Source organism: Camellia sinensis, chromosome 5 (assembly GCF_055761805.1).
Source record: "Camellia sinensis isolate YWXY chromosome 5, ASM5576180v1, whole genome shotgun sequence".
NCBI lineage: Eukaryota > Viridiplantae > Streptophyta > Magnoliopsida > Ericales > Theaceae > Camellia > Camellia sinensis.
Window position 1 is genome coordinate 108,764,848 of NC_138965.1, and position 72,089 is coordinate 108,836,936.

Sequence of the window (72,089 nt, forward strand, 5' to 3'; positions counted from 1 at the left end):
AAGTACAAGACCGAGGATGTTGCAGTATGATTTTATTTTATAAATATGGGTTTAATTCCCTACCACGAATTCACATGTTTTAAATTTTCTAGATTTGTAATGTAATTTGCTAATTTTTGGGTAATCTGCTTGCTAATTGCTTTCTAATTTCTAAAATTATTTACATGAGTTATGTACGTGTTAATTGCTCTAGAGTTATGTGCATGTTAATTGTCTATAAGTATGTACATGTATGTAACTCTTACCTACTAAAATTTTACTTTATTTTTGAAGTTATAAGTTTAATTGTGTAATAACTTGTCTAACTTTTAAGTTTTACTTAATTTTGCTATTAAATAAATTGCTAGAAGGTTTAAATAAATTATTGCTTTTATAGTTTCTGTCAATTATTTGTTTTGTATTTGTTGTGTTTTTGCTAACTTTTTTTTATAGGAATACCTATGCGAAAGGGATTGAAAAACAAATACAAAACCAAATGATTAGTATTTGGGACGTAAAAACAAAGTTTTGAACTTCTAACCTTTGTGTTGAATAGAAATACCTAAGTGTGAAAAGGATTTTGGACCAAATAAAATCCTTATGGATTAGTTACTTTCTTTATAATTGAAACAATTTTTTGCTTGAGTTTTAATTGTGATTATTTACCAATGTGTTGTAGCAATGTTTTATTTGCTTGTATTTTGGTTAGCAATGTTTAAATTGCATGTAAGTTTGGAACTTGGTTTGTTTTAATCTAGTTCATACATTGGAAAACTTAATTCTAAAAATTATTTCTCATGGATTAGGAATCAACATACTCTTAAAAATTTTGTCTAAGGTTAACTAGGTTTTAAGTGCGATCGGTGTGATCCTTCCAGTCTTCTTGAAATCTTTCCTGACCATGTTCATTTCTAGGTTAAGTGGTGAGACCAGTTTTAAATTAAATTTCCAACTTTGAGAGTTTCTAGTGTTAAGTTTAATTTCTGAAAACGCAGAATAGTGAAATTCTATTATATTTTTCAGAAATAGAAACTGTTACCAATGTTGCAGCTGTTGTTGCTAATGTTGGTAGGGATCAAAATCTCGGGACTACTGGCTTGCCAACCCCTACTAGGACCTCTGTAGTCAACCTTGCTGCTGTGACCTCTGTGGTCAACCCTGTTGCTATTTCTGTTGTTCCGAAAGGACCGTTCAACCATTATGAGCGCCGGGAGAACTTCATGGGAGTGAATTTCAAGAGGTGGCAGTAGAAGATGCTATTCTACCTGACTACTCTAAGCCCTATGAGGTTTTTGAGTAAGGATCCACTAGCCGCAGAAGAGAATGAGCGAGACAAGCAGAAGCTCATGGCTCTAGATGCTTGGAAGTAGTCAGACTTCTTCTGCCAGGATCATGTTTTGAATGGCTTGGCAGACCCACTATTCAATGTGTTTTATGCCAAGAAGTCGTTAGAGGAGTTGTGGGATGCTTTGGACAAGAAGTACAAGACCGAGGATGCTGGGGCAAAGAAATTTTTCGTTGGTTGGTTTCTGGACTTCAAAATGGTGGACTAAAAACTGTCATTAGTCAAGTCCAAGATTTCCAAGTAATTCTGCATAAGATTCATGTAAAGGGAATGTTTCTAAGTGAATCATTCCAGGCAACAGCTTTGATTGAAAAGCTGCCTAATGGCTGAAAAGACTTCAAAAACTACTTGAAGCACAAGCAAAAGGAGATGACAGTTGAAGAGCTCATTGTTAGGCTCCAAATTGAGGAAGACAACAGAAAAAAAAAGGGGGGAGTACCTCTATTGTGAAAGCAAACGTAGTTGAGCATGGCCAGTCCTCAAGGATGAAGAAGAAGCCACCAACAAGCAAAAGGTCCAAGTTGGGGGCTAGAGGTGGAATCTCAAAGAGGCCGGTCTATAAGCCACAACAACCTATTTTTAGGTTCAATGGAAAGTGCTTCAACTGTGAAAGCGATGGGTATTGAGCAGTTGATTGCCGCAAGAAAAAGAAACCTTACAAGAAGAACCCTCCACAAAACAAGAGTCGTGCCCACATGGCTGAAATGGAGGATCTGTTACAAGATGTGGACGACATGCATGTGTCAGTTGTCGTCTCAAAGGTGAACATGGTGGTGTCCAACCTGAAGGAATGGTGGGTGGACACTGGGGCCACTCGCCACATCTGTGCTGAGAAGAAGATGTTCACAACTTTCAAACTGGTTTCAAACAGTGAGAAGTTGTTCATGGGAAATTCTACGACCTCAACTGTTGAGGGTAAAGGCAACGTGGTCTTGAAGATAACTTCAGGAAAAGAGCTGACTTTAAACGATGTCCTTTATGTGTCGGACATTCGTAAGAACCTTGTTTCAAGGTCGCTCTTAAGCAAGCATGGCTTCCCCATAGTGTTTGAGTCTGATAAGGTCGTGTTGACCAAGAGCGGTCTATGTGAAGAAGGGGTATATGTCGGGCGGTATATTTAAGCTCAATGTCCCTAAAATTAATGAGAAAACTTCTTCTCTACTTATATGCTTGAGTCCCCTTATTTATGGCATGGTAGACTGGGTCATGTGAATTTTGACTCTTTGTGTAGATTAATCAAGTTAGATCACATATCATCTTTCAAGATTAATTCAAATCACAAGTGTGAAACTTGTGTAAATGCAAAATTGACGAGGACTTCTTTTAATTCTATTGAAAGAAGTACCGAGCATTTAGATTTAGTGCATAGTGATGTGTATGACTTGAAAGTCGTACAAATTACATGGTGGCAATAAGTACTTCATCACTTTTGTTGATGATTGTACTAAATACTGTTATGTGTATTTGCTTAAAAACAAAAATGAGGCAATTGATAAATTTATTCTTTTCAAAAATGAAGTTGAGAATTAACTAACCCATAAAATCAAGGTTTTAAGAAGTGACCGTGGTGGTGAGTATGAATCCATGTTTGCTAAGATTTGTGCTCAAATTGGGATTATCCACCAAACTACAGCGCCTTATTCCCCTTAGTCAAATGGTGTTGCTGAGCGGAACAATAGGACGTCAAAATAAATGATGAATATGATGTTAATAAGTTATGGGTTGCCACAGAACTTGTGGGAGGGAAACAATTCTCTCCGTGAATTACATTCTTAGTAGAATACATCGGAAGAAAGTGGACAATACTCCATATGAGTTGTGGAAAGGCCACAAGCCTTCATATAAATACCTATGAAGGTGGGGGTGTCTTGCGAAAGTAGTGGTGCCTATACCCAAGCAGGTTCGGATAGACTTGAAGTCAGTGAATTGCATATTCATTGATTATGCACATAATAGCAGTGCATATCGATTTTTAGTGTGTAAGTCTGCTATTTCAGATATACACAAGAATACTATCATGGAATCAAGAAATGTATCTTTCTTTGAAGATGTATTTCCTTGTCGTCTCTAAAAAGGGGTTTCGAGATCCATAAAAGAGGTTGAAGATTACAATGATCACATAGATGATCGCACAGATGATCACACAGATGATCAAGCTAAGGAAGTAGATGAGCCAAGAATGAGTAAAAGGGCTAGGACCTCAAAGTCCTTTGGTCCAAACTTTTTGACTTATAAGTTAGACGGAGAACCTTGAACTTTCCATGAAGCTATGACTTCACCTGAAAGTTCTTTGTGGAAAGAAGCAATTAAGAGTGAGATTAACTCCATTTTACAGAACCATACTTAGGAGTTGGTTAATCTACCCCCAGACAGTAAGGCCTTGGAAAGTAAGTGAATCTTTAAAAGAAAGATGAAAGCGGATGGATCAATTGATAAGTATAAAACTAGGCTAGTTATCAAGAGATATAAGTAGCGAGAAGGCCTGGATTATTTTGATACGTATTCACCTGTGACAAGGATTGCATCCATTCGCATAGTGATTGTGATAGTAGCTTTACATGGTTTGGAGATATATCACATGGATGTAAAGACAGCTTTCTTAAATGGAGACTTAGATGAAAAAATCTACATGGAACAACCTGAGGGGTTTTCAACTCTAGGACAAAATAAGAAAGTTTGTAAGCTTGTCAAATCATTGTATGGTTTGAAGCAAGCTCCTAAGCAATGACATGAGAAGTTTGACAACGTTATGTTGTCACATGGGTTTAAAATCAATGAGTGTGATAAGTGCGTATATGTTAAGGACATTGACAGAGGTTATGTCATTTTGTGTCTATACATTGATGACATACTCACTGTTGGTAGTAATGATGAGATGATTATAACTACCAAAAGATTGTTAAACTCTAAGTTTGACAAGAAAGATATAGGCCTTGAAAATGTAATTCTAGGTGTTAAGATTACCAGAACGTCTGATGGTATTGCACTTTCTCAATCTCACTATGTTGAGAAGATGCTTGAGAAGTTTGGTAAATCAAATACAAGTGTGTCTAGGACACCGGTAGACTTGAGTCTACATTTGACTAAGAATAATGGTGAGAGTGTCTCTCAGCCAGAATATTTTCAGGTCATTGGGAGTTTGATGTATTTGATGAGTTGTATAAGGCCGGATATAGCCTACTCTGTTAGCAGACTTAGTAAATACACGAGCAATCCTGATGCCACTCACTGGAAGGGTATCATTTGGGTGTTAAGGTATCTCCGTTTCACCCGGGATTATGGACTGCATTACAGCAGATATCCAGTAGTAATAGAAGGCTATAGCGATGCGACTATCTGATGTTAGGGATTCGAAATCCACTAGTGGTTATGTGTTCACTCTTTGAGGGGCAGCCGTGTCTTGGAAATCGTCCAAGTAGACGTTTATCTCATGATCAACGATGGAATCGGGAGTTTATAGCGTTAGATAAAGCAACAGAAGAAGCAGAATGGTTTTTTCATTTCGTTGAGGATATTCTACGTTGATCGAAATTTGTGCCAGCCATTTGTATTCATTGTGACAGCCAATCGGCTATTAGACGGGCATAGAGTAATATGTATAATGGAAAGTCTAGACATATCTGTCGTAAACATAATTCCATATGACAACTTCTCTCTAACGGAGTTATCACTTTAGACTATGTGAAGTCTAAGGACAACATTGCGGATCTGCTGGCCAAAGGGTTAAATCAATTATTAGTAGAGAAGTTATCAGAAGAAACGGGTTTAAGGCCTTTAGTTTAAGGTGTTACCGGAATGGAAACCCAATCTAGTTGACTAGAGAACCCAAGATTTAGGTTCAATAAGACAACCTAATTGCGTGTAATGGTGATATGTCACTGAGGAGGTAAAACCTCCATTCATTCCTCTTATTAGTGATACCTGCAAGTATAGAGGTTAAGCTAAGCTTTTAATGACTCTAGTGTGTTGAGTTCAAGTAGAGTCATTTATGTGAGTGTGAAGTGGGGTCGCTTCTATAAGAATTGACAAGGCCAAATTCTTTAAACCACTTACTGAACCAGGTTAGTGTTCCAAGGCTAAACCGGACACAACAGTGAGAACAAAACGATGGTTGGAGTAATACCTATGTGAGGTCAGTTGTCTTAGTTTACATAAACGATAGAACAGTTCAAGACTTCATGTTCACTGGGCGGCTAGTAAATCCAATAGACTTCACTATGAGGGGTTTAAAGCCAAAAGCTACATTTTCCAATGCAGGAGTTATTCCGTTGCACTCTCTCTCCGAGTCTTTGTTGTTAAGCATTGTCCGTTTGTTGTTATTCAGTCAATTTTTATTTATGTAGGGGATTGTTGGAAAATAATAATTTTTTAGTGACTTTAATGCAATATTAAAGTGGGTGTCAATCTTCAATTGAAATGGAGTAGAGTGGGCTTAGATTCTTAGTAATGAACTCTTTACACCACAAAAAAAAAAAAAAAAAAAAAAAAACTATTAAGATTTGAATGAGAAATTGACTCATTAAGTTGATCTCGTGAAAGAGGTGTTGGGAAAGGTGTGTATCTTTCTATCCCATATTGATTATAGATGAGAGCATTGATGGGTATTTAAATCCTATCTTTTACCTAAGGTATCCAAATTTTCTGAAGAAAATGAGTTATGGATACTTCAAGGATGGACTTGGGCCAAGACTATAGACCAAGTTGCTTATGCAAAAATTGCCATACGTGAGCGCGCCGCGCCCGTCCACCCCGGCTGGGTCCAGGTTCGTGGTCCGTAGGTCGTGGATCTTAGATCTTAGGCTTAAGTTTGGGCTTGGGTTTGCTGGATTGGATTAAGTGTGGAGGTTGGGCCGGATTCTTGGCCCACCCATCTTAATTTTTTTGGGCCAAACCAGATATGTGGCTGCAGAAATATAAACAATACACATGTGTATAAAAGCTGGTAATTCCTCTACATTCATAATGGATTAAATCCATCAGTTTTGTTGAGTTTAATTTTGCATTTGTGATGGGCCTTGATGACAAGAGCCTCTTTCTCTCTCCTTCTGTATGTATAAAAGGAGGCCCCTCTTCTTCAGGAACTTAGATTGCTCTCTCTGTGTTCTAGAATTTTCCTGTAGTTTTGATATTCTTCTAGTGAGAGAGTGTTGCTTTAGTTCTGTTCGCCGAAGTTATGCAGTAAGTGTTTTGTTGTAGCTGGTTTAACTGTCATATCCTGGGAGACAGACGTTGAAAAACCTGTAGCACCCAATCGGTGAGGTGACGAATCTGTTTTAAAGAAATTGTCTAGTGCAGATTTCGATTTGCTTTCTTTTGCCGTTTTATTTTATTATGTTCAACTTGTAATTTTCAGCATTTTATTTATTTATTTATTTTTATTAAATTTCAATTGTCAATTATAAATCTATTTATTTTATTTAATTATACCATTTTTACAACACCTATAGCTATTACTCGTCCCCAATGGCAAACTTAAAAGTCTCATTAACGGGCAGAATTATATATACAACAAAAAAAATTGACTAAAAAATTTGTTTTATTACATTAATGTTACCAATGTTTCATATTTATACGTATAAAAGCTGAATATTATCATTAAATTCAAAAATAAAGTTTCATTCAATATTAAATATTAGACATTTACAAAAAAAAAAAGTATTTACAAAATAAAAAGATAATAAATAATAACATATAAATACTTTTTTCAATCAGATCATAGCCATATTGGCTTTAGCCAATTTGTGAAGTACTTTCTGATGAGGTGTTTATCGACAAATTTAGTTCAATTTTGAGGTAATCATGAATCGAATTAATTCGTCATTAATGATTTTTACCCTTCAGTAAATAATTACCCCACTTCTTACTTAGTGATAATTTCTCTAAGAATAATGCCATATGTATATGATAAAAAATAATTACAAATTTATAAGGTCCAACTCTTTCAGTGTAAAAAAAATGCAACAAAAATTATATCCTAAGAAGATTGTCATCCTTTAATAAATAATTGTCCCACTTCTCGTAATTTTTCCCGTTAAACTTGTAGAACTAAAGTGTAGGGTTATTATCTAATGGCTCATTGAAGCTTCCCAATGCAATCAAAGATAACCATTACCACGATCCAATGGGTGGTGTTTGGCAAGTGATTTTGGGATTAAAATAATCACAAAAGACAAAATAGGTTATTTTAGCCACAACAAACAGAACATCACATCTAACCCATAATCATTACATTCTTCTCTCACAAAAAAAAGTCAAAAAAGTCAAAAAGTTAAAAAATCCTTCCTAAACCAAGCTTTTTAGCCCAGGTTAAAATAGCCAAAAAAGCCAACCCACTTCTCAAACAGAGGCTAAAAAACAAAAATAAAATAAAATTACAAGACTTATTTTATTATTTTCAAACTTGAAAAGAGATAAATGTAATTTATCAATAAATAAATAAATAAATTACATTGTTGGTTCTTTTAATTTGAGCAAAGTTTCACTTTGATCTTTATAATTTTAATTTGAATAAATCGAACTCTACACTTTCAGTTTCGTTACAATTTGGTCCCTTTATTACTTTTTTCCCCTACAAAATATCAATAATGTTAGTTATTAAATTACAACGCATGTCAACATTTTTGTATAAACTTAAATTTAAAACTCACTCGCCTTAACACTTAAATGTCCTATCTACGACCACTTGGACACTTAAATGTCCTATCTACGACCACTTGGACAGTTGCCCGGGTCTCCCCCCCCCCCCCCCCCATTTACTTATTGTTAGTGTTTTGAACATAAAAAGATCATATGCAAAATTAGAAAAACCGAAATGAAATTTAAAAAAAAAAAAATAAGAACCACTAGTTTAATGAATATAATATATTAGTAGTTCTTATAATTTCTTTTGAATTTCAATTTGATTTTTTTAATTTTGCAAGTGTTATTTTTTTTCTATCCAAATGTTAATTACGCATGATAGATGGACAAAGCCCCCGTTTGGGAAGTGGGTTGGCTTTTTGGCTTTTTGACTTTTTTTGTTATTTTGGCTATTTTAACCTGGGGCTAAAAAGCCTGGTTTGGGAAGGGCTTTTTGGCTTTTTTGGCTTTTTGGCTTTTTGGTGAGGTGTCATCTTGTTAAAAGACCAAATTGCCCTTTTCCATTTTTTTTATTTTTTAATTTGGGTTGGGATTTGGCATTATTTCCGTTTTTTTTCTTTTTTTTTCTTTTTTTTTTTTTTCAATTTTGGCTTTTTGGTGAAAAACAAAATTTTTTGGTATGTTTTTTTTTCGGTATTTTTTTTTTACAATTTTGGCTTTTTGCTTAAAATATATATATATATATATATATTTTGGATTTGGCATATTTTTGTTATTTTTTATTTTAATTTTTTCTGTTAGGCTTCGATTTCGCCTATTTTCCTAATTTTTGTTTTTTTTTTTTTTTTGGGTTTGGATTTCGGTTTTTTTTTTTTTTTTTTTTTTTTTTTGTATATTGGGTGTCGATCTGCCGACTTTTGCTTAATTTTTTTTTTTTCATTTTTTTTTTTTGGGTTTGGAATTGCCATATTTTGGTTCTTCTTTTTTATTTTAATTTTTTTATGTAGGGTTTCGATTTTGCGTTTTTTTTTTTTTTTTTTTTTTTTTGGGGTTTCGCTTTGGCATTTTTTGCTTTATTTTTTTTGTTGACAATTTTTTCATGTTGGGTTTCGATCTCCCGAATTTTGCAAATCCAAATTTTTTATTTTTTATTTATTTTTTGAATATATTTTTCAGATTTTGCGCTATTTTTTTTTTTCTTTGAATTTTTTTATTTTGCGCTTGGATTTTTCGTATTTTGTTTAATTTTTTTTCCTGTTCCTTTTTTTAATTTTGGGTTTGGATTTGGCGTATTGTGCTTAAATTTTTCGATTTTTATTTGCGAATTTATGTTTTTGTCTTTTTATTGTTTATTTTTTTTACTATAACTATGTTTTTTTTTTTTTTGTCTTGGATTTTCATTTTTAAGTATGTCTTTTTTTTTTAATTGGTATACAATAACTTTTTTTTTAATATATTTATGTGTTTCATTTATTTGTAATTTACGTCGCACATGACAATTTGTCTATTCTTTTTCTTTTCCATTTGTTTTTATCTGTTTCACCTTTTTTTTGTTTTTCCAAAAGCAAAATTCGTATGGATTGTTGTTTTTCAAAGTTAGGCACGTCAGCAACTGGAAGGGGTTACATTCCCGTGGAAATTCATACATATTGTACATGATAATATATTTGAATACAGTCTGTTTCACGTGTGTCATTATGTGACAACCATACGAAAATTATTTTGACTACTATATATTTCCTAACATTCCGTTCTTACGCATGTAATATAATTTGTCGCATATGTGAAGGCGGACCAATGCCATATGGGGGTCTTCATCTCCAACCATTAAACCATCCTCATCATGTTCAACTTCTGGTATGGCATTTACTATTGTCATAGCCTCTTCCTCGTCACAGATTAGCTGAACAGTTGTTGGGTTACCTGTGTTTCGCCGTATATAATTATGTAATGCCATTGACGCACCTACTAACTGAACTTGTACATTTGCAAAGTCATACCGAGGCATGTCTCGAATAAACCCCCATCGCTGTTTCCAGGCACCGAAAGTGCGTTCCACCACACCGCGTAAGGACGAGTGCACTTTGTTAAATAATTCCCTTGGCATGTTTGCCATCCTGTTCCGTGCAATACGTCGAAATTCTTGTTGGTGGTAACGGTCACCTTTGAATGGTGCTAAGTAACCAATCCGGTTTGGATAGACAGAATCGACAAGATAATATTTGCCTGCAGATATGACAACAATGTATGACATAAAAAACGAACATTCTGCGTCATTTTCATATAACGCTTTCTGAGGAAAAAATTAATACATTATTAAATCTATTAAGAGGACCATGTGTTACCTTCGTTAGGATGTGGGAAGGGGACATTCTCATTTGTTAGTATCTCGTTGAATATGCGACTATCATGCATACTTCCTTCCCATCCGCACGAAATGAATATGAAACACATGTCAAAATCGACAGCGGCTATTATATTTTGTGTGTGACAGTATTTCCTATCGAAATATGTTGCCGCATCTGGCCCCGTAACCCACGCACTGACATGTGTTCCGTCTATTGCGCCAATGCAGTCCTGTAAACATGGATCATATGTTTTGTTTCGTAACTTTGTAACAAGTGTTTCAAATTTGTCACGTGCAGTTAATAACAAAAACCATATATATTGTCTTGATTTATATGCCAATCATGTTTTGCTGAAGTACCTTGAACGGTAGGTATTTCCGTCTAGACCGCACGTATGGATGTATACGATGCTGACTGTATGTGGGCCGACAATGGACAACAGTGAACTCTTTCATGGAATTTAATTCGTTATGCACGTGCCTCGACACAGTCTCCCCGGAATGTTGGAACCGTTCCTGGATTTCCCGATTTTGCTTCCCTTTCAAGACATGGATAAACATCGCAACGCTTTCTTCAACAGCTAAGCCATGTGGATGTTGCGGGACTTGTAACCCAAAATCATTTACTAATGTCTCACACAATGCGGCAAAAACTTCCTTCGGCATGCAAACATTTTCCTCAAAGCGACCCATATGCCCCGCATATAGTTCGCATATCCATGTATTCCCGGTTAGTATAGAAGTGCGACATGGCGTTTTATTCATGTGTTTTTGGTACCATTCTGTCGCCAACTGGCATGCTTGTAGAAATGTGCAGTTCTGTTCTTGTTGCACCTGGACCGCCATTTGATTAAGCATTTCCATTATTTCATCATGGTTGCTTCCATCCCAGGGATTCATCGCGTCTTCGTTGATGCGAAACCTACAAAAGTAGCAGCCTTTCAATCAGTTGGCACGTGATTCATTGACTTAAATTATATTGAATTTTGCAATTATACAATGCCGACATTGTTTTTAATGAAAGCAATGCTGTGACCAATGTCCTTTGGAACGCATGATCATATGAATTGCACAAAAAAAAGAAGCTGTTCAACTTATGCTTTACAGGGGGGCCATGGTGGTAACAACCACAAAACTAACAAAAGAACTTGCGACATATAGGCATTCAGAAGCGTGCATCTAAAACGTAATTCCCTGTCTTAAACGTAGCGACACAAAATATTAAAACGTAAACATCCCATTCATTTCCCAAAAACGAAGCACAACCATGCTTCCGGTCCGTCAACCCATGCACTTACCTAAAACTTGTTACTGCCCGTAGCTAGCAAGAAGAAAAAAAAAAAAAAAGACAGAATGCAAAACATGCACACACCACCATCCTATTTTAGTACATAGCCAACAGTACCATAAGTCTAAGTTTTAAAAAGGAAGAAAAGGACATGCATCTTCAACACTCGTAAGACCGATACATCACATCTGGCGACCCCCAAATAGGTTTGCAAATGGCCCCGACGCAGTACACTGGAGCTGCTTCTGTGTAAGCCATCCAATGATGTGGTCGTCATCAGGCTGGCACATCACGACCTCCCAGTAATCGGCGTTATCCATAAGTGTGGAGGTGAAGTGGAATAACGGCGTACCAATCAGGGATGGAATACTGCTCAGTTTATGCATGCACTCGAAAATAGTGTACAGCGATTCGTTGCCTGTGAGGTGCCTGACCGTGACCTGTTGATTCTTCGAACGCACCACATCTATCATTCTGTTCATGCTTTCCGCAATAACAGACGCACCACTTGTTGCCTTCTTCGACTTTGAGACACTTGTTGATGGCGTCTTTCTCATTTTTGCCTTTTCAATCGGCACATGCTCCAGTGAAGAATCAGAATCCACATCCTGTACTCCTGTGGGTATCGGATCAGCAAATGGCTGGGCTCCCAAACTACGCACTGAATCAGATGAGTCCGTAGCAGTTTCAGGAAGGTTCTCTCTCGGGGTCCAATGGTGCTTCCCAGTAGCTGCTGCCCCCATGAAAACCGTCTCCATCAAGTCACGGTGTTCCAACGTTTTCTTCCTGAACTTCGCACACGCCTTGTTGATCTGCAGACATGTACATGTGTAAAAGAGGTAGACGTTATAGTTCATATAAATAAATTTTATTGAAGTTGAATGAAGAAGTAAAAAATGTACTGGTAAATGACAAATATGAAACTTGTTTGTACATGTACTTACTGATTCCATCTTGTCCCACCACTCGTCAGGTGCTTGAAACAAACCGATGTCATAGTCAAAGCCTATCCCAGACACTCCCTTGCTTGAATCCATCAACTTCGTCCACGCTTGCCACTCTTTTTTCAAGCTCATGTACTTATTCTTCAACTGTTTCAGTCCATGTTTTTTTCCTGTTTTTCTTTGAAATTTCCTTGACAACGATTTGTACCCTGCCTGGCTGAGGACTAAGAATGGCCGATTTCCTTTACTAATCTCATTTGCAATCAACTGGAGGAAAACTTGGACTGAGTTACTGTCTCATGAGGCCTTGTGGCTTAACTGAGTTTGTGTCTCTTCAAGACTGGTTGACTTGTCACTGACAACGCCTTCGCTTTTCGAGTGGTTACGAGGCGAAGTACGTGTGGAAGCCATTACTAATGTACGGTTACAAAAGATTACCATCACAAATTTGGTTGTTATATACACACGCACAACAGATGACACATTAAAAACAACAAACAGAGATATATGATGCTGAAGATAAATTTGCATATACCCATTGAAAACATTTTTTACGTACGTACACAGGTTCCATGGAAGTTAGTAGTGGACAAAAATATGATAGTTAGTATTACGGCTCCCATATGCGACAACATAATAATACCATCGTACTCCAAACATACTAACTACATACTAAAAACATATTGAAAACATACTAACGTCTTTGTACATACTAAGAACATGGTAACAGTGCTTACATACGGCACAACAAAATGACAACGACAATGCAGAACACATACACAATGGTCTTAAGCACACGCAAGGATTGTTGAATGTCTATGACATCAGCCCGCAATTGCATGGCAATTTCATCTCTGGGTGACGCATAGCCTTGGTTCTCATGGCTTCGTTCTTCACACCAACCAATCCAACTGACACAAGGCTGATGAGTGAAAATTATGGAACTATTAGTTTCATGGGTTGTTAATGTTCATTAAGTTATGACCGGTAAAGATTGGGTCACTCACCACAGGGCGGGGATATACAAAGTAGGAACGCCCTGGATTTTTGGTGGACCTGGAAATCCTAACAATACACGGGCCATATCCACAGGCACACATTCGTCCTGGCCATGTACTAGAAGTTGCAGTAGAGGTGAACGACGCCATGCTACGCTTTAATATAAAGTAAATTTACATGAATCAACATGAACACGATTGAGTACTCAAATTAATAAATCTATGTTGTAATATATTTTGATAATATTTTTTATGATAGGCAGCAAAATGGATTGGTGAGAATATATTTGTACCACATTTTTTATGATAGGCAGCAAAATGGATTGGTGAGAATATATTTACATTTTTGAATATATTTATGATAAAGTTTTTTCATACTTACATGTAGTCATATCTGTTTAATAAAACTTTTACACTCTTTATTGTTTACCTCTAAATTTGTAATATATAATATTAATACATTATTAATATCTGTCTAACATTTTTTTAATATATATTGAAAATAAACTATTTTTTAAATATATTTGTAATATAAATTTGATATATTTTGTAATTTGTTGGTAATATATGTACATAATATATGTAGCTTCCTTCCCAAATGTAGTTCGAAAATAGTTATGGTGCTAATTAATTTATTTTTTAGAAATGAGAATTGACCATTTCGTGTTGAGTTAAAAATAAACGCAAATTAATACATCTAATCTGTAATATATTTTCAATATATATATTTTTTTATTTAGAAAACATTTTGGAATATATTTATGATATAGTTTTTCATAATTAAATGTAGTCATATCTGTTTAATAAAACTTTTACACTCTTTATTGTTTACCTCTAAATTTGTAATATATAATATTAATACATTATTAATATCTGTCAAACATTTTTGTAGTATATTTTTAGTAAACTGTTATTTTTATATATTTCTAATATAAATTTCATATATTTTGTAATTTGTTGTTAATATATGTACATATATCTACCTTCCTTCCCAAATGTAGTTCGAAAATATTTATGGTGCTAATTAATTTATTTTTTAGAAATGAGAAATGAGCATTTCGTCCTGAGTAAAAAATATACACAAATTAAGACATCTAATTTGTAATATATTTTCAATATATTTTTTTTTTCATATTTTGAAAATATTTCTGAATATATTTATGATATAGTTTTTTATAATTAAATTTTGTCATATCTGTGTAATAAAAGTTTTACACGCATATATTTTTAACTCTAAATTTGTAATATATAATATTAATACATTATTAATATCTTTCGAATAAGTTTGTAATGTATTTTTAATAAACTGTTTGTTTAATATATTTCTAATATAAATATAATATATTTTGTAATTTGTTGTTAATATATGTAGATAATATATCTACCTTCCTTCCCAAATTTAGTTGGAAAATATTTTTTATGTAATTAATTTATTTTTTTGAATTGAGAATTGAGCATTTCGTCTTGAGTAAAAAATATATGCAAATTAATACATCTAATTTGTAATATATTTTCAATATATTTTTTGGCTTTTTTGAAAACATTTATTCATATATTGATGATAAAGTTTTTCATAATTAAATTTTGACATATATGTGTAATAAAATTTTTACAGTCTTTACCTTGTAAATCAAAATTTCTAATATACATTTCACATATATTTTTTTAATATCTTCGTAATATATTTTTAATATATTGCTTAATTGATTACAATTTTTAATTTTTTCTTTTTGGACTATAAGTTATATATATTTTGACAATTTGTTGTTAATATCTCTAACTTGTAACCCAAATTGAGTTGGAATTATATTTTTTATGTAATTAAAAAAAATTTCACAAATGGGAATTGAGCATTTCTATTAGGCAACAATCAGGGGAATTGAGCATTTCACAAATGGGAATTGAGCATTTCTGTTAAGCACAAATGGGAATTGAGCATTTCACAAATGGGAACAGCATTTCTTATTTATAAAAAAAAAAAAAAATTAAGGATTTGCATTTGAAACTATAACCGAACAGATACAATAATTGTAGAACAGATTTGCATTTCCTTGATTGTTTAAACAACCGTGCCTTCATACATCTGGCCCAAATTTGTGATTCTGAACAGATATATAAGATCAATAGAGCTGATTTTCATAAATCAGACCAACTATTTGAATCAGATCAGATATTATATATATATATATATGTATATATACAAATCTGCCCCAAATTTGTTGGATGCGAACAGATTTCGAACATAACAACAGATCTAAAAGACGAGATTTACGGATGAGACAGATCGGTGGCCGGTCTGTGTGTAATGTAAGTGTAATCAACCCAATAACGACCGTGAGCCAACAGATCGGCCATGAACCGATGCTGTTATGAACATAAACTACGCAGATGGGAAGAAGAGAAAACAAATCAGATAAGCTATAGATCATCACCTGCAGATCGGTTTGAGTGTGAGAGAGTTGGTTGTTGTTCGCCGCCGCGGTTTCGATCTTTGGTTCCGGTTTCCTCTGCCAAGGTCGGTCCGACGGCCTCCAATAGCTCCGTTCTTCTTTTCATCTGCTTTGCAATGGGTGTGTATGAGCTCTAATGTGAGCCGCTTTTTGCAGATGGAGAGATTTTAACCTCTCGGGGCAATTCGGTAAATTCACACCACACAGCCTCGCCCAACACCCGTGAAAATCGATTTTGTCGTGACTTGGCTGAATTAGCCTTTTTTGTCGCGACTTGGCTACTTTAGCCTGGGATTGCCTTCCTAAACGACGCCAAAATTGAAAATGTGAGGTTCAAACTATTTAAATTAAAATTACAAAGACTAAAGTGATATTTCATTTAAATTAGAAGAATTGACAGGTATAATTTATGGAGTATTTTGAAAAGATGGTTAAAAGCTGACTTTTTGGCTTTAACCAATCTTTTTGATTTTTTTTAGAAAATCATTTGGGAAGTTGGTAAAAAGTTGTTTTTTGACTTCTTTGTTTTTTTTTTTTTTGTTAATATTTGTTTATGCTATCACATCACATTCAAATGACCAAAATACCTCTACCCAAAGTATTTTGCCCTAGCTCACAAATGTAAACATGGAGGGTATAACTTTAATTTCACAAGTAACTTTTAGCTACCTTCCCAAATGATTTTAGGATAAATTACAAATACACTCATTGAGGTTTGATTAAAATATGAATCGCCCCTGTGATTTTAAAAATTACATTATTCCTCCTGAGGTTTCTAATTTCATAACAAATCGCCCATTTTATTAATAAATTATCGACTCAATTAACAATTTTTAATGATATTAAAAATATGTTTCAATTAATAATTTAGGTAATTTTATTATTGTATAGGAGAGTAATTATGAATTTTATTTTTTTAGTTAATTGTGTTAAATAAAAAATTATAATAAGGGAATATTTATAATTTTTCAAACCACATGAGGCAATCTGTATTTTAAGCAAATTTTAAGAAATGTATTTGTAATTTATCCATGATTTTATGCCAAAAAAGTCAATTTTTGACTTTTTTGATAAGTTACAAAATTCAGCTTTTATTTTTCTTTCTAAATGGCACATATGTATCCAAAAAAATGAACAAATTGAAATCAGTAACAGAGAAAGGCATTTTTTAACAATTTATTTAAGGGTAAATTACAAACACATCTCTTGAGATTTACTTAAATTACAATTACCTCTTGTGGTTCTAGAAGTTACATATGCCCATAAGATTTCTAATTTCATAACAAATAAGTCCTTTTATTAATAAATCATCAAGTTAATCAATAATTTCTAATAATGTTAAAATTTTATTTCAATTAATAATTCAGATAATTTCATTATTGTATAAGTGAACAGTTAGAAATTTTATTTTTTTAATTAATTCTATTAAATAAAAAATTTCTGACAGAGAGGTATTAGTAATTTTTCAAACTATAGGAGGCAATTCGTATTTTAAATAAATCCCAAGAAATGTATTTGTGATTTGCCCTTTATTTAATTATTTTTCTAAAAGGAAAAGCTTGCTTTAAAAGCCACATCCAAACTGTCCATTGCATAATATAAAAATTTACAAGGGTATATTACACTTTCTATACCTAAATTATAGCTGAATTATTTATTTAGTTTATGAATTATTGATGGAGCCTTTGTTTGGGAAGAATTTTTTTACTTTGACTTTTAATTTTTTGACTATTTAGTTTGGTTAAAAAAATTTCATTGGGGATGAACTTATGGCTTTTTGTAGTTTTGTGAGAAAAAAAGTAAATATGATTTGGATGTGACATTTTATCTTATTGACTTTTTAGTCTATTTGATATTTTAGTGGACTAATTTAGTTCTAACCATTTTGCAAGGGGGCCTAAGTCTATTACGTCCCTAAAGTGTATTATATTTTAGTACTTAAATTATCGATTGAATCTATTAAATCCTTAAAATAATTAATTCAAACCTATATAGTTGCTGAAAGAATTACAAAAATAAAACAAATGTCTGTAAATATTATAAATTAATAATAGAACCTATCTAGTTAAAGTTTATTTTTGAAAAAAACTTAAATTTTTATTTTGTTCATAAAAAGTGGACATCAGTTCTTCTAGTAAATTTCTTTTGAAGGAGTAAAGGTAATTATCTATAATATTTTCTTATTTATCTTTTACAATGGCTACTTGCTTGTTTTTATCTAATTTTATATTATAATTTTTAATTGATTGTCTTTAAGTTTTTCATTAAGTTCTTTTTAGGAAAATTTACCTATAAATCCATCTTGAGAAATAGTGATCCATTTAGTTCCAAGAATTTTTTTATAAACCAATTAGTCCATTGATTTTGGAAAAGTAAATTTAATACATTATTTAAAATTTAGATTTATGATTATACCCTTATTTCTATTATTATTATTATTATTATTATTATTATTATTATTTTGTGTGTGTGCACGTGCATGCGCGGGGTAAGATACACAATCTATAGGAATCAAATTTGAGATTAATTTTTATATGGAAATCCTTTTTATTTGAAATGACTTGAAATGTGAGATTCTTCAAACATTCCAAAAAGAATATAAAAATGACTTGTAATATGAGATTCTTTAAACATTTTAAAAGGATGTGAGATTCTTTAAACATTTCGAAGGATGTGGGATTCTTCAAACATTTTAAAATGAATACAAAATTTTCGTAGTAAACTTTGAGCAAATGTATAATTTCAAATTGTAATACTCTAATATAACATTCAAATATAACACTCCAATATGACACACTAAAAAAATTCCTTAGTATACTTTTCCTAAACGTAACATTCCAAAAAAATTCTTTAGTGTAACACTCCAATTTAACACACAAAAAATTCCTTGGTGTACTTTTCCAACCGTAATACTCTAATGTAACATTCTAGACAAATTTCTTAGTATAACATTCTAATGTAACATACAAAAAAACTCCTTAGTGTATGTGAGATTTTTCAAACCATTTCAAAAGGATGTGAGATTCTTCAAATCATTCTAAAAGGATGTGAGATTCTTCAAACTATTCCAAAAAGAGTACAAAAATTCCTTAGTAAGTTTTGAGTAAATGTATAATTTCAAACTAGTACTACGTTTAGGAAAAGTACACCAAGGAGTTCTTTAGTGTTTTTGTGTGTGTGACAATGGAGTGTTACGGTTGGGATTACATTAATTGGAGTGTTAGGTTTAGAAAAAAAATAGTAAAGAGTTTTTTTATATGTTATATTAGAGTGTTACGTTTAGAAAAAATACATTAGGAGTTTTTTTTTGAAGTGTTACGTTGTTACGTTTGGAAAAAATACACTGAGGAGGTTTTTAGTGTGTTACATTGGAGTGTTACATTATTGAATTGTAACATTGGAGTGTTACTTTCTTGTTCGTAATGTGGGATTTATTCTAGAATGAGAGAAAATTTAAAACCTCTATAGTGCGGATTGCCAAAATGTGTAATTTCACATTTGAAGAAACCCACTGTTATCTCTAAAAGATAACACTTAAACGTATAAGTGACGACCTCGCTGTGTAGTTTCACTTTAATGTGACTTTTGCGTTCATAAAAAAAGAAAGAAAGAGGGAGGACTAAACAATCAACAAGATCAAATTTTGAAACTTATTTCACCATTTTTTTTATAACTTAATTAATGTAATATTTCACTCCATTATTATTTGCAGTAAATTGTTATTATTCAAATTATCTGATTCTAGTTCTTAGTATATTTAATTCTCATATAATTTTATTAGTAATAGTGAGAAATCAAACCCATTCAGTCCATGAAAATATTATAAAAATAATATATATGCCCATAAGTATTATAAATTAGTAAAGACCCTATTTAATTAAGATTTTATTACAGAAAAATATTAAAATTTTATTTTATTTTTAAAAGGTATTTTATTTCGTTGCGTTTAAATTAATATTAGAGTTTGGTTTCTCAATCTTGCCAATAAAATTATTGGTATTAGATATATTGAAGAAGTACAATTATATAGTTTAAATAATAACTCTTCGCTACAAATAATAATAGAACAACTTAATATTAATTAAGTTATAAAAAGAATTTAGATAAAGGTAAGTGTGCCGTCATTGTAGAAAATAAGTAAGAAAATATTTTAGATAATTATTCTTACCTTTATAAAGGAAATTCATTGTAAGAATTAATGTCCACTTTTCAAATACAGAATGAAAATTTAAATTTTTTTGAAATAAAATTTTAACTAGATAAGATCTTTTATTAATTTATAATATTTATAAACTTATATTTTATTTTTATAATCATTTTAAGTACTAAATAGATTTAAATTAAATATTTTAAGAAACTTAATAAATTGAATCGATAGTTTAAAAATTAAAGGGATTTTAATTTATATATTGTAGAAATTTAGTAAACTTAATTAATAATTTAATGATAATTTAAGGGTGTGTTTGTTTGGACGGACTGAATAAGGGGGGATTGTGTAATCTATCAGACTGTTAGTCCTGAGATACATTGTCTCTAAACTATTTGGTTGGATTGGATTTGTATCCAATATTTGTTTAGTCATGTGATTAGATGTCTGGAATTGACTATTTTTAGTAAATCTAGTGTTTGGTTGGACGGATTGGATAAGGATAAATGTTCAAAAGACTATTTTACCCTTGTAATTTATAATTTTTATTTAATATATAATTTTAAATTTGTAATCTATAATTTATAATTTATAATTTAGCAACACTAAATTGTTTTAATTTATAAGGCCATAATTTTTGGGTATGGCTTCTGTCGGACTGAACCGTGCTGTTGGGCCCGTGGGGGCCCACCACGGGTTCCGTTTTGATAATCTGAACCGTTCAATGTGTAGAACTCGTCGAGTATGTACTTTTAAAAAATTACGTTGATCGGATATCGATAGCTATATGATCAAATCAGTTTCGTATAAAAAAATTGAACGGTGAACAAATTAACGGTTGACAAAAAACTATTTTGATCACATAGCTATCGATATCTGATCAACGTGATTTTTTATGGACATATGGTGCTCGACGATTTCTACACATTGAACGGTTTAGATTATCAAAACGGGACCCGTGGTGGGGCCCGTCCGATCCCAGACTGGACAAAAGCCATACCCATTTTTAATTTATTATTTTCAATTAAATTAAATTTATAATTTATATTTTTTATTTAATATATAATTTTAAATTAACAACACTAAAAAAATTTAATTTATAAGGCCATAATTTTTAATTCATTTTTTTTTATTAAATCTATAATTTATAATTTATAATTTATATTTTTTATTTAATATATAATTTTAAATTAACAACACTAAAAAAAATTATTTAATATATAAATTTAATTTTTTAACAACACTAGAAAAATTATAAGGCCATAATTTTTAATTTATTATTTTTAATTAAATTAAATTTATAATTTATATTTTTTATTTAATATATAATTTTAAATTAACAATACTAAAAAAATAATTTATAAATATTCAAAAGACTATTTTACCCTTTTCCAATTATTTATTAAGTAATAGCATAAAGGTAAAATAGACATTTCACACATTAGTCCCATGAGATACCAATCTCATGGAAATAATCCCATGGAAATAATTCCACCTTCCTTGTAGGATACAATAATCCCTCGTATGAGGGACTAATAGTCCGGATGGACTATTAATCTAGAGTAAAAAAATTGAACCAAACAATGGGCTAATAGTCCGGATGGACTAATAGTCCAATCCTATGGAATAATCTCTCACAACAAACACACTCTTAGGCCATGTTTGATTCATAAGATTAATATTAGGTCATGTTTGTTTGGGTGGACATGAGCTTGGGATTGGATTAATAGTCCAATAAAATTATTAATTCGATGTTTGGTTAAACAATTAAAGTAAGCCTAGTTTGGGAAGACTAAATAAGTGCACTTTTTGACTTTTTATGAAATATGGGTTGGGTTTGGGTTGGGTTTGAAGTAATGTATTAGAGAGGTGATGTGACTTAAATAAGATGATGTGACTTAAATAGGATAGTGACTTTTTGTCTTTTTTCAATCTTCCCAAACTAGGCCTAATTATTTTAAACTTGACTATTAGTTAAGATATGATACATAATCCAACGGATTGGTAGTCCTAAGACTATTAGTCATGGGAATGCTAATCCAGTCCGTCCAAACAAACATGACCTTAAAGTATTAATAATCCTATCAAATTAGTGTGATATTCACTATCCAATTAGATTAATAGGATAAATTATTCATTAGATTAATAATCTCACATCTACCACATTACTAATAATTCTATAAATTTATTAAATTAATTATCTAATAGATTAATATCATAAATCAAAATATTAAAACAAATTTAAAATAATTAAGTTTACAAATTAATAATTCTAATTTTATAGTCTAATCCATCCGATCAAACATCCAAAGAATGTAAAGTGTAATAAACCTTTCCAACTATCATTTCGTCAATTTAGGCCGAGTTCATTACGTGGACAGTGGACTTCCTAACTTCTTCACATGCATTAACGCGGAATGGACCTATACATATAGAATTTCCCACATATACATATACATATACATATGCATATATAAAATAATAAAATCAAATCAAAACAAAGCTTCGGTGACTCTAGTTTTCTTCTTGGTGCGAAATCCATGCTTTGTCTCTGCTTCTTCTCTCTCTCATCACCTCGCAGATCGTCGTGGGTAAGCCTCTCTCTCTCTCTCTCTCTCTCTCTCTCTCCAATGGATCAGATTTCAGTACTCAGAGGAATACCTTTAATTTAAGCCATAAATCGTTCTCTTTGTTATTGTATTGAGATCGCAAAAACCCTAACTAATCGGTTGTTTTTGGTTCTTTTCTTGATTGATTTAGCACCTTCAACACCAGTGCTAATGTTGTTTTGTGCAATGTGTTTTGTTTCAGATGGTGGATTGTCATTCATTTGAGCAAATTTCTGGGCTTAAGCAAATTTCTCTCCATTCCTTATGTATTTGTGTTGAATTTGATTGAATTTTGTCATAATTAGGAACTAGAGGATTGAAATTGGTAGGGATTGTAAGGTTTTTATTTTTTTATTTTTTATTATATAGATGGCGTCACCTCCATTACAGGTGGAGGATCAGACGGATGAGAATTTTTTTGATATATTAGTTGATGAAGGTGATACTGGTATATCTAGATCTGGCCCTAGTCTTTTTGAAAATGAAGGGTCAGACGAAACGAATGCATTTTCAAAGTTAAGTATAGGTGAAGCTGATGCCGCCAAAGTAGATTCTAGTGGCAATGTTGATTTTGGGGTCAATAGCGAAAGGGAATCCGGTGGTGGGACTGTTTCAGCATCCTTGGATGGGCATGGGGACAATTTGATTGCTGAGGAAAGTGTTTCATTGACCCCTGTTAATGTAGTTCAATCGAATGATGTTGCATTGCACGAAAAATGTGAGTTGGATTCAAAAAGTAGCAACAATAGTGGATCAAGTGGAATGGGTGTTAAGGAAGTTGATTGGAGTTCATTTAACTCCGCTTCACATCTTCATAATGGCAGTGGAACTGGGTCGTTTTCAGATTTTTTCAATGAACTGGGTTCAGGCAATTTGTGTGGAAAGGAGGCAGGCAATTCTGGGGTAGCATCAAACAATGTGGTTGGTGTTCCTGAAAATATGGGTGGTGATTTTAGTTCATTGAGTTCTATACAACATAAAGAAGGTCAAAATTATGGGTCACAAATTGAACAGGCCATCGATGGTCAAGACTTAAATAGCAGTCAATACTGGGAAAACCTCTATCCCGGCTGGAGGTTTGACCCAAACACTGGGCAGTGGCATCAGTTGGAGGGTTATAATGCAACTATGGATACCCAGCAGAATTTGAATGCCAGTATTGTGTCAGCTGGTGATGGTGTAGTTACAGAGCAAAGGTCAGATGATTACTATTTTCAGCAAACAGCTCAGTCTGTTTTGGGAAATGTAGACTGTACAACATCCAGTTTTACTGATTGGAACCAAGGTTCACAACCGAATGTGGAGTACCCAGCCCATATGGTGTTTGATCCCCAATACCCTGGTTGGTACTATGACACAATTGCCCAAGAATGGCGGCTCTTGGAATCTTATACATCAGCTATGAATCAGCCAACCAATGTCCATCATAACCAGCAGAGTCAAAATGGGATTGTTTCGGCAGCTGACTTCTTGCCTGAAGAAAATCATAGAATTCATGGTAACTTTGATCAAGTTGGGAAGTTTGAGTCACAAGACCGTAGTAGCCAAGGCAAAGTTATGGGATGGGCTGGATCCGTGAGTGATTCCAATCAGCAGCGTAGGAATACGTGGAAAACAGCGTCACTTCCTAACAGCGGGGTTATTAGTATTAGTGATAATTATGAATCACATAATCCTTATGATTCGAGTTATCATGCGACGAACTCTGCTGACCAACAAAATCAACAAATGTGGTTCAAACCCTCTGAAACAGCTACTTTACCTGAACAGACAAGTCAGAGTTTTGGTAGTGTTGTTAATAGTAATAGCATTCTTGGGTCTCAAACCTTTATTCCTGCTGTAAACTTCTCGCAGCATAGTAACCAGCGTAAACAGGAGCCAAGCCAACAGATGCATTTCTCACCCGCTTATTTTGATAGTCAGAAATTGCCGAATTTCTTACAGCAGCCACTTGGTACTCAGTTCCCTCATGCCTCCAGTGAGGGGAGGTCATCTGCTGGGCGGCCTGCACATGCTCTGGTGACTTTTGGATTTGGTGGAAAACTTATAGTCATGAAGGATAACAGTTCTTTAAAAAATTTAACATATGGATGCCAGGTTAAACTCCCCCTGCTCTCTTCTCCCTAAATTTAGTTTTCTAAAATTTGTTTTCTTTCTTTGTTTTGTTTATTACTAGCGAATTACCCTTGCCTGAAGGCACTCACGACACCATTTTACACCAATTAAAATCAATCACTCCCATGTAATTGACCTACCCCGTCCTCTTTCCCTCTCAATTTATACTATATATTAAGTCAAATGCTCTTTTTAACCAAGAGCCTTGTTCATGGCTTGGCCAAAAGTAGAGGTATTGTGAAATTGTTTTTAAATATTTTCTTCTCTATTATTTTTTTTAAGCCTTTGGTTTAGGTTTTTTTATGAATCTTTTGAATTTTAACATAGTGATGATGGCTGTGTATTCAACTGGTGGATCCGACATTAACGACGCCAATGGAATACTTATGTTCTTGACTAAACGTTAATTTAACTACACATTTTTTAAAATATGTTTGGAGTTCTCTTTTCTATTATCTTTTTATTTGACCAATTTATTTTTTATTTATTTTATTTATTGAAGAGCTCGATTCAAGGACAAATCAAGGCTAATTTTTTAATTAGTTCTAGAACTCAGTTTTGGTCATTTGGTTGTATACAATATTTTTTTACTCATCTAAAGTAAATTGTGGTTACATATAAATTGAGAGGGGGTAGGTCAATTGCATGGGAGTGACTGATTTTAATTATTGTCAAATTGTGTTATGAGTACCTTTAGGCAAGGGTAATTCGCTAGTGCTATATACTAATCAAAATGTACTTTTCGTCTGAAAGGCTCTCTAAACATTAAACCTTAATCTAAATTTTTTATTTAAAAAAAATTAAATCTTAAGAAATATACATATAGAAATATGTATTAGTCCATCTAAATATTTAAAATTTTGAAATTTAAAAATCTTAATATAAAAGTAAAATAAATAAAAAATAGCCATATCTAACTTATCATACTTAATCCATATATAATTTGAAATATAAAATTTTTAAAAGAAAATTTCAAATGTAACTTTAGTCTTATATAATTTTAAAATTTAAAAATATTTACTTCAATTTTTTTTTTTTTTTGCTGAAAACTAAAAAAATACATATGACATCTAAAAAATTATCAAAATATTTTTGACACATTTATTAATTAAAAAGGAAATTTTGCATGGCACATGTAAAATAAAATAAAATAAATATATGTGTAATGTATATTTTTATGCCACATTAAAAAATACATGCAAGAAAAAACCATCAATATAGAACAATAAATTATTATAGCCAACTCTTTCAAATTTACACAAACACAAAATCTTACTTTTTGTGTAGAAAATAAGGAAAGAGAGGGAGAGAGATGGGAAGTGAATTGCAAATGGTTAGGAAGAGAAAATAGAGAAAAAGAATAGGAAAAAATACTTACCCAAAAACGAATCGGAATAAAAAAAAAAAGGAAAGAGAGGAAGGTGCTAGGAAATTGTTGAAAGTTCTTTGGGCAGGAAATTTGATTTTGGTCAAGCAAATCCAACCATTAATCTCATAGATGAATCGATCTGAACTGTTCTAACCAATTGTATTAGAGAGGCGTTTTCAAAAACCATTTTTTATTTTATAGATTGTTGTTGAAATCTAAGCTTATTTGTCTTTCAATATTGCTATTAAAGATTTGTCAATTTCATGTAAAGGACTCAGATGGAAGTGTAATTAATATTCTCAACTTGATGGATGTTGCGATGGACAAAACTGATGCTTCTGGCACTAGATCAGGAGTTTGTGATTATTTATATACGTTGTGTCAGCAATCTTTTCCCAGTCCATTGGTTTGTGGGAATGTTGGAAGTAGAGAGGTAAATAAATGGATTGATGAGAAGATTGCAAATTGTAAATCTCCAGACATGGACTACAGAAAAGGTGAACTTTTGAGGTTGTTCTTCTCTTTGCTAAAAATAGCATGCCAATATTATGGAAAACTTCGATCTCCCTTCGGCACTGACCATACAATGAAGGTAAAATTTTCGTCTACTTGGTTTAACTGTTTGTTTTTGTTTCTCTGTTAAGTTTATATTATCTCTTGCTTGCCATTTTTATAGAGTAATACTGTATGGGAGCTTGAGCGCTGGTTTTATTTGCTAATGCTATTGCCTCTTAAAGGGGAGAAATAGCACATTTCTTGAAGGGCAGAAATATCACATTTCTCTTTTGTATTGCTTTTGAACATCTTCCTGGTGTATTGCAACATGCTGCATTGGTTACTTATATATATAAGCATAAATGTCTGTGCGCGTGCACATACAAAGAGGTAGAAAAAGGCAGCATTGATATTTTGGTCATCAAATCTTCTCTCATTTGCTATCCCTTCCCAATAAGGATGAGAGGAAAGCCTATCCTATCTTATGATTCTATCTCAACTTTACCTTACTCTCCCACCTTATTTTATCTGTAATGCCCTCTTAATCCTGCTTATAATATGAAGAGCTGGCTTCTTGTCTTTATTTTATATTTATTGGAGCCTTTCCGTTTTCTATATATTCAACTACTTCTCTTGATGAAGCCATGATTAATCTTTTCAGATTGGCTTGAACACTAGCCAATTTGAAATATATAGCTAATTTGAAATATATAGCTTCTATCCATACTATATAGAAAGGGAACACCTATAGTGGTGTCTTGATGCCTTTTTTCTCCTCAATGCCAAATGGATTTTTGTATATCCCTGAATTACCCTTATTTGTTTCTTAATATATCTATGTACTATCATTCTCCCTTATTCTGTTCATAGATCATTTGTAACTCCTTGTGGGTGTGCACACACATGGGTGTATTCTTTACTTTCTCTGGCCATCCTTCATGAAAACATAGATATTTTAGTGCTTTATTATCTAAATGGTGTGTACCACAAAAGTCAAGAACCCATTTGTTTACCCTTTTATTTCCTCTTTTTTGACAACTCTTTTTTGGTTTTGACTAGTGAGAAATGGTCTTTTTCTGGGTTGTTTATTTTTACTAGGAAAGTGATTGTCCAGAATCTTCTGTCGCTAAGCTCTTTGCATCTGCCAAGAGAAATGTTAGTGAATATGGTGCTTTTAGTCGCTGCTTGCAGAACTTGCCATCTGAAGGAGAGATTCAGGTAGACTTGTCTCTTCTGCTTGGTTTCTCCAAATATTTGTCAGAGTTCAAGTATTTCTTCGTTTTAATAAATATTTATTGGTTCCCTAGGCTACTGCCTTTGAGGTCCAGAAGCTTCTGGTTTCTGGTAGAATAAGAGAGGCTTTACAATGTGCACAAGAAGGTCAATTGTGGGGGCCAGCCCTTGTTCTTGCAGCTCAACTCGGTGATCAGGTTGTTTGTTTGTTTTTTTCTCTCTTCCATTTGGTGTCCTCCAGACATATTTGGAATGACTTGGTCCCTAATTTATCAAGCAAGTCCATGTATGGAGAAAGATATCAGTGTATTTTTATTTGAGGCTAACATTTGCATCTTTCTTTTGAATTTATTCAGTTTTATGGTGCTACTGTGAAACAAATGGCTCTTCGCCAATTAATAGTGGGATCCCCTTTGCGGACATTATGCCTGCTAATTGCAGGGCAACCTGCAGATGTATTTTCCGATACGAGTAGTAGCAGTCTGCCTGGTGGTGTAATATCTCAACATTCTTCTGAGGTGATATGTTAGCTTGAAACTATTGCTGACAAGTTATTTTCCTGCTGATGTTTTATTTTTTTTTTTCTCATTCCATTTGATCTTATTTATGTCATGACTGTCACGTTTAGTTCCAACTCTACTGGGAAAGGCTTGGCTTCAATTTATTACTGCACAAGCGGTGTCTTTTTCAGTCCCTTTTTTGGACTCGAAATGGAACAATCCATCCATATGACTGATTATTAGCCATAACCATGTATTATCATGAAGATTGATACATGTTTACTGAGAATAGGTTATCAAGTTGATGCTAATACTCTGGAAAAATAAATTCCGAACGTTTCCACATAGGTCTTCTGTTAATGTCCTTTGTGTGTGTGGAATAGAAATGAAGTCTCAGTGGGGTTGAGGAAAAAACATTAAGTATTCAACAGAAGGGATTTAATTTTTCAAGAGTGGGGCCGGATCCTTATTTTGGGTTGCGTTTACAATCTTAGTAAGGGAGCCTTAATTCATTAGAGTGGTATAGGTATTTTTTTCTTTTGATCGGCTACACTGGTATAGGCTTGGGAATTGTAGTCAGTGGATTCAAGCTCCTGCATGGGATGGATCCTAGAGATGAAAGATGTGATGAAGTGGAAGGAAACAAATGGAAAATTCTCAATTAGGTTCTTCCATTCTCTCTTTTTGGGTAGCATGGGTTGTAAATGTTAGGATTAGTCTGCCCATGTGATAAAGGTGGGTCTTGTTAAGTGTTAGGGTAATTTGGTCTTTATGATTTATGCTTATTATTATAAATAGGTGTAAGGCGGAAACCCTATTCTTTTGAATCAAATAAACAATACAGCAGCTTCTCTCTTTCTCTCGTTATGTTTCTTTTCCTTCTTCTTCTTCTTCTTCTTCTTCTTCTTCTTCTCATCTATACATTCAACACGGTATCAGAGCAATATCTTCCTCCTTGAAGATTGTTCCTCTCAGTCTCCTTTCTATTCTTGTATCCTAGAATGTTTGCTCTCAAAAAAACAAAAAACAAAGGTATGCTCGAAATTTAATGGGTGATTACGCTATGATCTCCTTTTGATTGTTTGGTCATTATTAATTGAGTTTTCCAATTTTTTTGATTTTTCATCAAAACTTGGTGATTTTTCGAAAGTCACTGTTTGAACCTTTGTTTGCTGATTTTGTCCCTTCTTCTCCTATCCTGGGGAGCCGACTGGAACCCTAGAGGGGTGCTGTCCTTGGTTTGATAAATTTTGGCCCTACCTTGGCTTTTTCTTGCTGTTCGGATGCTCTGCTTCAGTTTTCTGGCTGTTAGTTGATCTGGTTCCTTTGTTCTGAGCTTATCTTGGACTGTTTTAGCCTTAGAAGGTGATTTGCTGTGCTGGTTAGGTGTTTCTTGGATTTGTTTGATATCCTGCTTGTGTTTTTGCACTTTCTTTTTCTCATCTCATGGCTGCCAGCTGGGGTCAGGACTCTAAGGGCAAGGGGGAGAGTGGACTGAGTCGTGGTATGACTCTTGGTGATAGTCCTTGTCTCCAGATTAGTCCGGTCAAGCTTAATGGTCTTAATTACTTAGTTTGGTCCCGCTCTTGTAGTCTTGCCATTGTCGCCCAGCGTTTGACTGGCTATATTACTGGTAGTACCCAACAACCTACTGCGGATAGTGCTTTATCTGCTCAATGGATTTTTGAGAATGTTTTAGTTATGACCTGGCTAATCAATTCTATGGAACCTACTATTAGTCGGACTTTTCTCTTAAAGGATATTGCTCACAAAATCTGGATAGCTGCCTCTCAGATGTATTCTCAAAAGGGTAATGATGCACATGCCTATGAATTGTGAAAGAAGATTAGGGGCTTGGATCAGAAGGATTGCTCTCTTGCAGTCTACTATGCGGAGTTGAGTGGTTTATGGCAAGAGCTAGATTACTACCAGAGTTTCCAGCCAGTTTGCTCCACGGATGCTACTATGTTTCAACAGGTTGTGGAAAAGAAACGGATGTATGGCTTTCCTGCTGGCCTAGAGTATGATTAGATACGGGTTCAGGTGTTAGGTCGCTCTACGTTTCTCGTACTGCGTGAGGCTTATGCATTGTTTCAGCAGGACGAGAGTTGTCGTAGTGCTATGGTACATGTCCCTACTCAGGATCGATTAGCGATGGTTGTAGCCCTAAAGTCACATGAAGCCTAGTCAGCCTCAAGGTGGTGGTACAGGTCCCTTGGTTGATCGGGACAGGTTGAAGTGTGATTATTGTGGGAAAGATAGACATGATAAAGAGCATTGTTAGAAGTTGCACGGTCGGCCTACTCAAGGCCGTGGTCGTGGTTGTGGTGTTCGTCCTCAAGCACATGTATCGAAGACTACTGCTAGTGCCTTGGGTGACACTGGTTCTCTTTCCCAGGATGAGCTTCACTCTCTCAGACATTTGATGGCTCGACTTGATCCTTCATCTACCTTGGTTCCTTCCTCTTTTGCCTCTTCTAACTTTGCCCACACAGGTATTGTTGCTAGTGCACTTAGTACCTCTTCGTCATCTCCTTGGATCATTGATTCCAGTGCTACAGATCATATGACGGGTTCTTCTAGTTTTTTCCATACTTATTCCCCTGGTTCTTGACGAGATAAGGTTAGAGTGGCTGATGGCACTTTATCCTCTATCTCCGACAAAGGTTCGGTTCATTGCACCTCTTTGCTTTCTCTTTCATCTGTTCTTCATGTTTCAAATTTTTCCACTAACTTACTTTCTATTAGTAGCATTACTACTGCTCTCAATTGCTCTGTAACTTTTTTTCCGACTCATTGTGTCTTTTAGGAACTGGCTACGGGGAAAATGATTGGCATTGGTAGAGCACAAGGTGGTCTGTACTTTCTGGATGCCGTTCCTTCTCCATCAACTTTGTTCTCTTAGGCTCTTCAATTCACTTCCGGCTCCTCTCTTTGTCTGCTTCATCAATGGCATCGTCGTTTGGGCCATCCTTCCTTTAGCATTTTAGAAAAACTTTTTCCTTCATTAGTTAAAGATTGTCCTAGGAATAACTTTGTTTGTGATGCTCATGAGCTTGCTAAGTATAAACGTACTTGTTATCCTTCTATTAATAAAAGAAGTGCTTTTCTTTTTATGCTTATTCATATTGATGTGTGGGGTCCTTCCCCTGTGGTGTCTACCTATGGTTATCGGTGGTTTGTCACATTTATTGATTATTATTCCCGTGTGACTTGGATTTATTTACTTCGCACTAAAAATGAGGTTTTCTCGTGTTTCAAACTTTTTATAAAATGGTGTCCAATCTATTCAATGCTACTATAAAAAATTTTTGGAGTGATAATGGGACTGAATATGTTGATGGAGCTTTCTGAGCATACCTCGCAGAGCATGGTATTCTTTATCAGACTAGTTGTGTTGGCACTCCTGAGCAGAATGTAGTTGCTGAACTCAAAAATGGCCATCTTCTTGAAGTTGCTCGCGCTCTCTTGTTTCCCATGAATGTTCCTCAGTCTTTTTAGGGGGAGGCTATTCTTACCGTTGCTTACCTTATTAACCATATGCCCTCTAGTGTCCTTAACTTCCAGTTTCCTCTTGAACTTCTTCCTGTGGCTTATCCAACTTCTTCTCTTCCCCCTCGGGTTTTTGGTAGTGTCTGTTTTGTTCGTCTCCAACCTCGTACTCGTGGGAAGCTTGATCCCAAGGCTGTTCGGTGTGTCTTTCTTGGTTATTCTGCTACTCAGAAGGGCGCTACAAATGCTATGACCCTTACACTCGTAAGCTGTTAGTATGGATGTTACCTTCCGTGAATCTGAGTCTTTTTTCCCGTGTCCTTCGCTATCTCCTTAGGAGGAGAGTGTTATAGGTGAGATTGCGGATGAGGCGGCATCATATCAGCATGAGTTGTCTTTTTTCCTTCCTAATCAGCGGGCTGTTATTTGTGGTGAGGGAGAGCCTAAGAGTTCTGTTGAGAGGGAGACTGATATTGGTGGTCGTTTAGACAGAGCTGATCTTAAGACTTATTCACGGCGTCAGAAAGAGCAAACTTCTCTTGCGCCACCTGGTCAATCATCATCTCTTATGCCAGTTCCATGCCCAATTTCCACCGACTCTACAGGTAATAATCCTCAGCCTATTTCTTCACTAGTTGTTGATAGCCTTGTTGCTGATGATTTGAGTCTCCCTGTTGCTCTTAGAAAGGGGGTTAGAGCCTGTACTCAACACCCCATTTCTAAATTTGTGTCATATGATTCGCTGTCTTCTACATATTGTGCCTTTGTTTCGTCTCCTTCTTTTGTATGTATTCTGTAGGGTTGGAAAGAAGCTATAAATGATCCTAAGTGGAAGGTAGCTATGTTAGAAGAGATGCAAGCTTTGAGTAAGAACAACACTTAGGAGTTGGTGTCTCTTCCTAATGGAAAAAAACCAGTTGGATGTAAGTGGGTGTTCACCATTAAGTACAATGCAGATGGGATGATTGAATAGTACAAAGCAAGACTAGTGGCCAAAGGATGTACTCAGACATATGGAATAGACTATCAAGAAACTTTTGCTCCTGTAGCGAAGATGAATTCCATTCGAGCTATTTTTTCGTGTGTTACTAATTTGGGATGGCCTTTACAGCAACTAGATGTGAAGAATGCCTTTCTTCATGAGGATTTGGAGGAGGAGGTATATATGGATGTACCTTCAGGATTTTCATCTCAGACTACAGTTGGAAAGGTTTGTAGATTGAAGAAGGTTTTGTATGGTTTGAAACAATCTCCTCGAACCTGGTTTGGTCGATTTCTAAAGGCAATACTGGCATTTGGGTAAAGGCAAAGCAATGCAAATCACACATTGTTTGTCAAACGCAATGTACATAAGGTAATAGTGCTTATTATATATGTAGATGACATAGTTATGACAAGTAATGATGAGGAGGAGGTGACTCATCTTAAGATGCAGTTAGCCAAGGAGTTTGAGATCCAAGACTTTGGTCCGTTGAGATACTTTCTTGGCATTGAAGTTGCCAGATTTGATAAAGGCATGTTTATTTCTCAGAGGAAGTACATTCTAGATCTTCTTGAGGAAACCAACATGTTGGGTTGCAGACCAGCTGATTCTTCGATTGAGACTAATCATCATCTTTGTAGTGGGGTTGGTGAGCTTGTGGAGAAGGAAAGGTACTAAAGATTTGTGGAAAGACTGATATATCTATCTCATACTGGGCCAGATATTGCCTATGCAGTTGGGATAGTGAGTCCATTTATGTATGATCCTCGTGCAACTCATTTGGATGCAGTCTATCGCATTTTAAGGTACCTTAAATATGCCCTTGGAAAAGGAATTTTGTTCTCTAATCATGGTCACTTGAGGTTGGAAGCATTCACAGATATACATTGGGCAAGCTCTGTAGATGATAGACGCTCTACCTCCTGTTACTGTGCTTTTGTTGAGGGAAATCTAGTCACATGGCGGAGTAAGAAGCAGACGGTAGTATCCAGATCCAGTGTTAAAGCTGAATACAGAGCTATGGTAAACGGAACATGTGAACTGTGACACCCTGAATGTTTAATTAGATATCACATAAATATTTATAGTTATATATAATTGTGGGTGTATGCGATAATATATTATTAAATAAATAATAATAAATACGGAATCTAATTTGGCATTGGGTTATCAAATATGTGATTAATTAGGGATTATTATTTGGGACCAATTAACAGAAATATAAAATTCTAATACTAGTTGGGCCAAATTAGAGTTAAAGATAGTTAATAAATAAATATAAAAGTAAAAGTAAATAAATAATAAAATTGATAACAATAATAATGATAATAATAACAATAATAATAAAAATAAAAATAATAATAGTGCGTGTGATAGTAAAATAAAATAATTAATTTTATGATGGTATGCGATAAAGTATAATTTAATTAGGGATTAATTTGTTTATATAGTTATATTAGAAAACTGGGTCAAAAGGTAATTATTATACATATTCATCAAGATAAGTATGGATCTATGGTGAGTTATGAGCAAATCGAGGGAGGATTTGAGCTGGCCACGTATTGGCCTGATGATGCTTTTACCTCCCTATAAATAGGGAGGAGTTGATCACAATCTGTGGGAAGAAAAGGAAAGGAAAAAAGAGAGGCACGTAAGTTACTGGAAATAGGAAATTTATAGTAAGAGTGTTGTGATAGTGGAAAGTAAGGCTAAGGGTCAATACTAAGGTGAGTTATATTATATTTTGGGTCACCATAATATATTTTACGTATTTTGGACTTACCATAATTTATTTTATACAAGTTGTGTTTTATAAATTATTATAAATTATATTAATATTTCAATTTTGTGGATTAATTTCTAAACTCTATTTGTTAAATGAAACCCATGGATATGTTTGTTTAAATTTTAAAGAATATTTGACTATGACCTTATAAACTATTATGTTTTGTAAGTACCATCACGGGAGTCCCATGTCTTGGGGGACTTAAATAACCATTGGCCTCTGTTTGGTCACTTTGTGGTCCTCTATTTGTCATGGATCCATTGACCTCTGACTGTCACTTTTGTGACTTCTGTTCTGTTCTGTACTGTGGTTATGATTATTTATTTACATAATTTTTGTATTTCAGTTTCTGCCACTTAAATGATTTATTTACCAAATTAAGTTATGTAATGTTTTGGCTTAACTAAATATTCATGGTTATTTTGTATTCCCTATACTCTTGGCATAATATTTCTCGCTCTGCTGTGTGCTTATAGCTGTTACCCTTTCAGGTGATGAGATGTAAGGAAGACCCATAACCTCGTGTAGTGGAACCTGTGCAAGAAATTGATGCAGATCCGTTAATTTGTTTTTCTGTTCTTTTCTTCTGTTGTTTTTTTCCTGATGGCCGGTCGCTGCATAATAAAATATTAAAAGCCTATGGATGTACTCTTTTGTTTTTTTAAAATAGTAGAACGAAGTAACTTTCTGTTTAATTATTTTTATTTCCGTTTGCCTCCACTTGCACCGTTTAATTTGCTACGATAAAAATAAGTTAGTAAGTTGCGATTCTAACCCTAATCCCCTGGGGTTGGGTCGTGACATGAACTGATGTGGCTTCACTCTCTGTTGAGTGATATAGGGTTTGATTGCCGTGATCCCATGACTTTGTATGGCGATAACAAGGCTGCCATTAGTATTGCGCACAATCCTGTTCACCATGACCAGACTAAGCATATTGAGATTGATAGACATTTCATTAAGGAGAAGTTGAATAAGGGTGTGATATGTATGCCTTTTGTTAAGTCTGAAGATCAACTGGCGAATGTTTTTATGAAGGGTCTTAGTAGTAAGGTCTTTCACCCCATTTGTTACAAGTTGGGCATGAGAGACATCTTTGCACCAATTTGAGGGGGAGTGTTAAGTGTTAGGGTAATTTGGTCTTTATGATTTATGCTTATTATTATAAATAGGTGTAAGGGGGAAACCTTATTCTTTTGAATCAAATAAACAATACAGCGACTTCACTCTCTCTCGTTCTATTTCTTTTCCTTCTTCTTCTTCTTCTTCTTCTTCTTCTCATCTATACATTCAACAAGTCCCATATGGTTATTAGGTTGGTTTATACATATATTTAGGTTAGGATCTAGGAAGCATGGACAACTTGCTGGAAGCAGCGTGCAAGTGTCCAACACGTGTCGGACACAAATACGGACACACGGTGGACACGTGTCGGACACTCTACTAGACGCGTCTGTTTTTTTTTTTTTTTTTTTTTTTGAATTTTTCCAGCCAGACACGTTCCCGACACGTTCGGACACTCTGTAAAAAGATAAAGCTTGAAAAATAGAGAGGTGGATCGAAGCCCTAACCTGTTGGAGTTGGAGACGAGAGAGAGAGAAAGAGATCGAAGCCCTAATCTGTTGGAGTTAGAGACGAAAGTGAGAGAAAGAGATCGAAGCCCTAACCCATTGGAGCCCTAACTTGTTCTTTGTTCTGCTCTTTTTCTTTTCTTTGATTTGTTTCTTTTGTTCTTCATTCTCCCTCTGTCTTCTTCGTTTCTCTTCCTCTGCTGCCTTCGTATTTCTTCTGCGGTCTATGTCTTCGTTTTCTCTCTCTCTCTCTCTCTCTCTCTCTCTCTCTCTCTCTCTCTCTCTTCTTTGTTTTCTTTTCCTTACTAAATCAGTCAATGGAAACAATGTTGATTTATTTTAATATATATAAAATAGGTTTGTGGGACCCACTAAGATTTGTGTCACCATTCCACGAAGCCACCATCCCACTCACCTCAATAATGCATTCACCTTCATACATCTTCTATTATAATATTATATATATATATATATATAATATTTTAATATTAAAATACTGTAAAACAATAAAAAAATCTGTCAGATATTGTGTTTATTAATTTTATTATTATTATAATTTTATAGGAACCAATATTTGATTATTAAATATGCCTTTGGTTTTTATATTATTTTGTATTTTTAATTACTTTCTAATGATTTTTTACTTTTATTTTAGACATATAATAAATAAATATAATTATATATATTGAACATGTCCCCAGCATGTTGTGTCTCGCATTTTTTGAAAATTTGCTTGTCCATGGGTCCGTGTCCTTGTCCTTGTCCATGCATCATAGGTTAGGATAGTAGAGTTCGGAATCTATTAGAAAACCTATTATATGTAGGATTTGGTTACCAAATTGTGTGGAATTAGGATTATCATGGGTAGACTATTTTAAATAGTCATGAGGAATATAGGGTTTCTCTGAGAGAGATTGAGAGATTAAGCTGAAGGAAAAAATAGAGATGTAAGGGGTGAAAAAATACCGTGGGCAGCGGGGTGAGCAAGGGCTCAACTACCCTTGAGCATGGGGTTCGGGTAGTGGTGTAGGTTTTGAGTATTTTGACTATCTTACATGTATTCTCTATTTTATTCATAGTGGAAGCTCTCTCTCCCATGTATGTAGGCAATTTGGGCCGAACCACGTAAATTTGTGTGTTGGATTTTCTCTTTGGGGTGTGTGGGTGGGTGTGCTTCTATTTGCGTTGGTGGGATATGGTATAACTCCCAATAAGTGGTATCAAAGCTAAAGGTTGTTGATCCTATGTGTGGTTAGTAGAGGGTGCATTGACTGAACACGGAGGATTTGCACAGAAGATAGAAGATAAAGAGTTCAAATTTAGTGAAGGCTTCCGCAAGAAGAAACATGGTAGAAAAATTCACAGCAAAAGTAGATCTCAAGGTTTTTAGGGGTTGCGGATTCATCAGTACGGTTAGATTTTTTGGATTCTAAATAGGTGTAAAGGGATTGGACAGATTCAAGGGCGATCAAAGGTAATTGCATGTGGTCTAGGTGATCTAGGAGTAATCTAATTCTAAATTAATTACCTTTGTTTGATTGAACATCATGATTGGCCACTTGTACAGACTCGTGGAGTATGTTGCAAGCATTAGACAAGTAATACGAGTTATGGGTGAACAGTGGTGAGCAACAGTTGCAAGGATATTTGGTGGCCACCAAGAGGAAGACAATGGGTTGCTAGATGTTCACAGAAGGAAGCTTCGGGCATAGAATTTGAGACGGTTTCGCGACAAGATGGTGTACACCAAGGGAGGACGCGAGTCTCTTTTCTATGAAGGTTTTGGTTTGTGGCAGTGGAGACACCTTGGGGAGGTGCGGCAGTTCTCATGGGCTTGAGTATGGGGATGGGCTCGAGTATGGGAACAGGCTCGCGTATGAGGACAAAGGAAGCTACGAAGGACATGCTTGAGCACTATTGCGTGAGGTGCAAATAACGTGGGCATTCGGTTCAAGGGGGTGCAACATCTTCTAGGTGAAGGTAAGTGTATCATGCAAACCCGAACATCCAGGTTGGAAGATGCGTATAACATTACCCCACATGGGTGGAAGGGGGTGATTGTTAGGATTAATCCATCCATGTGATAAAGGTCGGTCCCATACGGTTATTAGGTTGATTTATACATGTATTTGGGTTAGGATAGTGGAATTCAAAATCTACAAGGAAAGCTATTATATGTAAGATTTGGTTACCTAATTATGTAGAATTACAATTCTCATGGGTAGACTATCATAAATAGTCATGTGGAATATAGGGTTTCTTTGAGAGAGATTGAGTTGAGGGAAAAAACAGAGATGCAAGGGGTGAGAGAAAAAATACCATGGGTACTGGGGTGAGAAAGGGTTCAGCTACCCTTGAGCATAGAGTTCGGGTAGTGGTGTAAGATTTGAGTATTTTGGCCATCTCACATGTATTCTCTATTTTATTCATAGTTGAAACTCTCTCTCCCGTAGGCGTAGGCAATTTGGGCCGAACCACGTAATCTGTGTGTGATTGTTTTTCTCTTTGGTGTGTGGGTGGGTGTGCTTCTGTTTGAGTTGGTGGGATATGGTATAAATCCCAACAGTAAATTTCCATGGAGTAGCATTTGGAAGATGGGGGTTCCTATAAAGTGTCGTTTTTTGTTTACTATCCTTGTTGACAATTTGGGGAAGAGGGGGTTTTTTGCTCCCTAATTGGTGCAGCTGGTGCAAGAAAGCCGAGGAATTAGTGTGGATCATTTACTTCAGAATGAGTTGGTTAGGGATCTGGGGAATGTTTTTTCTACTTCTGGTATATAGTAGGTCTTGCTTAGATTAATCCTCTAGTTATATGAGTGTTGCGTAGGTGAGTGTCACTTCTAGAGGATGGGGAAAGTATGGATGCTGGCACTTATGTGCTTGATGTAGTGTGTGGAGGGAAAGGAATCAGCATACTGGGCTAAAGATTTCATAGTTTTCATTCTTGGCTTATCATCCTTTGCTTTTGTAGATTTTATAGGTGAACTCAATTCTGTGGATTTTTTATTTTTTATTTTTTTGGTTGGCACCTTCAGTGGATATATTTTACCTATGTAAAAAAGAGCAAAAGGAGGCAAAAGGAAGTAGCATTTTGAATTTTAGGGTTGGAACTTGAGTAAGAGAATCTTGTGGGTTGGAACTCGATTTCCATAGGTCTATGGTAGATATTGCCTTGAAAAAGTAAAGGGCCTGTACTTACCTCACATTGGAGAAGCAAATTTGTTAAAACAGTTCAAGCAAATTTGTTAAAGCAAATTTGCAACCATACTAGTGAGCTTAGCTGCAACACTTGATGGTGTATATGCCTATGGGTCTTAAGCTTTTTGTATCTATTAATTTAAACAAAATGGTTCCATGAATGGAGTTGTTGCAGAGTTGGGGTGGGGGGAAGGTTGGGAAGCCGCGTTGGAATGTGTGGTTACTTGCTGCCCATTGTTTATTTTGGCTGATTTGGTCGGAGCATAATAGGCGCATTTTTCAGGGTGTAACTCGTTCGGTTACATGGTTGGAAAGCCGGTTATTCTTGGTGCTTCATAGTGAAGCTTGGGTAACCAACTTGGGGAATGATAGAATATCACCCCCTATTTATAAATGAAGATTAGGGTTTACAAGAAATGCAATTACAAGATGATCCCTGAGTGCTATCCCTGAGTGCATAAAATGATTACAGACAGACCCTAGTGTACCTTTCGGCTAATATAATATGCTAACACTTAATATAATATGCTAACACTCCCCCTCAAGCTGGTGCGAAGATATCTCTCATGCCCAGCTTGCCTAATATGTCATGAAATGGTTTATTCCCAATCCCCTTGGTGAGAATGTCAGCAAGTTGTTCACCAGACTGGACAAAGGGAGTACAAATGATACCACTAGTGAGTTTCTCCTTAATGAAGTGGCGATCAATCTCAACATGTTTTGTCTTGTCATGTTGAACTGGATTGTGAGCGATGTTGATGGCGGCCTTATTATCACAGTATAACCGCATGGAGTCCGTCTGATCAATACCTAGATCACGCAACAATAATTTGATCCATAAAAGTTCACACACACCTTGTGCCATAGCTCTAAACTCAGCTTCTGTGCTTGACCTGGCAACCACATTCTGTTTCTTACTCCTCCAAGTAACTAGGTTGCCGCCAACAAATGTGCAATACCCTGAAGTTGATCTCCTATCAGTTACTGACCCAGCCCAGTCAGCATCTGTATAGGCTTCTACACGAAGATGATCATACTTTGAAAAATACAGACCCTTACCAGGAGCAGACTTCAAATACCTCAAGATTCTCATGACAGCCTCAAGGTGAATCTGATGAGGAGCATGCATAAACTGACTAACTATACTGATAGCAACAGCAATATCAGGACGGGAGTGATATAGGTAAATGAGCTTACCCACTAATCATTGATAGCTCCCCCTATCCACAACTTCTCCTCCATCATCATCCCCTAATTTCTGATTGGGTTCCAGGGGGGTGGCACATGCCTTGCAGCCAAGCATCCCAGTTTCCTTCAACAGGTCAAGCACATATTTTCTCTGTGAGATAAATATCCCATCCTTAGAGTGAGCAACTTCAATTCCCAGAAAATACTTCAAGCTGCCCAAGTCTTTGATTTCAAACTCTTTAGCTAAATATTTCTTCAACAAAGGTATTTCCCCACTATCATTGCCTGTAAGAACTATGTCATCTACATAAACAATAAGTGCTGTAGTCTTACCGTGTGAGGAATGTTTCACAAACAATGTGTGATCTGCCTGACTTTGTTTGAAGCCATATTTAAACATAGCCTAAATGAATCTCTTAAACCAAGCCCTTGGAGACTGTTTGAGACCATATAATGACTTCCGAAGTTTGCATACTTTGCCTTCTGTTTGATGATCTTCAAAACCCGGAGGAATGTCCATATATACTTCTTCTTCGAGGTCACCATGGAGAAAAGCATTCTTGACATCAAACTGATAAAGCGGCCAATCTAGATTAGCTGCTAGAGAGAGAAGTATTCTGACTGAATTCATTTTAGCCACGGGTGCGAAGGTCTCCTGATAATCAATGCCATATGTCTGAGTAAACCCTTTTGCCACAAGTCTTGCCTTGTAACGCTCAATAGACCCATCTGCTTTGTGTTTCACAGTATATACCCATTTACATCCCACAGGTCGTTTGCCCGGAGGTAACTCAGTCAATTCCCAAGTGCCATTCTTCCTAAGTGCTTTCATTTCCTCAATCATGGCTAGTTTCCATTCAGAGGTAGCAAGAGCATCCTGAAAATGGTTAGGAATGCTAACAGAGGAAATATTGGACACAAACGCTCTATATGAGGATGACAAATGAGAGTATGATACAAACTGTGAGATAGGATGTTGAGTACAAGATCACACACCCTTCCTCTTGGCAATAGGAACATCAAGATCAATGGATTCGAGAGATTCAAAGTTACCTCGACTCTCATCAGAAGCAGGAGATGGCAGTGGGGTAGCAGAAACGGTCCCGTGTATCCAGTTAACTTGTTTTCTGTCTATGTCCCGGACATAAACATGCCCGTCCGTATTCTTGGTGACAGTGGGTTCTATAGTCCCAGTAGAAGAGGGGGGTTCAAGAACAACTGGTTCCACCATAGGAAGCACAGTAGTAGAGGGTGGTGCAAGAACAACTGGTTCCACCATAGGAGGCACAGGACTCACTTCACACCAAGGCTCCCCCGGAAATGAGGACGGTAACACCGGAGAGGACAAGAAATAGGACTGGGATTCAAAGAAAGTGACATCCATGGACACAAACCACTTACGAGAAGAAGGGTGGTAACATTTATACCCCTTTTGAGTAGGAGAGTAACCAAGGAAAACACACTTGAGGGAGCGAGGGTCCAACTTACCACGAGAGGGAGAGTGATTATGGACAAAACAGACACAACCAAATATTTTGGGAGGAATAGAAAACAAGGGCGGAGAACCGAGGAGGACGTGAAGCGGAGCCTGTTTGTCCAAGACCTGGGTAGGGAGACGATTAATAAGATGGGCAGCGGTGAGAACAGCGTCGCCCCAATAGGGCCGAGGTACATTCATAAAAAAACACATGCATCGAGCCATGTCAAGAAGGTGCCGATTCTTGCGTTCGGCCACCCCATTTTGTTGAGGGGTATTGGTGCAAGAGGTCTGATGGATAATGCCATGAGTAGAGAAATATTGTCCTAACCCAGAATCTATGTATTCCCCGCCATTATCAGAACGAAATATTTTGATAGTGGCCCCAAACTGAGTACAAATCATCTTATGAAAAGTGCGAAACACAGAGAAAACCTCACTCTTATCTTTCATGAGATACACCCAAGTAGCACGAGAAAAATCATCAATAAATGTAACAAACCAGCGATGACCTTTCACAGACAAAACATGAGAGGGACCCCAAACATCAGAATGTATTAATGAAAAAGGAACGAAGCTTTTATTCAAACTGGGAGCAAAAGAAGCTCTATGTTGTTTTCCAAGTTGACAAGACTCACAAAGAAAGTCAGACACATGATGATTTGCGAAACTAGAAGAAAATAAATGCTTAAGTAAATGAAATGAGGGATGCCCAAGACGCCGATGCCACAGCCATAAATCAGCGGGGGTAGTAGAAGACGTGGTGGAAGAATAAGCAAGTTTGTCCGGTTGATCTAGGAAGTAGAGACCATTTTCTGCACTACCACTGCCAATCGTCCTCCCCGTGACAAGGTCCTGAAAAAGACAATGATCAGGAAAAAACGTCACACTACAATTCAAATCTTGGGTAAGACGACTTAAGGATAACAGATTAACAGAAAACTTGGGAACATGGAGAACAGAAGATAGATGTATGGTAAGAGTGACTTGGACTAAACCTTTTCCAGAAATGGAAGAAACAGTACCATCGGCAATCCTAACTTTGTCCTGACCTGAAAAGGGCTTATAGACAGAGAAAAGATCAGAGGAGCCAGACATATGATCCGAGGCACTAGAATCAATAATCCAAGGCAAGGATGTATGACACAGGAAAGCACAAGGAGAAGATGCTAAGTTACCTGAGCGGGCAAAGGACGAGGAAGCGGTACTGAGAGCAGTAGAAGATCGGCGGTCCAACAATTGGCGCAAAGCATCCTCCAGCTCAGTATCAGAAGTTTGGGTAACAGAAGTAGAATTAGAATCAAGGGTATCAACGGCACTAGACTGATGAGCCCGGGAATAGGAACCACGTCCTCTAGATTGGCCTGACCGACCTCCTTGAGAACCAGACCGATCACCTCGACCCCCGGATGGAGTCCCATGAAGCTTCCAACACGTCTCACGAGTATGCCGTGGCTTCTTGCAATAATCACAGAATACAGACTCCTTATTAGCAGACGGAGGAGGCAGGCTGAGGCCATCTCGAGGAGTAGACAGTAATGCGGAACGGTCAGTAGAGACAGGGGACATCATGGCAGACCGGCGACTCTCCTCATTTTGTACATAGGCAAATGCCTCCTAAAGTGAAGGAAGAGTATCCATACTCAGAACTCGACCCCTAACTGGATCATACTCCACATTTAGGCCGGCCAAAAATTTAAAGACCCGTTCCCGTGCGATGAACTTTTTGTACCCGATAGAATCAGTAGGGCAAACGGGCTTATAGTCTTCCAGGTGGTCAAGGCGTTTCCAACCGTTGGTGAGGAAAGTGAAGTACTGAAGAACAGTTTGCTCCCCCTGAAGTGAGCTCTCAATAGAGCGGCGCAACTCAAATGCCTGTGAAAAATTACCTTTGCGGGAATAGGTAACAGCCACAGCCTCCCAAACGTCCTGGGCGGTCTCCATAGACAAGTAGCCCTCACCAAGTTCTAGAACCATCGAATGGATAAGCCAACTCATAATCAAAGAGTTGGTAATCTCCCATTGGTCATAACCTGAGTCAGTGGTACTAGGTGCCTGTATCCTGCCATCAACATACCCCATCTTCCCTCTGCTTTTCAAAAACAAAGTCAAACTTTGAGACCATGCTAGGTAGTTTTGACCATTAAATAGAGAGGTGGTGATTTTCAGACTAGGGTTGGGGTTCTCAGTCATGGTAGTAGGTAAAATGGGACTCTCACTCTTTGGTGTTTGAGAAGAAGGGGACACACTGGTGGAATCTGTCATGGATACAATACTACCGAACCCGCAACAAAACTAGTGACAATCACAAACCCAGAAGGTGGTAGTGAGATAACAGGCACAATGACTACTATAATGACATAACAAAAATTAAGAAACCATTTTTTTTTTTTTTTTTTTTTTTTGTTTTTTGTTTTTTTTGTTTTTGTTTTTGTTTTTGTTTTTTATATATATGTATATATATTGATTTATTTATATATACATGTATTTATATATATAAATATATATATTAGGTTATATTTATATATATATCAGCATATATATATATATATATTTATATATATATCAAGGGTGTGAGATACCAGAGTGACGAAGACGAGGGAGATGAGGACGGCGAGGGCGATGACGGCTGGAGGAGATCGACGGGCTGAGGCGAAGCAGACGAGCAGACGAAGCAGACGAGCAGACGAGCAGATGAAGACGAAGACGAAGCAGACGAGCTGAGGGACGAAGACGAAGCAGACGAAGACGATACAGACGAAGACGAAGACGACAGAGGACGGCTGGAGGAGATCAACCCAGCAGATGATCCAACTAGGTACGTTTTGAACCCTAACCCTAGAGGTGTAGCTCTGATACCATGAAGCTTGGGTAACCAGCTTGGGGAATGATAGAATATCACCCCCTATTTATAAATGAAGATTAGGGTTTACAAGAAATGTAATTACAAGATGATCCCTGAGTGCTATCCCTGAGTGCATAAAATGATTACAGACAGACCCTAGTGTACCTTTCGGCTAATATAATATGCTAACACTTAATATAATATGCTAACACATAGTTGGGTCACGCTTTTAGTTGAGCCAGATTTGTTGGCTTTTGTGGATGGCTTGATTAGCTAGTCTTTGAGTTTTCTGTTTTGCATTTTATGTGCCGTGTCTTTTGGTTCTTAACTTTGGTATTTTTTGCATCACCTTGATGCTTTCTCAATAAAGCTTGTTTTATTTATCCAAAAAAGAGAGAGAGAGAGAGAGAGAAATCAAGTGATAAGTGCATTACTTAACACATGACTTGTTTGAGATCCATACTTAAAACGATAGAACAGTTTATCATTTATTCGTTAACGTAAGTAAACCATTCTTTAACTTGTAACTGCTTCTTAAATCAAGGGACTTCATGATAAATTCTTGAAATTTTTGAAGACCAAATTGACCTTCTGCAGAATATAGATTGATTCACTCAATTTTCATCCAAATTAGTCTTAAATTCCATCATAAGAAAAAGGTTGGAAGTTACTAATAGACATGATTACAACCCAAGAATAGGCTTCTAACCCAACTCAAATTTGAATTTTTTCGATATGGGAACTCTACCTTATGTAACAGATCTATAAAACTAGAAACTTCTAGATGAAGAAATTTGAGGAAATAAATCTTCTGAACCTCTATAATGGATCAACAAATTTTAGTCAAGAATAAAATATGAAAAACCACATAACCAAACATAAAATATAAAAAACCACATAACCAAACACTAACTTGGATACAATGCAGTTCTAATAGTACATTATTAAAATTCTTTTTCACTTAAACTATATTTCCACTGAAGCTAATGATGCAATGGATTCTTTTTCCCAATCCCAAAAAGCCTTTGAAACACTCTCTTTTGGAGTATGTTTACCGCACAATTGGTTGTATAGGTGTAACAACTCAAATTCAAGATTTCTCTTATATTTTTGTAAACTCTGTATGAGAACTTTAGAAAAAGAGACCTAATAGTAATAGGTCATCATTAAGCATATGATATCCTACTGTCAAGCCATGCTGCAGTCATAGCATTAGATTTCCTAGGTACAATCTCACCTGCATAGCTGTTTATTTTTTTGTTCATTCAGTTATTTATTTATTTAGATTTGCATGAACTACAGATTGGAGCTACCTGTATGCTTGATGAATGGGAGGAGAATTTAGCCATCATAACCGCAAACAGAACAAAAGATGATGAGCTTGTGGTTATTCATCTTGGAGATTGCTTATGGAAGGAGAGGGGCGAGGTATGTTGTGTTTGGATTCTTTTGAGGTTTAGGTTTTTTTTCCTCTCTCACTTAAAATTTTACTTGTCACTGCAGGGAAAATTGAGGAAATATAAAAGAAAAAAAAAAACAAAGAGTATAATTTATGTTGTTTTTGTTTCCAAAGAATTTCTCAATTCAAAAATGAATCTATTGATTCTCTTCCAATTGGGTGGATTGTAGGTGCAATGATTTACTTCACGGCCAAGTAAACCAATTAGTTGTTAAGCTCAATTGAACAGAGATTTTTTTCTTTAACAGGCTCCAAAGAATGAAAATTTAATATTTAATTATTAAATTTCTTTTTATGCAACACCTTAGCAATAAATAGCACATGAAAGATGATTATCTTCTGTGTTTAGTTAATAAGACCAATTTTCTGCAGGTTACTGCTGCCCACATTTGTTATTTAGTAGCCGAAGCAAACTGCGAGTCATATTCAGACACTGCACGAATCTGTCTCATTGGTGCAGATCATTTGAAATTCCCTAGAACATATGCTAGTCCTGACGCTATTCAGGTGCTGCACTTCCCTTTTATTGTCTGCATATAACAGTAGAGTAGGCAAATGCTCTAATACATGCTCTAGTGATTTTGTTTTAATGCTCATGGGGAATATTTTTACATTTCTGTTATATTTTATGAATGGCACTATTTTGATCACTTTATGCACTACGTGGTAGATAAATCTATGGTCTTCATCTGCTTTGTGAATTTTGAAATTCTTCATTTTTTATTACCTGAATAATGTAACTAAAATAACCTTCTGTGAAATCTGGATAGAGGACAGAGTTGTATGAATATTCAAAGGTCCTTGGAAATCCTCAATTCAGTTTACTACCCTTTCAACCATATAAGCTTATCTATGCGCACATGCTGGCTGAGGTGGGAAAGGTTTCAGATTCTTTAAAGTAGGTATTATGTGACTTTTGTTCCAGAAATGGCTGTGCCTATTTTCCCTCCATCATATAATGTGTATGTGCTGTCTCAGATACTGTCAAGCTATTTTGAAGTGTTTAAAAACTAGTCGGGTACCAGAAGTGGACACATGGAAAAATTTACTAAATTCTCTTGAGGAGCGAATTAAAATTCACCAGCAGGTAAGTCTGATATTGGTTTGTTTCCAATCCAGCCTTATTTTGGTATCTTACTAAGAAACCATTTACAGGGTGGATACTCCACTAATATGGCTCCTGCAAAACTGGTGGGTAAATTGCTCAACTTGTTTGATAGTACTGCTCATCGTGTTGTGGGTGGGCTTCCACCATCTGTGCCATCAACATCGCATAGTAGTGCTCAGTGCAATGAACATGATCGCCAAAAAGTGGGCCCAAGGGTGTCTAACAGTCAATCAACGATGGCCATGTCTTCTTTGATGCCTTCAGCATCAACAGAAAGCGAATGGAAAGGTGGGAACAACCGGTCAATGCACAATAGAAGCATTTCAGAGCCAGATTTTGGTAGAACACCAAGAAAGGTAAATATTCTTTTTCTTGTTTTTGCCAACAGAATTTCTCTTGCTTACCTAAATAAACTACTTGTGTGTTGAATAGAATTGCAATTATTGTTGTTGTTTTCTGCTTCTCGTAAACCACCTTTTGCTTATGTGAATATAATTACTTAAACCTAGCATTGAAGCAACATATACAATTGTAGAATAGAGTTTGTTACAAGCATTATAGTTGCATGGGTTGAGGTGAAGCTTTTCTTCCATTTGTGAGGTTAAGCTTAAGCATAGTGGTATAGTCATATAGGTTAAAAGTATCCGCGTTTTCAATTTTTTTTGAAAATTGAAGGGTATATTCGATTAACACCCTCTGAAGGGTCTAATAATTACATGGACCTCCCTTGTGGTTTATGAAATTACTTGGACACCCCTTTCTTATCTTAGTAGAAACTTCTCTACCATTAATGGTTTGTTAGTAAGATGGACAAAAAAAAAAGAGTATTACTAATCTTGACCCTGTCCCATAACTTTGGTGTAAAATGAATCAAATATATTTTATACTAATTAAGTATTACTAAATTCATAAACTTTTTATCACCCGTCAAACTTTGTCACATCATCATCTTAAATTAAGAACTGTGAATGTGTAGACCTAGCTACATCCCCACCCAAATTGGTTGTGGGAACAATAACCCAAATATAAAAGTAAAAACTCGTCATGAAGAGCCTAAATTTCAAAGAGGGAAACAGTTATCAAAATTAGAAGCCCTCAAGCACAACAAAACCAGATAGGGGAATTGGATCCCCGGAGTGTTGCAATTTCCTCTCTAGGCTCTAGCAACTCATATTTGGATGTTGCGGGTGTAAATGATTTTACCTTTGATGCTACTTAAGGCAGAGAGCGGAAAAAAAACACTTTGAAGATAATTGCACAATGTGTTAGCCTGCCCTTTTTGGCATATCCTCGAATTCTTTAATGTATGGGATGTATGGATCATCTAGATGTAGCCATGAGAGAGAGAGAGAGAGAGAGAGAGAGAAGCTTACATAACATTTGATCTATATACAAACTTTGGGGTATTCTAACTTTTCTTTTTCTCTGTTTGATTCATCCAAGGAGGGAAGTTCTCCTGATATGCAAGAAAAAGCATCAGGTGCAGGTGGGTCTTCTCGTTTAGGTCGTATTGGCTCACAGATATTCCAAAAGACAGTTGGGTTGGTATTAAGATCCCGCTCAGATCGACAGGTAATTTTTAGTTCCCACCCAGATCTAACCTACCTTCTTTTGAATTCATATGCATGGATTATCTTTTCTTTCTTTCTTTATTTTTTTTCTTTTTTTTCCCTTTGGTGAACACCCGGTCATTTAAATACTTTGCTGTTTTTCTATGAAGGCTAAGCTGGGTGAGAAAAACAAATTTTATTATGATGAAAATCTTAAGAGATGGTTAGAAGAAGGGGCTGAACCTCCTGGTGATGAACCAGCCTTGCCACCTCCACCAACAAGTGCATCTTTGCAGAACAGAACAGCAGACTACACCGAACCTAAAATTGATAATTTACATTCTAACAGTGAACTGGAATATAAAAGCCCTAGTTCTGAATGGAATTCAGGGATCCCACGCATTCCCCCCAGTTCAAACCACTTCTCTGCCCATGGACGTATGGGTGTTCGTGCAAGGTATGCACAGCATATAGCTTCTCTGGGTTTCCCCCCCTTTATTTTATTTGATTTCATGTTTGGTGGGATGGGTTCCTATTTATTTTTATTTTTCTTCACTCAATTGGCCCAAACTGGCTTACTAATGGGATGTCATAACACGTTACAAAATTTCACTTAAGATGATGATCCAATCATAGGAATAATTGCATGTGAATTTTCTAGCATTTGACTCTATACCATTGAAGGGTTTAGTTGCACGCTTGAAAGATAGCCCAAAAAGTCGAGGGAATGCTTTTTAATCCTTCTTGGTTGAGACCACATGCAAAAATAATCTCTTTCATTGAAAATATTCAGGTATGTAGACACTTTCAACAAGGGTGGTGGGACTCCAGCGAACTTATTTCAGTCACCTTCTCTTCTAGCTGCAAAATCTGGGGCTGGTCCGGTGGGCCCCAATGCCAAGTTTTTCATCCCTACTCCGGTGGCCTCGGGAGACGAGACAGTACAAACAACAGGAGAAAACTTGCAAGAAGCTGTTTTTACCAATGAAAGTCCCTCTTCATCTTTCGAGAACAATTCATTCCCATCTCCACTAACATCAGCATCGACATCGACATCGTCAATGCCAACAATGCAACGGATTCCTAGCATGGATAACATTGTAAGCAAGAGAAGCGGAGCGATCGCAAACAGTAGAAGCTCCCTTCCTCCTCATTCTAGGCGTACAGCATCTTGGAGTGGGAGCTTTTCTGATACATTTAATCCTCCTAAAATGACCGAACTAAAACCTCTTGCCGAGGTTCTAGGTATGCCCCCATCTTTGTTTATGCCCGGTGATGAACTCCATGAAGTTGAACTTTGAGGTGTCTTTGGATATCTCGTCTGTACATATCTTCTCTTTGTTTCCCAAGTCTCTAGTGAGTTACAAATAGAGTTCGAAAATGTCAAATCTTTGAATGGACAAGAAATTGTGGATATTCACTCTGACATCGGCATATTACCACACCAATTAACATTTTTGACCATTTGCCTGAAATCAAGAATGAGCGATGATGCTAGTGGCCCTTGGGGTTTTTGATATTTGGCGAAGAGCTTTAGTAGTTAGAGAGATACATACCATCCAACCAAGATTTCATATTTGGCAAGCCGGCTGTCGTCTGAAAGAAGACAATTGTTGGCATTGTTAAATTGTTTGTACAGGCAATGTTGATATTGAAGACAGATTGCTTTACGATTGAAGAAAATCTGAAAGAGAGCTATACCTTCTGAAGGGAAAAATCACTAGTTCACATTTTCAGAACAGTGTTCTCTGCTCTTGTATTGATATAATCAAATTTTGTTCAATTTCACATTTTTTTTGCCCCAAGTTCAATTAGATATTAATATCAGAAATGAAAGGATGAAATGTTTTTGTTCTAGAACTCTGTGTGTGTGTATGTGAGAGTATTTGCCTGCCCTTTGTGTGATGCCTTCTTGTTGATATCTCAGTTGTGGAGTCATTAGATGCCGGAGCTGAGTAAAGCTCGAGTCAAGACTGAACTAAGTAATTTGTTGGCTTAAAACATTGACATCTATTGGATTATGTTTTGAGATTTTTGTATGTTAAAATTCTTATGATTATTAGATTATGTTTTGAGGTTTTTCATGTTAAAATTCTTGCGTAGTTCAATGACTGTAAGGAAATTACAAGTTAAAAATAGAAAATCCTCAACTCTGATGTGCTTGCAAAGCACTTCTTTCTTTTTTTGTTAATATTTCATAAGAATTTTTCTGAATAATTTTTGTGGGCTATTTAGGTTCATGGGTAGTAATAATGATAGGGAAATTTGGCTATAAACCCTCTTTACCTTCCTTTCATTGTTAAAAAGACTAAGAAAAAAATTATACTTTCTAAACCCCCTCATAATTATAAAATCTTGCATAAAGGACAATTTATTATTTAAATATTTTATTAGACTATTATACCCTCAACTAAATTTTCCTACATTCTCCACCCACTCTCTCCCCACCTTCTCTGTCTTTCTCCTCCCTCTCTCCCTTCTCTAACTCCTTCAATCTTCAGATCTGGAAGCTTTAGACCTCGCCAACGCCGCCGGTGTCATCGTCATCACTCTCCTAGCCAAGTCCGGTCAGTTATCAGGTGAAACTTTGGCGATCAACAATGCTGAAACCGATCTCTACGATGAACTTATCAAGAACATCGGGAACGAAATCAACTACGGGCCGAAAAATTGTCCTCCGGTGCCGGAATCGAAGGAGATCGTCTACGAGAAGAAACAGATCGTCTCTGAATTGATCGCTGTTATTCCAAAGAGCAATGAATTGATCGCTTAGTTTTGAATATATGTATATATATATATATATATTTGTGTATGAGTGTTGTTGAACACACGTATTCTTTTTTTTTAGATTTGTGATTGTTGATCGAGTTTTAGAAGTTTTTCTTCTCAATTAGATATGTTGATTTGTTGATTAATTTGTTTTGTTTTTTCTTGTTTTTTTATTTTATTTTATTTATTTATTCTTGTTGTTTTTGATTTAATTTCATTTGGCAGAACCAGAGTAAAATTGTACTCTGGCTCTATTGCTTTGTTTTTTATTTCAGATAATGAGAGTAAAATTTTACTCTGGTGTTAGAATGGCAGTAAAATTTTACTATCAAGAGGTGGTCATTGCCAAACACTTCAGCCGCCACAAACACTGCCTTTGCTTTTTTACTTTTGTGCAGAGTAACATTTTAATTTTAGCTTCAGAGTCTCACAGTTTACTCGTTTTTCAGAGTAAAATTTTACTTTTATGCAGAGTAAAATTTTACTTTTGTGTAAAGTCTAACATTTTACTAGTTTTTCAGAGTAAAATTTTACTTTTATACAGAGTAAAATTTTACTTTTAGCTTCAGAGTCTCACAGTTTACTCGTTTTTCAGAGTAAAATTTTACTTTTGTGTAGAATTTAACATTTTACTAGCTTTTCAGAGTAAAATTTTACTTTTATACATAGTAAAATTTTACTTTTAGTTTAAGAGTGTAACATTTTACTCTTATTCAGAGTAAAATTTTACTCTGAAATACACAATGAAGATAACTTAATAGAAGAACTGATAGATATGAGGGTGATATAGTAAAAGAAACAAGTTTTAAAATATTAGAGAGTTTTTAAAGTACTTATATAATTCTTGTCATTTTGAAAGATAAAATAGATAGTGAGGGAGCTATCACCAAATCCCCCATAATGATATACTTAATGAAAAATTTTATTCATATAAACAATTTGACAAGAATGATGTGGCAATATTATTATTATAAATAAATAAATCTTCCATGTTTTGTTTTGAAGTGAAAGGTTCACAATGAGTCAATTTATGAAAATTATGTATGAATTTTTTATTTTTATTTTTATAGCATTAATCATACTTAATATATGGCCTCACATAGCTGGGTGTTTCTCAATTAGTTGTTTCAAAATAGTAGCCCATCACCGGATTTATCTCAATAATTCAAACTGTTCATCTTATAAGACTTTCCAAATAAATCATGCATGAAAAAAGTCAAATTGATCGGATGACTATAGCACATGGGTCAAATCATATTTCTCACCAAAAAGTGAAAGCAATTATGATTTTAAAAATAAACCATTTACATAAAACACGATATGATCATGTGGAAAAATTACAAATCAGTGGAGTCTTCTAAAATAATTGTAAATTAGTGGAATACTTTATCAACTTTAATAATTAAAGTCATAAACTTATTCATGAATTTGCAGTTATTTTGAGAAGCCTCCACTGATTGGCAATTTCTCCAAAAATTTATACATATTTTCATATATAATAATGTGGCTCGTTGTGGACTTTTCACTTCAAAACAAAACAATTGAAAATAGATTTATTTATAACAATGGCATTGCCCCATCAATCCTTTCAAGTCTTTTTGTATAAATTTTATGTAAGAATAGAATTTTCCTTTTTGCATGGATGATTTGCTGGAGAACCCCATAAAATGAAAGATTTGGATCATCCTCGAGAGCCAACAGGTCTAGAGACCCAACTAGATATTCAATAATGTCTTTGATGGCCAAGAAGACATGACAAAGAATTGTAATATTGGAGCCCTGGCTGAGTTGGAGTGCATATTCATAGTACACCTTGGCAATTGAATGAAGGATGAAGCATTGTCCAACTCCTTCACAGTCCTATATTGTCTATAAACCTATCTGCTGCCTCTTTTGTTTCTCAAGTTCCACAATTATTTTTTTGCCAAATAGTCATTTTATTAAACCGAGCAACCAAACTCCCCTCTAAAACAATGTCTAGGAAAGGCAAAATGCAAACAATCTTATCCCAATTTCTAACTCGAAAACAGCCTCTCCAAAAACAAAACAGATTTTTTATTCCTCACTTAAGTTATACTGACACCTTAAGAAACCCAAGGAACAAACAAAAACATTCATGGAGCTCCTATACAATTGCAAACCGTTATTATAAATAATGCAATCCAAACAAAAAGATATAAAACAAGATGTTGTCTCCTGGATAGTCAAAACTATTTGCAATTTGAAAATGTTTAACTAGAGAAAGCTAAGCATACCAAACAAATCTCAAACACATTCATAAGAAAGCACGCACAAACCGCAAAAGGTAACATCACAAATCTACGGAATTGTTTTATGAACTATCACAACATAAACAAAAGCAAACCATCACATAAAAAAGCAAAAACTAACCAAAGTTAGCAACAAGTCTTTAATAGTTAGGGCCAATACCGTGCTCAACCTCATTCGAACCTTACTCAAAACAAACTGTTGCAAAAAACAAAAAGAAAAAACACATTGCAAGAAAATTATACGAACAACTTAGATGATGATAACTGTTGAAAGGAAGTTAACCCCCAAGCTGGTATAAACTCCAAATGATGTTGCTCAGCATCTACTAATCTTTTATGTTGATGAGACTACCCCCTGTTTCCTGTCCTTCCCTTCCAAATGCTCTCTGCCTACACAAATAGAGCATACACAGATTTAAGAATCCAAATAAAAGTAAAAATACTGTAAATCGTGAGAATATTTTTGTTTGTGTGTGTGAGAGAGGAAACAATATTAACTACATATTAACAAAAATAATTGTGTCATCTGCACATATATTATAATTTTATATATTTTTAATCACATCGACAAAAATAGTCCGTACTTTTCAAATTACATATGAAAACAAGAGTTGGGAACAATTTGTTTGCCAATGCTTTCATTTTTGCTTTCATTCTCAGTTTTTATTCATTTTTGCTTTCATTCTCAGTTTTTGGGAAACTTAAAACGAAAAATAGTTTAACATATTATTTTTGTTTTCATAAAAGTAAAATCAATTCTAAAATTTTCAAAAAAAAAAAAAAAGAAAAAGAAAAAGAAAATGGAAGTGTTTTCTTTTGTTTTCAAAACAAGTTTTCACTCTCTTAGTTCAACAAAAATAAGCAAAGATCTACACTTCACTTGTAGAATCAATGACAATATTTTGCAATTATTTTTCCCCGCATTTTATTTATTTATAAGTACACTCCAAAATTTATATTCTAATATGCAATGAGTATCGCGTCATACACAATTTTTAAACACTAAAGACAAATTTTAGATTGTATTTAAGATAAAGTGGGAATAAGAATAACAACTATCTCTTGTTCTCTAACTCCATTGGGTTCAATTTGTAAAACTCAAAACATTTTGGATAAATTTCTACATTAATTTAACCAAAAAAAAAAAAAAAAAACCAAAATTGACTGCTGACACCAATCATTACGCAAGACTAGCGAGTGGTCAATATGTGAGGCTAGGGGTTGGTCGCATGTATCTTGAATTTGTGTTGGTTGGGCCAAAGGCCCTTAGCTAGGATTTGTTCTCGATTATCAAAAAATTAAAATTGAGACCATGGCAGCTCCACCTATGTGTTTCTATTAGGCAAAAAATCCTACTGAGTACTCAGACTCATAAGATTAGCAAGTACAAGCAAAAATGATTCCATAGCCAATAATCAAAAGAGATACTTAATAGTTTTGAGCGTACATTTACCATGAAACAAGGTTGTTGGTGTGTTTCAGTATTAAATCAAAGCTGAAATCATGAAAGGGTCTTATCTCTCCTGTTGTCATATTGTAAGCCACAACCAACTTTCCACTGTGAAGACTAGACCAAGATTTGGCCATCATCTAGCCAACCAACAGGAATGAAAGTCAAACATAAATTTTTTTATCCATCTATTGCTTCTTTAATCTTGTAAAGTTTAGCCCATTCACCACCATACAAGTCTTTTAGTATGCATACATGAACCTTTGGTTGATGATTCACAACGCAAATCCTTAGCTCAAGAAACCTATAAAAATTCCTAACAAATTCATTTGAAACTTGGATGAAGTGAGAAGTTTCGTCAGAAACGTCAATAGCAAAAATATGGCTGCTCCTTTGAGAGAAATAAACAGCCCCTCCAACAGACACTGAAGTTTTATCCCCATAGTAAAGATCGTTTCCTTTTAGTTCCATTCTTCTCCATGACATGTTATTACACACAAACAATACAAACCATCTATGTTCTCCACTGAAGATTTTACAATGGCATACCACCTTGTACTCCTGAGTGCGAGAAATGAAAGCAATATGAGAAGAGAACAAACACTCACCATTCACAATAGGAAGAGGTAAGTACTTGTACTGCATTGTCACATGGCTCCCAACAAAAAGAAATCTATCCACAAATAAGTTGAAAAACAGCAATAAACCCCCAGTACTAGAGATCATTTGTTCAGGACAATGTGTATGTCATTTTGCATTCTCCATCATTAAACTCAAGGAAACATGAATGAAATGGCCTACAAAACTTCTGGAAGAACAAGCCACCCTTTGATTGAATGAGGCGTGCCTTGATAAAAGAAGGGTCGGATATAATTTTAGCCCAAGCCTTGCACACATACCTCCCACAATAATGCAGAAACTCAGCAGGATGGAAAATAAGAACGTGAAAAAAATTGTCCTCAAGAACAAATGAAATGTCATTCTTCTATTCCTTCGTTTGAGAGGAAGAAATAGTCCCACAATAATGTAGAGAACATGTAAGAATTTGACAGGTGAGCAAAAATAAGACAAACAACAACATTGTTCATATACCTATGGAATCAAAAGCTGTAGGTTTGGACATATGAAAATGCCTTTGGCACAAAATGCAACACAAAAGGAAGAAATACATTGTTCATATATATATGGAATCATTAGTTTATTTTCTAGAGCTCAAATTTGACAATTTAACTGCATCAAATTGCAACAAAAACAAAATAAAAGAAACAATATAAAACTTACTACAAACTAATAAAAAATTTCACCTTCTGAAAGTAATAAAATTCAAGCACGTCATTCAACAAGAAAATTAGCAAAAGGGGAAAAAATAAATGATAGGAATAATCAGAATCAAAAGCACTAAGTGCTTGTGTGTTTTTATGTTGGAATAAAAGAAATTAAATGTTTGTAAGGAACAACTTGAATCACTCTTATCTTCTTCTAGATCTAGGGCTTAGTTATATCAAACTTCAAATGTCAGTGCTTTGCTACCCAGCCAAAAACCTCCTTCCTTGTTTCACTTGTAATCAAATTGAACTCGAATCCCTAGATCTTCACGAGGATTGAGGCTCAAGAATTTGGGAAGAAGCAAATGAAAAAATGGAAAGTGAGATCATACAAAAGATAGGATGGGTTTGATCGTCTTACTAGTTGAATTATATAATATGTGAGATTAAGGTTAGGGATAGAGAGAAAAAGAATAGAGAAGACGGAGAGTAAATAAAAATGATACGAATAGGTATTAGGGTTGTGCTTCATACCCTCCACCTCAGTCCATATTTATATTGATAAAATAACATAATGACAATAATATCCTTACTAATAACAACAAAAGACACTCTATATATAAACGACATCTATTCTAACATTACCAATTATTTCTTTTGCCCGAAATCTTTTTGTGTGATTTGTCATTAATAACCTTACTATTGATTTATATTACAAGAAATGTACACCTCAAGCAAATAATACAACCTCAAACAATAAAGAACCCTAAACAATGAAACACAAGATGGAAAAAAGATAAGATATAATTTTTTGGTCACACTGGTATGTTCCTAACTAAAGTGGAAAAGATTAACAACTTTGGGTTGGAGTGGTCTTCATAAGAAATAGCTAATAAATTTACTAGCTAAAGCCCAAGTGTTAGTGACAAAAGTAAGCAAAGAAAATTTAAGGTAGCAAAACCAACTTGGCCAATAAAAGGCCCTTATAATTTATGTTCTTATTAACGAAATATTATATAGAAAATCAAGTAGATATTGAAATATGAATTGATACAGATGATTAGAAGTGCACTAACATTTATTGAGGCTTTTGACATGAAGAATAAAGCATATTACTAACATCAAAACTTGATTTCAACTAGTTGTTTGTGAGAAAGTCTTTTAGCGTTGATTACACTTTTCACCCATATAGTTTAAATCAAAATTCATTTTGGTCCCTATTATTTCAAATTGAACAATTTAGTCGTTACACTTTAATTTCAGCTTCAATTTGGTCCTTTCATTCGAATTGGAAGCTAAAATTTATGATTTTGGGATACCTGTCAATTTATGATTTTTGAAACTGAACATAAAATGTAGGACCAAATTATTTAAATTGAAACAATAAAGACCGAAGTGGAATTTAAGTTAAATTATAAGGGTGAAAAGTGTAATAAACATTCTTTTTAAAAGAAAACAAAAATAAAATATTAATAAGCATGTTTTGTCATCTCAACAATGCAAACACGTCTTCAAAAGTTGCACTAAAACAAGCTTCTAATTCGAAAGCATTATTGTCGATGTATTGTGTATGATTGTATTACTTTCATGTATTTAGTGTATCGTACCACTAACATACATGAATATGGATTTTTAAATTTTTTTTTTTTCATATTATATATAAATATAGAACCAATGACATAAAAATGTATCTCTAACAAAATTACAAATTGGCCAAAGAGACAAATTATTCATAAAAAATCCAAGCATCCAACTCATAATATATTAAGGATAATTGAAATTTCATAAAACAAAAAATAAATGATATTTCATTGCAAATATAAAAAATAAGAACAAAAAACTTCCAATTGGACCTAAGTGATTTGATCTTTAGTCTTATTGTTGGTGACTTGAATCATGAGAGATGTTTCTACGACGTATGATTTGGTATTTGTATCACAATTCAATGCATATCACAAAATAGGAAACCAAACACTAATAACACTCCTAATTAAACTATCATTTAAAACAAAAATAGAATACTAAAGACATCACATTATAAAATTGTAAATAAAACTTCTAATATCAAATTGGTGTGCCATTGAACCATATTCTTAAAAAATCCAATACAAAGAATACCAAATTCCAAATAAAATCACAAGCCAAAATGGAATCCCCTATCCTATTTTCTACAAGAAATTGAATTGCTCTCATGCATCTAATTCAGATAAAAGAAACAACGTGTTTACACACAAACTATAGGATTTGAGATTGGACTAGAGATTTGGGCCAAAAAGACTTATTTCGACCATGACAATAAACCACAAAACAAGTATGTTTGCTACCACTCATATCCAAACAGGTATTAAAGAATTATCTTTAGTTGCAAATCATGAACCAAAGAAACAATTTCATAAAAGACAAGTAATAACTCTTGTCATATGACTACAACTGATCATCAATAAAATTGACAAAAATGAAATTTAATTAGTCTTGAAGCAGAAAACAAGATATAAATTCAAGAAAAAGTGGACCAAAAGGCCACATTTTATTTGTGAGATATGTTACACATATGCCAGTATCATAAAGACGAAATATTACAAACTATAACGTCTTGTAGTTTCTTACATCGCGAAGGCAAATAAAATTTTCCTTTACTCTTAGGAATTCAAAGTTTTTCCTTTACTCTTAGGAATTCAAAGTCTTTAGGGAATTGACGCTTTAGGACAGCCATATGCGTCTCATCCTGCATCATTTTGCAAGCCTATCGTTAGATACTTTGAAAAAATACATGGTGAACAGGTAACAACCTAAAAATATACTAGGCACCTCTAGCATGTTGATAGTAATTTTATTAGGGAAAAGTTCTGATAGTAGATTTGTTATCATGGGAAACTTTTTGTCGTTGTCTTGTTTTCCACAATAACCTTCTCGAGAAATATCAGTTGCATTCAATCTCATAATCAATGATATTATTGAACTCAGAAACAAGTGTTATGTTTTCATACAAACACTGATAATTGAATATAGGTATCTAGGTCAAAAGAAGTGTATTAATAGATTTTAACAATAGCTAAAAGAAAACTAAATCATTTTGGCCTAATTGGTTCGGACCATTAAAGTCAAAGAGCATGCATATATATCATCATGGTATAGATGTCTTGGATCGTTGGTAGTATTGATGCTTCTAACTTGTAGGATAGAAAATAGTAGTAGTTTTTTTGTTCGACCATTTGTAGAGGATAAACTTGGTTCATGGTTAGTTTTTCAAAACTTTTACATTAACATTGATATATACAAAAACTTGAAATCTTCAATTGTTTAGGTGAATGTAGTTATATTGAAATCTTCCACATATATACAAAAACTTAATTATATGAACCCCTTGCAGATAGAGGAAAAATGAAATATTGAATTTCCTGATTTCCTTTTGAAGATAGAGTAATAAATAGGAGTTCCTTTCACTTTTTAGTAGCCTCTTGGCTGTTAAACCCAAATAAAGAACCCAAGTGAAAGAGTTCTATGGTTATAGCCTCGACTATGTCAATATCCATATGGAGAGATAAAATAAAGAAAAAAAATACCTATACTTATTTTATTATTTACTAGGAAGGGGCTTTCTTAGTGGATTAATCCATCACTATAACCTTGTTAAGAGAATTTGTGCAAAAAAAAAAAAACTTGCCCTTTGACAGGCTGGTGGTTTGCCCCAATGAATGTGAGGGCGTTCACAGTGGAGAGAGAAAACTATTCGGCCAGTTCAAAAAAAAAAAAAAAGAAAACTATTCGGCCCTGATACTAAAATTTCATTTCATATTTGCAACAGTAACCACAAATTATGACAGATTGGCTCAAGCTAGGTTGAAGACTTTTGTTTGTAATGTTTGCATGCAAGTTTGTTGCTTTTATATTTGATTTAAATTTTGCCTTGATTGTCATAGTTATCTTTTTGAAATAACTCTGTTGTCTCAATTCAAATTTTTGGCTTCTTTGTAAGTTTTACCTGGCTTTTATAGGCATGGTTTTCAAGTGCAGTCTTAGTGTAGCAGTGTGAGATCGGATCATATTGGTATCAAGATTTGTTGATACACATTTTATGATTAATTCTTTTATTTATTTATTTATTTTTTAGAAATATATGATGGAGATGGACTCATGGAGCAGGATATATTTCGATATAGACTCATCGAATGGTCATGAGTAATCAAACACTGGTATTTTGATATTTATATTTTGTTTGAATATTTGGGTTGGATTGTGTTGAATATGTTTGGACATTTAGATATGGTTTGTTGAATGGATTAGAAACTAGTTTTTGTTGAATATATTTAATTTATATTTTGGATTAGTTGATGGATTCTTATGTGTTAACTAAATTTAAAGGTTGAATGAATGTGTTTAAATTTTGCATAGGTGAATGACAAGTTTTATTTGATCGCAACAAATGTTAGTGTCGCTAAAAGTGACAATTGGCAACAAATTATTGTGTCGCTAAAGGTCTACAATAAAAACAAAATTTTAACTTTTGGCAACAAATATATATGTCACTGTCTGTATGACTTTTGACAACAAATTTAAGAATTTGTAGCCAAAACTTTCCGCAACAACCCTTTGGCCACAACTTGGCAGCGATTTTATAATTGTCACAAAAGACATTTAGTGATGAAATTTTGACTTTTAGCAACAATTTTATACGTTGTGAAAAATGATTTTTCTTATAGTGATATATGTAGAAAATCAAGTGAATATTGAAATATGAATTGATATAGATGATTAGAAGTACACTAACATTTATTGAGCCTTTTAACATGAAGAATAAAGCATATTACTAACACGACTAGCTGACTGTGAGTAAAATCTTTTTTAAAAGAAGATAAATATAAAAAAGGGTAAATTATAAATACACCCCTGAAGTTTGCTTAAAATATAGATTGTCCCTATGGTTTTGGAAATTACAAATACCTTATTGTTAGAATTTTTTATTTAGCATAATTAATAGAAAAATGAAATTCTTAACTACCCTCTTATACAACAATAAAATTATCTTAATTATTGATTGAAATATATTTTTGACAGCATTAAAATTGTTAATTTACTTGATGATTTATTAATAAAAAGGTTCATTTGTTATACGATCAGAAACTTGAACCACAGGGGATAATTTGTATTTTAAGCAAGTTTCATGAGGTGTATTTATAATTTACCCTAAAAAAATGTAGCTTGTACTAATAAGCATGTTTTGACATTTCAAAGAAGTTACACTAAAAAAAGCTTTTGATTTGGAAGCATGTTGTAGAATCATGATTATTGTGTAGCATATTGTATTGTGTATCGAAAGATACAATAACATAGATTAAAAAATATATATTTTTTCTTCATATTACATATAAATATATTATAAGAATAAAGAACAATATCATATAATTATTATATAACCAATGACCTGAAAATTTATCTCTGACAAACTTAAAAATTTGTCAAAGAGACAAATATATATTCATAAAAAAATCCAAGCGTCCAATTCATAAGATATTAGAGGGGGAAATGAAAATTTAATATAACAAAGGGCAAAATGGAAAAAACGGGAAAGGAAATGGTAAGTTGCTGGGATGTTTCCAATAATTCCAATATTGATGAAATGTTCAAAACTAATTACAAAGATATGAAATCTTTAGTCAAAAAGACAAAAATGACCTTTTTCCTCATCCCTTCCCTTTCATTCTTTCTTTTTTCTCTACAACTCCAATGGCTTGCCACTCACCACAGGCTTCCACATTATACACTATCCACCATCCCTAACCCTCTCCCATCCTCTCTTGCCATCTCCATTGTCGCCATCACCACCATTGACCCTAAAATAAACCCCTTCCTAACCCACCCACCATTACCATCAACCACCATCAAACTCTTCCACTTGTTTGCCCAATAATTGTTAGGATCATGGACACCTAGAAAATAACAAGAAGCAATCACACATACAAATGAGACACAAATATTTACGTGGTTCGGTCCAGTGCTTATGTCCACGGAGTAGAAATGAGAATTTTCAATAAATAGAGCAAATACAAAAACAAGGAGAAGAAAGACTCTCACTCAACTCACAGCTCTCTACCTCTCAAATTTCTGATTATCCATTCACCCTCTCTCTCCCATCTTTATTTGTACACACACAGAGAGAGAGAGGGAGGCAAACCCACAAAAATTTCTACCTTCTTAATGGTGAGAGTCAACAAAGGCAACAACGTGAAGAGAAGAAAGAGCTGGTCTTGCAGATGCCCAGCTTAGACCTCCTTCACTTGAGGTTGAAGTCCCCGTACGCCTTCTTTGCATGACTCTCTGCTTGCATGCATAAGGGTGGGAGCTAACAATTCTCCCCCTCCATACCCACATGCATAACTGACTTCTCACTTGAAGTCCATCCCGGCAATGTCTCTGGAAAGTTTGAGTTTGTCTATCGAGACCACCTTTGTAAGCATGTCAACTGGATCTTGATCAGTTTCAATAACTACTTTTCCATCACTTCGCGTATCCAATGACACCAAACATCAATGAGCTTTGTGCGAGAATAGTACAGTGAATTCTTGCTCAGGTTTATACCGTGATCTTTTCTTGCTTTAATACTAACTCTTGGAGAACCGCTTTAACCACAACATCTCTTTCTTAGCTTCCACTGCGGCAATATACTTTGCTTTGGTTGTGGATAAAGCAGCCTTGGCTGCGGCTAGTGGCACTGCTTTAGCTGCCTTGGCTGCAGCTTGTGCTGTTGCTTTGGCTACCTTGGCTGCGGCCTGGGTTGCTACCTTGGCTGTGGCCAGTGCTACTGCCTTGGCTACGGTCTGTGTTGCTACTTTGGCTACCTTGGCTGTGGCCAGTGCTACTGCCTTGGCTGCGGCCTGTGTTGCTACTTTGGCTGCCTTGGCTACGGCCAGTGCTGTTGCCTTGGCTACAGCCTATGCTGCGGCCTGGGCTTTGGCCTGTGCTGCAGCTGGTGCTGCTGCCTTGGCTGCGGCCTATGCCGTGGCCTATACCGTGGCCTTGCCAGGTGCCCCAATCTTGGCCGTGTGCATACAAGCTAGGCTGCGCGCATGCAAGCCAGGCCGCCACCTTGGCAAGTGACGCAGCCTTGGCTGGAGCCCTGGCCGTGTGCATGCAAGCCAGGCTGCGGCCTTGGCAGTGCCATAGTCCAAGCCAGGCACATGCAAGTGAGGACGCTGTAGACGTCCCCGAACGCCCCGGGAGGGTGAGCTCCCGTTCTGTTCATTTGGGGTCACTACAGCTCAGGACTCTAAAATTATCACGGTTCTAAGTTTGAACCAAAGAGTCTAAATCCGGCAAATCGTTTTGAGAAAACAGATTTTTGAAAGAAGTGCCAAACATGGACTGCTTTGCCAGATACAGAGTCGCCACCTAAATATTTTATTTTGGGGGAAATTTAGGAAACCCTGACTCGTTTGCCTAAGGCCACGTGTCCGTCATCACCAAAGTTGCCTCGGCTCGGGAACTTGGGTACGATTGGGGAAGGTCACTTCGTGAGCACCCCCGCTCGCCCGATCAAAGATCGGCCTCTACTAACCATGATATCAATTTTTGAAAACATTGTGTGTTCTTATTCCGGTTATTAGCCTAGATTACTATGTGATGCGCGCAGCATACAAGTATAGACTGGGTCGCCTGAATTGGAACAAAACATTTCATGTTTGTTTTTTAAAGGTGGTTTGCTACTCGCAAGTAGGCTTAAAATGCAGATTTTGCCACCCGCAGGTGGGCTTAAGAAAAGGTAGTTTTGCCACTATCTAGTGGGCTTAAAACAAACATTGATGAATTGTCCCAATCCAAGTAACCCAACCTTCACCCACAGGCATTCAGGCAGTTATATCACATAAGCAATTAGTCTCATGGTAAGCATGCTATTCATGGCAGTCACTCACACGCATGCAAGGATGCTAAAGCATAAAACTCACCGAGTACTCCAAGCCAAAACAAAAACTCATTAGAAATCATGCATGAATCCTAAGTATACAGAAATGCCTAATGCAACACATGCAAAAATGCAAACTATAGCAGGCTCGGCTATTCTAAACATGGCATATGGAATGCTACAGCTAACATGTATTCAACTTGGAATTGAAATACAAATGCAGTTAGTATGATGCGCCGAGCCCGGTGCATGCAAAACAGATGAATGAATGCAAACATGCTATCATACTGTATGCTAATTGAAATATGCCCTAATCTAACCATCATAAGCAGGTAAATAAAAGGGAAGAAAGACGTGGGGTTGGAAGACATACATCACACTCACGCACACTTATTACAACATTGCCCTCGCGCAGAAGGTCCGAATAAATAATACAGTCCCAAATGAAAGAATAATACAGTCCAAATATTACAGTCCAAATAATGTACAAATTCCTAATTAATTAACAAATTAACTAAGAAAATAAATAAATTGGCATGCAAGCCAGGGACTGCCTTGATTCCATTCCGGATGATGAATGATGCATGCCCGGGTTGCCTTTGCGCGAAAATCCATGGCGATGCCCCTATTAGCCTCTGTTTGCGCCTATTCTTGAAATACGTGCCAAGCTCCGAAAAGTTGTTGATTCTTCATTTTGCTGCAACAGAGAGCAGAAAAGGGGCATGGCAATGTATTTTCACAGATATATGCATGCCTCGATCCTCGTGCCACCAATCACGCATATCGATGCATGATGGCCGAGGGGTCGAATTGTGCAATTCAATGTAGAATGAATGCACATATAAACACAACAAGAACCTAACTCCATCATGGATAATCCAGAGTGTCGGTGACTGAGGGAATTGAGACACGTTCCGTCACTCAAAGTACGAAACGTACCTCGTTTCCCATGCCCAGGCTAACTCCTATCCCGAACACGATGCAATATGCATGACATGCATGAAATGCGACTAAGATACAATCCTAACATACACAATGTTATGGAATGGCATACACGCTGCACGAGGTAATACACAACCGGGCATACACAATGCTATGGACGGAATGGCATACACAATGCAATAATGGGCTTACACCAACATGAGAGAGCCTCAGCCACACTCACATAGGAGGCCATCAGATGAAAACAAGACAACTCGAAATGCGTGCACGCGTGCACGCAAACCGAGGACCGACCCTCAGGCACCGAAATGCCACTCTAATGAGACATGGCAAAGACATGGAATATGATATGCAAACATGCAAAAATCAGTAGCAAAATGAGGGGAAAAACAGCCCCGAAATAAGGCGAAATGATACCCGATGCATGGAATTTCTCCCGAAACATGAATTTTGGCGCATGAAATGGCCTATAGCTATGCAATGAATGCATAATTGGTACATGGAATGAAAAGACAGAAGCAAGGCAGCCCCAAAATAAGCATTTTTACAGTTCAAAGCATGGCCAAACAGCAAGCAAAAATATGGCAAAACTAGCATGCAAAAATGACCCTAAATGTGAGGTAAAGAAACAACTCACATTTTTTGACCCCAAACAGATTAGGGCCCTTCAACAAAGTTGAAGAGGGGTCCAAACTATGATCTTTTACAGTTTATGGAAAACCACAAAAACTAGCACAGGTATGACTAAACTCTCATGCAAGAAATGGGCCAAAAGATGGCCAAAGAAGCAAGTAGTGGTTTCTGGCCTTAAACACAAGGGGGCCCTTCAACAATGTTGAAGAGGGGCCAAAAATAATGCATTTTACAGTTGATGGCCGGACCCAAAACAGTATGCAAATATGTCCAAAATGCTATGCAAAATGAGACCCCAAAAGAGAGATATAACGTGAAGTGTATAAAATATGCCTCAAACCATGAAAGACCCTTAATGAAACATGAAGAATGGGTCAAAATAAGACTTTTTTCAGTTCTGAAAAGAACCCAAAAACAGAAGCACAATGGGCTGCCAAATCATGCAAAAATGGGGACCAAAGAGGGGTATAATGACAAGTGGCACATGGAGGTCCCAAACAGTAATGAGCCCTTCTTCAATGTTGAAGAAGGGCTCAAAATAACCTCACTTACAGTTTACATCATGCTCCAAAACAGATCACACATAGGTCAAAAATACTATGCAAGATAATGGCATTTAAGAAGAATAATGAAGCAAGTGCATCAAGGGGGCCTTAAACAGTGAAAGGCCCTTAAGTAAAAGTGAAAAGGAGCTCAAAAAAATGCCACTTTCAGTTAGGGCTGGAGCTCAAAACAGCAAGCATGTATGGCTAAAAAATGATACAAGAAAAAGCTCAAAAGAGAGGGAATGTTACTCACCCTTGAAGACCAAACTTTGATAGCTTCTTGGCTTGAGTTTGTGGCTCCTTAGGCTTTGAAGAACAGCCTCCAGCTGCTGGAATGAAGGATGGAAGGGTGGGGGTTGGTGGTGTAGTGTAAAATGGTGTAGGGTTGGAAGGATGGAAGCTTGGAGATGGAGAGGGAGAGAGATTCAATGCAAAGGGCTTGAGGGAAATTTTTCTAACCCCTGGGACAGAGCTGGCCAGCCAAGTATATAGACCAAAGAGGGGGAGAAAAGGAGGGAAAAAGTGGGGGGAAAACAAGCCAAGTTTCCCCCCAAAAGTTGTTCCCCGGATACAGGTTTTTTGGAGGGAAAACAGATATACAGCTGGAATATACACACTGCAAGGATCATGGCCGGCCAGGTTTTGGAGCTGCAGGTGGCCGGCCGGCCAAGGGTCAAAAGGGTCAAGAAGATTTAATGGCCGGCCACCACAAATTACTATCCTCCCAGGTGCCCTCAACACAACCCTGTGGTTCAAAATTGTCAACTATAAAACAGGAGAGAGAATAGGCCATTTTTAGGAAGGGTTCAAAAGGGTCAGGTGGAATTACTGGCCGGCCACCAACTTTTGGTGTCCTCCCATGTGTGTACATCACAAATATGTGTTTAAAAGTTTAAGAAAATGGCCCAAGGGTGTTCAACATTGGCTTGGAAGTGAGAAAAAGCGGGCGTCGGAGGGCGCCGGAGGAATATAACTGGTTGCTGGAACAATTGCTGGCCTCCCACCCTTCTACGGCCTTCCTGGTGATGAAACAGAGGTACCTACCAAAAATGAACGAAAACCGATGCAAAACGAATGTTCGGGGGCCAGAACGCGCAGTTCGGGGCCCCGAAAACGGCCTGTTAAGCACCGAAAGTGGCATTCGACCACGAAGTGGGTCTCTCAAACCTCAGTGTCCCTCAAAAGGGGGGAAATAAGATGCATGCCAAAAACCGGAGCAATAGGAGATGGTTAAGCGGTCCCGAACCGAGACACACGGCCTGACAGCTCCGAAAATCGGGAACCGGGCTCCGAAATGGGCAAAATGGCCTACAGCCACAAAATGTAGCCCACGGCCACTGAGAGATGGTCTACGGGACCTCTCTCTCCCCTCAGGAAAAGAAACAGAGAAAACCGAGCCTGGTTCGCAAACCGAGGCAAAGCACAAAAGAGTCCGGAAGTCCGGAGGCAAGGCTCGCAGCCGAGACTCTGAAACTTCTGGACGAGCACAATATGCAGTATCACTAAGCGCTCAACTGGTGACGTCTAAGTCTCAAGGTCGGTCAAAAATTGGGTGTCTACAGTTGCCCCTCTTTGACAAAACTCGGAAGTCACAAGTGACGGGAGTGAATGTCAAAGCCCAGAGACGACCCATTTTTGACAAGGCCGAAGACTTAGACAAACGTACAAGATAAACAGAGATGTGCCCGCAGGCATGCCAGCAAGCAAAGGGGGCAAAATGCAAAGCGATATGCACAGAGCCGGAGGTAACTCAATGATCATGCAAATGCAGCAAGCTGTAATGAAGCAAGTATTCGCAAATAGATGCAACAGTTTTAAGTAAGAATGTAAAGCAACAACTACATTTCATGCAGTTAAGAATGCGGAGAATCATTCAATTCTCGTCGCGTCTCACACGGAGAGGATACGACACCTGCGCGATTCGTCTGGTCGCACCAGCCTCAAATGAACCGTACATACAATATCGTGCCTGCAAAAAGAGAGAAATTCAACAAGCACAATATGCTAACAACATATATTCAATGTGATTCCGAAAGTTTGACACACGCAGTGCCGGCGAGTGAATGCATCGCGATGCGAGAAAGGAACGTGCGTGACAACGCATGCTCAAGCACAGAGGTATGGCAATATCGAGAAATGTGCATAATAATGCATGTATGCTCATGAGAATGCAAGTTATGTGCATGATAGTGCAAAACGAGCATAAATCAAGGTGCCCGTTTGTTACGAAATAACGAGCAAAGAAACGCGTGTTTCGGCAAAGGCGACTCGATCACGGCCTCCGATCCACTTTTTGGAAAGGCTACAACACATTCAAAAAGGATACATCTTGATTTCGATGAATGATGATGAGACACATGTCAGAACTTGAAGCTGAAGTTCCAGCGGAACAATTTCGCGACAGAAAGTGCACTTCTCTTGAACATTTTCAGGTCCCGGGAACTCCAATCTTCCTCAAAATTTGCAGAGAGCTAGGTGAGCATGTGGGGGATACGGCCGGCCAGTTATTTTCCCAAGGGGAGGCCGCTGGCCACTTTTTCAAAAAGAGAATAGCCGGCCGGCTAGAAAAGGTGGCCGGCCGGCCACCTGCCCAAATCTGTGGGTAATTTGGTCTTTTCACCTTCTTTTCTATATATTCTCTCACCCAAACACTTTGAGCTCATAACATCAGCCACGAAATCTTTTCCTCTTGCTTCCCAAACCATTTTCTCCCTCAGATCCGGGCTTTATACGCGTTTTCCAACGCCCCACGCAAATTGTTTTCGCGAAAACATTCAGTTTCAAGCACTTTGAACTGATTAAATTATGATTTCGGGGCTTCTTTTCTCATTTTCGCCACTTGAGGTGAGTTTGTCTCAATATTTGGAAGATTTTCTCGGGAGTTTACTTTTGTTGACTTTTTTCAATTTTTGCTCATTTTTGCTCATTTTGCAGATTTTCCGAAATGGCGAGTAATTTTCCTCATGGTGGAGGCTCTCCAGGTGCTGATGATGATTTTGATGTCATGACTTTGCCTCCGAGGGTTCGACCCTTTATTCCCGAGAGGTATGCCCCGCCGGCACATGTTCTTCCCCGGGCCATTTTTCGTCACTTTACTGATTTTGATGATCGAGCACCCGGAGATCTACTTCTGCGAGAGTCAGAGCATCACCTCTCCTATGAGGCACGAGAGGTATTTACTTTATTTTCTGCATTTTTCGTGCATTTCGTGCTTTTGCCATGCTTGAACACACTGTTTAGCCTATGACATAGTACTTTGTTTGCATCTTGAACATGTAGCTTAAACACTTGAATTTCTGAACACTCGGCTCATTAATTGATTGTGAACGCACGGTACATATTAGTTAAGAAGTGAACATACGGCTCAAACACTGATTTGTCGAACACACAGCCCGAGTTTGAAGGTGAACACACAGCACACACTGATTGGGATTTGAACACACAGCCCAAATTGATGGTGAACACACAGCCCACACTGATTGAGATTTGAACACGCAGCCCAAACTCTGATTTTCTGAACACGCAGCCCAAATTGAAGGTGAACACACAGCCCACACTGATTGAGAGTAGAACACACAGCCCAAACTCTGATTTTCTGAACACGCAGCCCAAGTTGAAGGTGAACACACAGCCCACACTGATTGAGAGTAGAACACATAGCCCAAACTCTGATTTTCTGAACACGCAGCCCAAATTGAAGGTGAACACACAGCCCACACTGATTGAGAGTAGAACACACAGTCCGAACTCTGATTTTCTGAACACGCAGCCCAAGTTGAAGGTGAACACACAGCCCACACTGATTGAGAGTAGAACACACAGCCCAAACTCCGATTTTCTGAACACGCAGCCCAAGTTGAAGGTGAACACACAGCCCACACTGACTAAGAGTAGAACACACAGCCCAAACTCTAATTTTCTGAACACGCAGCCCAAGTTGAAGGTGAACACACAGCCCACACTGACTAAGAGTAGAACACACAGCCCAAACTCTGATTTTTTGAACACGCAGCCCAAGTTGAAGGTGAACACACAGCCCACACTGACTAAGAGTAGAACACACAGCCCAAACTCTGATTTTCTGAACACGCAGCCCATTTACTTGCACACAGCTTATTCATTTCATTGGCACACAGCTCATTCATTTTTATACTGACACATGTATTCATTCTGAATGCAGGTTGGTTCTCGCAATGTGCGAGGATATGGCTCCACCTCTGCGAGAGATTGGTATACTGAGCTCCCGAAGGCTGTCCGAGATTTAGTAGATCTGGCGGGGTTCGGGGCCTTCTGCGTTGGGTTGTCGCGTTGTCCTGCCAGGAGGACACTTATGGCAGCTTTGGTGGAGAGATGGTGGGACACCACCAACTCCTTTCATTTTTCCGCCACTGGGGATTTGACTATGACCCCGCTGGATTTTGCTGTATTGACCGGCCTGGATATAGGAGGTTGGCCCATTCCTTACGACGAGGATATGGGCGAATGGGAGGCCGCTTGGATACATTTGCTGGGGGCCCGCCCGCCTGTTGACAGGGCTTCCGGGAGAGTCCGGTACACTTGGTTCTCTTCCCATTTTCGACGGGTGGAGATGGAGCCCAGGACTCCTGAGGAGACAAAGCAGTATACCCGCGGTTTTCTTATGTTCCTCTTCGGGACTACTCTGTTCGCCGATAGAGGGAACACGGTTGGGCTGTACCTGTTGAGCACTCTGGTTGACCTATCACAGGTCAGTCGGTACGACTAGGGTGGCGCCGACCTGGCTACCCTTTACTGCTACATGAGCGCGACCTCCCGCGGGCAGGGAGACTTACTTGGCGGTTATTGGAGAGCTTGGGAGGTACTTTCTGTCCTCTTGATTTACATTCCTGCTCCTCATTACTTGTACATTGCACACACAACGCACTTTGCAGTCTGTATTTTGCCCTCAGCACTTTGTATTTACATTCTGCACTGCTTTTCTCAGTTATGGGTCTACGTATATTTCCCGACGTTAGCCCCAGAGTTGGAGGTGGCAGGGCCCCTCATGACCCCGTACTCACTGGTGTTCGAGGGCCAGCACCGGCCGAGACCCCGAGAGACTCTCCTTTATCTACGGCAGTATTTTGACTCTGTGCGCCCATCGGAGGTACTTCAAAACTCTCGGTCCCTTCCATTTTCATCTTTGATTTGCCACGCATATTCCCGATTTCTGATTGGTTTATGCACTTGTTATTCGTAGATCACATGGCAGCCCTGGGCACCCTTGGGTGATGGTCTTCGATTTCA

General features: G+C 36.2%; 3 protein-coding genes and 1 long non-coding RNA gene across 4 annotated transcripts in view; 2 read left to right on the forward strand and 2 right to left on the reverse strand.

Annotated features, from left to right (window-relative positions):
* LOC114258157 (uncharacterized) overlaps window positions 1-3,179 on the forward strand; it is a 3,404-nt gene extending 225 nt beyond the window's left edge. Inside the window, exons 1-6 of the mRNA XM_028198045.2 lie at window positions 1-24; window positions 975-1,205; window positions 1,368-1,500; window positions 1,955-2,117; window positions 2,196-2,435; window positions 3,056-3,179. The exon at window positions 1-24 is cut by the window's left edge and continues 225 nt beyond it. Of these exons, the coding sequence (XP_028053846.2) occupies window positions 1-24; window positions 975-1,205; window positions 1,368-1,500; window positions 1,955-2,117; window positions 2,196-2,435; window positions 3,056-3,179 (915 nt within the window). The remainder of the gene's footprint in view (window positions 25-974; window positions 1,206-1,367; window positions 1,501-1,954; window positions 2,118-2,195; window positions 2,436-3,055) is intronic.
* Window positions 3,180-11,720: 8,541 nt separating this feature from the next.
* Window positions 11,721-12,614, reverse strand: LOC145791606 (L10-interacting MYB domain-containing protein-like). The gene is made up of 2 exons (XM_082871981.1): window positions 12,483-12,614; window positions 11,721-12,350 (listed from the first exon to the last, which is right to left on the reverse strand). The coding sequence occupies exons 1-2, from the start codon at window positions 12,612-12,614 to the stop codon at window positions 11,721-11,723; spliced, it is 762 nt and encodes a 253-aa protein (XP_082728107.1).
* Window positions 12,615-22,563: 9,949 nt separating this feature from the next.
* Window positions 22,564-51,968, forward strand: LOC114258148 (protein transport protein SEC16B homolog). The gene is made up of 15 exons (XM_028198009.2): window positions 22,564-22,668; window positions 22,889-24,783; window positions 26,442-26,762; window positions 27,764-27,883; window positions 27,973-28,095; window positions 28,255-28,416; window positions 46,239-46,364; window positions 46,768-46,902; window positions 47,166-47,293; window positions 47,374-47,482; window positions 47,551-47,859; window positions 48,947-49,075; window positions 49,224-49,510; window positions 49,847-50,298; window positions 51,555-51,968. Exons 2-15 carry the CDS (start codon window positions 23,056-23,058, stop codon window positions 51,824-51,826), a joined length of 4,401 nt encoding a protein of 1,466 aa, XP_028053810.2. The 5' UTR covers window positions 22,564-22,668; window positions 22,889-23,055; the 3' UTR covers window positions 51,827-51,968.
* Window positions 51,969-54,172: 2,204 nt separating this feature from the next.
* Window positions 54,173-57,316, reverse strand: LOC145790788 (uncharacterized). Its single transcript, XR_014329970.1, has 2 exons — window positions 55,546-57,316; window positions 54,173-54,482 (listed from the first exon to the last, which is right to left on the reverse strand). It is a non-coding gene; the product is annotated as an uncharacterized LOC145790788 (long non-coding RNA).
* Window positions 57,317-72,089: the final 14,773 nt, after the last annotated feature.

What these genes read in the sequence shown, in the direction of transcription:
- LOC145791606 (XM_082871981.1), bottom strand. Translation starts at nt 12,614, where the DNA reads ATGAGCTTGAAAAAAGAGTGGCAAGCGTGGACGAAGTTGATGGATTCA. An exon ending in GGTGGGACAAGATGGAATCA is followed by an intron (nt 12,351 to 12,482) that starts GTAAGTACATGT and finishes ACATGTCTGCAG; the next exon opens with ATCAACAAGGCGTGTGCGAA.
- LOC114258148 (XM_028198009.2), top strand. Translation starts at nt 23,056, where the DNA reads ATGGCGTCACCTCCATTACAGGTGGAGGATCAGACGGATGAGAATTTT. An exon ending in GAATTAAAATTCACCAGCAG is followed by an intron (nt 47,483 to 47,550) that starts GTAAGTCTGATA and finishes AACCATTTACAG; the next exon opens with GGTGGATACTCCACTAATAT. An exon ending in TTGGTAGAACACCAAGAAAG is followed by an intron (nt 47,860 to 48,946) that starts GTAAATATTCTT and finishes GATTCATCCAAG; the next exon opens with GAGGGAAGTTCTCCTGATAT.